Genomic DNA, 72089 nt, shown 5'->3' with positions numbered 1-72089 from the left:
AGAATGCAAACCCAAAAAAGGAAAAACTCCATGCTTCCTTGATTTTGTAGATGTGTCCTTTGATGTGGTTGTATGCTCAAATGCTCAAAGTTGCTTCAATGGTGGAGATGGATAATATAAAATTGGTAGCTTTGTGAGCTCTCAATTTGGCATTATAAGGGTATGGGTATGGCTTTTGGCTCTCAAAAGGGCATGGTAACTTTAGCTCAAAGATTGTTGATGAAATGGCTTGGGATGGGATTCAATTTATAGGCTAAGGGGTAGAGGGTTGGAGGGCTTAGATGCAAGGATGGATGAAGGCTTAAGGAGAGCTAGGATGCACTCAAAGGAGAGCACATGGATTGTACTTTTTTAGCACCAATGGGAAGGTGACACTTGTCACAAGGAGGATGAGTGTGAGAGGGTAGGGTAAAGGGTTGGTTAAAGGCATGATGAGTGGGGTTGAGTATGTAAGAGAGATGTAAGAGGAATGAGTGTGGAAGAGGGAAGAGTGTGAGAGATGGGTGTAAGAGTCATGAGTGGGCTTGTAAGAGTCTTTTATGTTTTGTAAGAGCACTCATGACTTAGTGGTTGTGTTTTTTGAGGGGAGACTTTGGTTTGGATTAGGAAAGTCTTAAACTTGTTTAAGGAATGTGACAACATTAGGGGGTGGATTAGGCTTGGTTTTAGGATTAGATTAGGGATGTTAGAGATGTGCAAGTGGATGGCATTAATGAGGGTGGGTGAGTTAGTGGCTAAGCTTGGTTAGTATGGGTGGATGGGGTGGATTAGGCTAAATGGAGGATTAGAGATAGGTTAGGGGTTTTTGAATTTGAGGATTTCATTTATCAAATAGATTTATTTAATAAATGGGGATTTTTGGAATTAGATAGGAGAAAAGGATTTAATTGATAAATAATAGATTATTTGATTTATCAATTAGGACTATAGATGATTAATTAAATTAATCAACTAGGGATGGCAAAGGATTAATTAAATAAGAATTTAATTAATGATGCCTTTAGAGATGGCTAAATTAGATTACCAAAGTAGTGTAATCAAATTTAGGTGTCTACACCCTTTAGTGCTCGAACGTTCTCAGGCATGGTGAACCAGAATGTCCCTAAGGGTCACTAAATGCCACAGGGCTGCGATCTTTGATGGGGCATATCTATGGGTTGTCAATACTTCGACTATACTTTAAGTCAACGATTATCAATATGTGAAAAAATGGAACTCGTTGTATTTTGAAGTACTGAGAAGATGGCCTTGCCCTTCCCCAAGAGTTTCAAAAATGGGAGACATTAGGTAAGAGAGTGAAAATGTTACTATTACTTCAATGCACATGACGTAATTGGAAATGCAAATTTTGATGGTAATCATTTTGTGATAAGGGAGAGACTAGGGATGATCATTGTTACTATCTCTTTAGTAGTGGAATTTTGTTTTCTCTTGAATTTGGTGGCGGGGGATCAGTGGTAAGACTCCTTGGATATTCCTTCTTATGATGTTAGTGACAAGTGTTGCTCTTTGAAAACACTTGTACAATCTTTTTTAAATTATTAGATAAAAATAGAGGATTGTAAGTATTAAACATGATTAGCCTTTAGTTCCTAGAAGATCTTTATTTCCCCATCAATGCATTTAGAAAGTTAAGTTTTAAGAAGATCATAAATAGAAAAAATTAGAGAAGTGATTTAAACATTTATATTGATTGGAAACATGTGAGTCTTGAGTTTCCTCTACCTTTTAAAGAATGTTCCTTAGCTAGCAGACCTAATTCCACATTCCATAAGACTGTCATTGCGCTAAAGATTTAGGAAACCAACTGCTCTAAGATAAAGCTTCCCAGTCAATAATAATCTAGCCTATTTAGGTACATAATACTTCTCAATTAAACTTGTGTTAATTCAGTATTAATTTTGTAATTAACTACAATTTCAGTATCTGTGTACAGGGGGTGACTGAGAAAACTATTTAAGGTCCAATTTGAAAATATATTTGTAAGGATCTCGACCAAGGTTCACAACTTCGATGATTAATACATTCATTCAGGCCAGAACCTCACTACAAAAAAATAATATATAAAAAAGGTAGTGAATAACGTCATGTTTAGACCCAAATCAACCAATGAAAGTCAAATTAGCATAATGTGGAACAACAATATATGCATTGAGTGGGTTGTCATAAAAAAGCTTCATAATAAAATTCATGTCTAGAATTAAAAGACCTTAAAGAACATTTATGCTTGTAACACAAATGGCCATTCAAAACTGAATATGATTACAATATGTGAAATAGCATTACAAGAACTTGTAATTCTCTTGTGAACATCGTGTTAATTCTTGTAAGAATCCCTAAGATGCTTGTTATACTCAAAATTTTGTTGAAATTGAATTACTTTTTATCCTGTCGGTTAATTGGCTTAGGGTGATATATGCTTCTTGGATGGAATAATGAGTTCGTGATTAACTCTGTATTAAGATTCATAGCATCTTCTAGTTATTTGCAAAGGAAATTTATAAATTACTTGCTAATGTTATATGGCTTGCTTGATAAAGATGTTCGTGTTCTTATTGATGGGTACTAATGACTATCCACATTTAGTTCTTCAATATCCTATTTGACAAGCTTTCCATAGACATTTCTTTTCCATACTAAGTATTTTTGAAAACATATTTGAGTAGAAGGACTATAGTAGATACTACCAGAAACAGCTTCTTTGCAGTTTTTGAGAAATACTAATAAAGCAAAAAAGAACATCTACTAGTTGGTAGACATAATGGCAACTCTCTAGCAATTGAATTTAATTTCATACATGCACATATCTAATTTAATGTCATACACAAACATATCTAATTTAACGTCATACATGAACAAACATATAATATAAAATGATAACCAATAATGTCATATACATTAACAAACACATAATATATTATGATAACCAATAATGTCGTATATGAACAAACATATCATATATTAACCAATAATGTCATACATCAAATATAGAATGTCATATGTACATCAAATGTGTATCGAATATGTCTCTCAGATGCCTATATATATACATGGGGAAGGAAACAAGTCTCTATATATATGTATCAAATATCTCAACTACATCTTTTCAGGAAACAAGTCTCTCGACGTCCTCTGCCGTCGTGTGGAGGGAGACAGTGGAGATGATGGGGCCCTCCTGACACGCCCACTTGACCTCTTGTTGAGGCTCTTCTCTAGGTCCAACTAATACAAAGAAATTAGATATGAATCAATATTTATTATACGTTGAAATCAAATATATGTACTCACAAAATCAATTATTTTCTTACCACCAACAAATAGTCACTCTATAAGTCCACCTCAAATGCTCGTGGACGATCAAGCGTGACAAGACCCTACAAAAATTCAATAAATATAATCACTTATAAATAACATTAGAAATTTTGAGATTAACTATTATAAACAACAACTAAAATGAAGAAAATTCTTTCATACCTCCGTCAGTGGCTGTGAGCTAGCCACAGCTACGGCCACTCCACTATCAACAGACTGTCACAGATGAGGAGGTGTGTCTGACATCATGAGCTGCACGTCATACAATACACGTTATATCTAACATGAAACATGGAATAAATATAATAAAATGAATTAAATTAAAATGAAACAACTGTACCTATGTGAAGCTCGTATGATGTCTCTGCTCTACGTCTGTGGTAAAGGTTGAGGGCCCTGTGGAGAACTGATGCACAAGCATATTTTTTTTGGTCAATCCTTAATATGATTACGTAATAAATATATGTATTAATTAAAATGATTACATTGATACATACCTCAGGACTCGTCGAAGGGACAAAAAATGGGCCTAGAGGATCACTGCTAGGCCCAAGAGCACTTTGACCCTAAATTTTGAACAATGTCAATAAATCCTAATTAATTAATCATTCACTATACGTATGAAATGTGATCAAATTAGTAATTTACCTATGTTTCAATGCCAAATGTCTCATTTAGGAATTGATCGGTGACAAACCCATCATCTGCACCGTCTCCGACATGAGTGCCAAATGTGCATAGGGATCCGCATGAAGTGCACATGTGACCATGATGTATAGAAGGCTCCCCCTCAACTAATGGGCTCGTGGAATGGATGAAGGTTTGCATCAAAGTATTAATGGTCCCTAGAGTTCTGGCCTCTACATGTTCCTTCACAACTGAAGGAATAATCACATGCTCACGCTGTGGATGGACCACAGGTGCCCTAACTACATTAGGGTCACGACGTGCTCCGGGCCTCTCAAATGATGACCCCCCACCTCTACCCTAGGAGTCTAACATATCAAAATAATTAGGGATCTCCCCAAGGACAAACTCACAATATAATTTCTTCAAAAAATACATGGGGACCTCGTGATTGTTGCAAGGAGGGGCATCAAAAACCATCCACCATCTATCCCAAAAAAAAATTCTAATAGCATCATGTATGCACCAATGGATGGGGAATCATTTAGTACCCTCTCTAACAGTATTTTGCTCACTGGGTTTTCTAAATAATGCACATATACTACCTTTTGGTATTTCCTTTTTTTTAACATCTTCATATGACAATTTATTTGCATAAAATCTTTTTTGTTCATCCCTCTTAGTCCGCCAAATATCTAACTGACCACTAACTGAGGCTATCTGAGTGTTAATGGATTCGAGGGATGATGCCAATTGAGCCCTCATTGGATTGGTTTGTTCAAATTCTTTCAACCGAGCAATGATTCCTTCTAATTCAGTTTTGCCTCTCTCTATTTCATTTCTTAGATTTTCTTGTGTGCCTGGTGGAGATCTTGCAATTGGTTCAGGTTGTGGAATTTGTTCTTCTTGAGAAGGGTTTTGGTTTTGGGGTTCTTGAGGGTTTTGATGTTCTTGTAGATTTTCTGGTTGATTATGAACATTTCCTGATAAAAAATCAATTGAAATTCAAATAAATAAACAAATCTAAATGAAATTTGTAAAAACCCTACAAAAGTATATTAAAAACTTACAAAACAATATGAAAAATATATCAAACGATGCAAAGTTAGGTTTATATCACTTATGGCATCGTCGTGGGTGTGCTTGTGGTCTTGGATTTGGTCGACGAGGAGGCATTTTGGCAAATGGTGGTGCAAATGTTGAGTCTTCAACTCGCATACGCATTGCTCGCTGTAGGAGTAGAAGAAAATGGTAATGAAAATGATGGGCTACGGGTTTGCAGCCCATCATATATACTTTTTTTTTGTCTAAAGCGCGTACAAGCTATAGCGTGTATGCACTATAGCGCGTGCACGCTATAGCGCATACGCGTTGTTTAAAATAGGAAAAAAAAATTCCTTGTCACCTTTTTGGCACCACAACTCGGTGCATATGCTCTGCAGTTAGTTAACTCCTATAAGGACTATAAGGTTGAACCATAAATGGCATCACTTTCAAAATTAATGAAGAGGTGACTGGTCTTTCCTTGGGAGGTAAAATAGAAATGGGTGATCAAAGGGGTGGATAAAACTAGCATGAATTGCTTCTTCAAAGTTGATGAGGAGTCACTCCACTTAAGAGGTGGGTTTAATGGAGAAAAGTTGTTGAAACCCCATAATGGTGTTTTCTATCTGGTCATGAAATACCTCACACTACTACAAAGTGAGTTACTATTACCACCTCCCTTTGTTAAACCATTTTTTATATCATGATGAAATTTTCTTCCTTTCTTTTTATTGCATGATCTTGAAGTGTATGTCATAGATGTTAGAAAGTGTTGACAGGAAGGTAGAAACTACACCAATCTCCACCAAGGCCTTATCTTCCATTTATATAACTTCAACCATGCCATGTATCCTACCCACAACATTATTCTTATACAATCCATGATACCCAATAAATCCCATGTGGTTGTGTCAACCCACATTCTATATTCCCTTGTTGTTTCTTAGGAATCTCCTTCCTTTGGTAGGCTAAAAATTAAGGACCTCGACATGGCATCATTTTCTCAAATTAACCCTAAATTGAAGTTTTTTGTGGAGTTAGGTGAGGTGGCTACATATTCTACTAGGGGGAGGAGATTATCCCACATAATTTCTAATAACACTAATAAGAAAAAAGGGTAGATAAATTAGAGAGTCTACAAGAGGTTGATTTAGACTCTTAATCTAAGGGGAGTGGTGAAAAAAAGAATAATGTTAGACAAAAATTGAAATTAGGTACCTCTAAATTGAGGATGAGGGTAAGAAACTGCTACGACCCCCCCAAAATGGAGGAGGCCTCCCATGATAAATATTTGTCTCATGTTTCAACTAGTTTTAGTCTAGGCATGGTGGACACCACTACTAACAAGGATTTCTCAGGAACTAGTGATAATTCCCCCTTGATTGTTACTTCTCAAGAGGCCAAAGGAGGACCCCTATGTCCACCCATAACCCTGTAAATCCCCCCCTCTCTTGTCCATCCCCCAATTTAGATCCCCCTCCCCACCAATAACTTGGATAAAACTACTTTTGTCCAGGTTGAAGTTGAGCTAAAGAGTCTTTAGGTGGAGCTAGAGAACCTTAAGAAATAGATGACAAAGCTAGACCTTAGGTTCAACACTCTATTAGATTTTTTAGTTAAAGTTAATCATGTCATGGCTACCAGTCTCCAACTCTTACAATAACAGAAGGTGAAGGGTAAACTATAGGAGGATAAAAACAATATCCAAAGGCTTTGTAGGATCCTTGATAATTATTTGTTGAATGTGTTGTTGATGAAACAAACCCCTTAGAGGAGGAGAAAGAATGAGGACTTGACCTCATTCTGTGATTTAATTTTTTTGTTGATGTTTTTAATGTTGGTTTAGTGTAGACCCTATGTGGCTACTTTTATGAAAACTTTACAAACTTTGAACATGGTTTCTTTTAGTTTAGCTTTCAATTTTACTATGAACACTTATGTTGGTAGCTTAGATTTGTATTGTTTTATTACTATTATCTAAAGGTTGTATGATAGTAGAATGTTGAACTCTTGTAGTTTCATATTTTTGATATTGAATATGGGAGCTAGGGTGTTGACTATGGTTATGGTCCAAGGGTTTTCAATTAGCTAATAGTGATTTTATCATTTGTTTTTATTCTTTTTGGGCTAGTCACCCAATTTTGACTATTTTTTAATATAAAATAACTACATATAAAAGTGATATAATTACTTCAACAATAAGATTGAGAATAATATTTTCTTATTTAATAATATCTATATATAGGCTTGGACTTTTGCTAAAAATTAAAACTAAATAAACTTGACAATATAAAAATAGACATGATCATATTTGGTGGTACATTTAGAACTCATATGAGACTAATCGCTTCTCTCCTCATCTATATCCCTATTTACATGATAGTATTGCATGTGCTAATTATGGGCCTCTAAATCCACACACACTTCAACATGATCTGTACATATGTCAGAAACATCCCAAAGTGAACATGGGATTATCCATTCAATATGACCCAACAATGCAATTTTTTGCCTTCTAACTAGTCATGATTTTGCTATTCACTCTCAGAATTAAGAGGTCAACAAGCAAACTAACTAGTGTGAAGGATTTTGAAAATAATGCAAATGCAATCTAATCTAAATGGAAATGAAACTATTCTAAGAACAATTGAAAGTAAGAACTAGATAAATGTATTTTAACCTAAATAATGAGAATATGAGAGCAATAGCAAATGTGAATGCAAGATAATTGAGGAATAAAATTGGCATTAATTTGATAATATTCATGTGCATCCCCTAAAATGAGGAGATGAAGGTTTCTTATATATAATCCTGGTATTTTATCAATGGTCAAGACCAAACTGAATGAATGGTTGAGATTTGAAGAAGATTCAATCAAAATAGAAAATTTCCTTATGAAAAGGAAGTTAATTGATTGCTTTTGGATGGAATAAGGAGTTAACCGATTTAATTCCTTTTCTAATTTTAGTCTAGTCAATGTTTCCAATTTTGAACTGAAGAGAGAATATTTGAGAGGATAATTGATTTATGAAAAATTAAATATGACCTCATAATTGAATAGTGTAATTAATTAAATAATTAAATTCAATAACTAGAATGAGGGTGTTTAATTAAATCAAATCCATTTAATTCCTCATGTGTATTAGCCAGACGGTTGAATTCAATTCAATTAAAGTACTAGGACTTGTAATTAATTTAATTCAATTAATAGATGTAATTTAGCTAATGCAATTACTATTTAGGATTTAAATAAAGTATGCAATTAATACAAACTAGGGATTTTTTACATTTGACCCTTAAGTCGAGTAGAGATTATCATAATCAAAATTGCCTAGTACAATAGGACTTTAAGTGAGATTGATAAACCAAAATTGGTTCAGCATACCAATGTGCCAATTTAGAGGTATTACATTTGTTTCTCTTTAAATGAATGTGTGAGCAATGCATTGATTCAAAGAAATTAGAAGTCTAATAATATAGATCGAGAAGTGAGATTGGTTCTGAGATTGATGACATAGACACCAATTGATGAGATTTTTAAGGTTATCTCTTGAACGCATATTAGCCTTAGGGAATCCAAATAGAACACCTAGATATCGATATGAAAGAAAAAAGATTATCAAAATTCATAGAATTGTTCCCATAATGAGACTCAATTCTTAAGAGTGAAGGTTAGATTTCTCCGATACTTGTCCATTAGAAGGTGACAAGATTAATCACAATTTATAGAATTATTAGAATGAGGCTTAATCATCAGGAGTCAGTGTTAGATTGCCCCAATACTTGTCCATTAAATAGTGATTGAAAGAAAGGATTTAGAATTATCTCCACAACTGAGCCTAATTCTCAACAAGAAATAGAATTATCTCCAAAATAGAGTTTAATCCCCCAAAGTCTAGATAGAACACATAAATACTAGTCCATAAAAGGCTAACAATACGTAATCATGAGTCATAGAATCATCCCCAAAATGAGGCTTAATTCTTAGGAGTAAGGGTTAGATTGCCCTGATACATGTCCTTCAAACTATGACAAGGACAACTATAAGATTGATTAGTTGAATAGCATATGATGCCAGATTGGGGGGAACAAAGATGCCCCAAGTGATGAGATGCCCCTAGGAAATAGGATATTTTAATTAGATAAAGTTGGAGCTAGTTTTGAATAGCTCAATGATGTAATCATACTGCTCCCTTAGGAGAAAAATCGAAAGATGACACACTAGAATAGTGATGTGGAGACATAGATTGGAAGGCATGTGTGTGATCAGAGATTTAGAAGAATGTAAAATAGATCAGAAGAGCATGAAGAAAATTTTGAGTTGATTTAGAGTGATTTTCAAGTCCATTTGACCAAGTGACCTTGCTTGACCAAAGTTGAACAAAATTGATTTTTCCAAAAAAAGATGCAATTTTTTAAGAAATATGTCATTTGAAAATAATTGCAAAGTCACAAAGTATCAGTAAGTGAAACTGCACAAGTGTTCAATCTCGTCAGTCCCAAAATTTTAAAGTGTGTTTTTTAGTAGTTTAAGAGTGTCAGATTTTGAATTTGGTCCTAAAAATGAGTTCAAAGTAGCCAAATTACCTATTGGGTTAATTTTCAAGTTAATTGGAGCATTTTGAAAAATTAGGTTAACACCTATATAAGGGCCCAAAAGGTCATTTTCAATTCATTTGTGCATTTGAATTTTGTGGAGAAAAGAGCTCTCAGGAGAAAAGATGGTGGTTCCCATGCATCTTCATTGATTCAAGCATTCAAGGTGACATAGCCAGCTAGTAGGCTATGGACCTCTGGTGAGTAGGTGAATATCTTCCTTTGTATTGAAAATTTTATACATTTTGGTCAATTTTTTGCATATTTTTTAACATTTTTAGGTTTGTTGTCATCGGGTCTCATGTGACCCTATAGGAAATCTCATGAAAGAAAGTGCTATTAGGGCACTTTCTTGCATAGGGTCTTGGGTTTCCTTATGGGGGAGGTACCCATCTATCATGCAAGAGATCCTAAATTTAGTTGTTTTTTCAATTGTCTTGTTTTTGATAAGATAAAAAAGTTTTACAAGGACCCTGAGACCCAAAAGTAACTACATAACCATGGTTTTCAACCATCTTGTTGATTTTGCTTGCATGCCAGAGTTTTATCACTTGGTTAAGTAGGATTTCTCGCACAAGGAAGTCATAGTTTCACACAAGAATATGAAATCTCATGTGAGAATGTAAAATCTTGCATGAAATTTCCATGTTATTACATGAATCCTTTGTCAAAAATGTGATGTTTTTGCCATTGTTGTGCATTGGCAACAGTATTTGGTTTATGTTTTAATGCATTTCAAAGTAGAATGATGTTTCAAATGTTAGATATTGATTGTGTTATTGTGTTATTGTGTTTGCAAGTTAGCTTTCCAAATGTATCATCTAGATCTGACTATCACATCATCAGGGCATTGAGTTGATAGTTGGATTCCACAGAGGTAGCACATATTGATACCCTTGGTCTCTGACATCTTTGTGATATCCCTAATCTACGAATGAGTCATGGGTTATTAACAACATTTATAGAGCATTTTGACTCGGGCATGAACACCTTCCATTTTCCTCTTAGAGAGATGACTATCACCCTTGAGGACATATATAGGAATCTAAAGATACCTTCCCATAGGCCATGGGTTGAGTATGACATACAACCACGACTAGATACATTGGAACTAAGGGCAATTTTTCAAGAGGATCTCATTATGGGTAGAGTTATCCCATGGGAGGAGTTAGTGCAGACATATATGGTCCTACCTACAGATTGGTGGTGATGCTTGGTATATTCCTCAACTATTACATGATGCCAGACAGAGGTCAGCATGGGCTCAAGTGTGGATAGGGGTGGATGCTATAGAGGATACTAGAGCAGCAAGCACATTTTGGATGGGTTCAATGTATGTTGGCCCATATGTTCCATGAGATGCATGAGATTTCCTATAAAGAAGTGAAGAGCATGGCTACATGAGTCTATGTTCTATAGGTATGGGCATGGGAGCACTTGCCCATTATGAGTTCGATTTGTGATGACATGAGGTAGGATCATGAGCCTTATATTTGTAGATATCGAGGGTAGATGACCCAGATGGCTCTAGGTAAGACCAAGCAATAGCAAGGCTAGCTTGACGATCTAGTGGTAGTGGTATGGTGACCGTGAGAGAGACACGAGCATGGGATGATGCGTGAGTGGAGCTTAGGTACATGTTTTCCTCTTGGCCACTAATTGGTTGCTTGATCCAGGTGATCAAAATATTTCCTTTGACGTGTGTGTAGAAAAAGTATGATCGATCATAGGACTTATCCTAGGAGTATTGCACCCGCACCTACTTTGCCACAAAGATGGAGAAGGGGTGGTCTATTAGATTAGACACTGGGGGTTGATGATTGATGTACACTCCACCACCATGGTGCACTAGGATTATATGGCCATAATTTTAGATGGGGGAATGACTCTAACATATAGGGAGTATTTTGTAAGTCATCCCTCCCCTTGATTTACAGACCCAATGGGGATGGAAGTTCCTTTATAGCTAGTGCAGGCACCTCAAAAGCTATAGTAGTAGAGACCTAGACAAAAAAAATCATAGATATAGATCGCTCCATGTCAAATGAGAGAGGACCCAAGTGCTAGTGGGAGTGGAGCATGACATAAAAAAGCTCAAGGTAAGATGGGTACCTTGGGTGCCATTGGTGGTGATGCACAGATACAGCAAGTGGATGACTAGCCTATTTAGTAGGCAGAGCATGGAGTGGGTGATGAGGAGATGTAGGATCAACCTGCTCCTAAGCCACACCAAAATGCTGTAAGAAGATCTAGGGACAAATTGAGAGCATTACAATGACAATTGAGTGAGATGTAGATCTAGCTGATAGTTCATGATATGTGGCTAGGTGACCAAGAGTGAGAGATCCATGAGCTGCATGAGTAGTTAGAGCAATAATGAGATGAGGCTCGACTATAGGGTGCCATAGAAACCTACTACTATGCAAGATACATCAAAGCAGTGCCTAAGGTTCCAAAGAAGATGCCTAGATTTTTAGAGTATGCTAGAGCATCAAATGGAGGAAATTGACCAATGAAAGCAAATGCTCCTCCTCCTCCTCCTCCTCCTCCACTCAAGGATAGGAAGAAAAAAATAGTTAGCTTTCTCTCTTCTATCTTACCTTTTGAGGACGTATGTTGGATGTCTCAGCATCATTTTGTATCATTTTGAGATCGAAAGTTCTTGAGTAGCACGTATTTTGTATCAATCAACACTTGACTCCATTAGAGAGATTTATAAATATGATATCTTTTGATTTGTGTACCTTTGTATGTGTCACCTTTTCTCTTATAGTTTGTCATACATGAGATGTTAATGATATGATTGTGATGAATGCAAATTGATATGATGTGTGCATAAAGTGTAGATGAGATGAATATGAAAATATGTTTATGAAATGCAAAATGTGAATGAACTAACATCTCATGCAGATTTCAAGTTTGTTGGTAATGATAGGTATCCTGTGAAAGTCAAGAGGACAAACCAAGGAACTAAACTCTTGTGCAATTGTGAACAAACATGATACTTTGAAGAAACCAATCAACCTCTCATGTCAATAAATGCAAGTAAATTACTAATAAAAATATGCTCTTATGCAAGTGGAGTATGAAATACAACCCTATGCTAGATGTATCCCTAGGTCTAGTTATTGAACTCATAAAATTATCATCACCAAGTGTTTAGTTAAACCCACAAATGTCATACAATTCATAGTGACATTGCAATCATGAAAATATGAATATGACATGTGTCTTAGAATTTTGGGATTAAATGTAAGCATTAAGGCACAAACATCCAAAATAACAATAACATTTGTCTATTTTAATGTTACAAGCTAACATAAGCATCAAAGCATAAATGCTAGGATGACTAGGATATTTCTTTCATGAAAACACACTAGACACATGAGAGATCCTTCTTATGCTAAGTATTCAGTAGATATTCTATTTGCAATGACCCTTGCATTCATAACCTGAGACAAAACTATGTTAAGTATACTTGCATTGACCCATACATTCACTTAGAAGGATGAGTATCATTATATACTATAGTGTAGATAATTCAATCAAACAAGCAAGGAATAGAACCAACTTTACTAAAGTTTCCATATAAAATGAGTCGAGGTACACATGACCATCTAATAAGAGATAGAGGCTCTTATAGTGCACACCCCTTTTATATGGATGCTTCAAATAATTGGAACTAAACCATCAAACATAAAGAAAAGAAAAGATCATGCCCCCAGTCCTCACTTCTCTATTCAAAAGAGACATCCTTGAGTTGCTCAGAGGGAAATGATAAAGGAAAAAAGGAAAAAAAGAAAAGAAAAGCTCAACATAACACAAACGATTTGAATGTTTACATTTCAGTGTCAGTGTTATAGAATTGATGTCAAGTGTTGATTTTGAGAACATATGTGAAAGAAATCTCTTCAGTAGGAGGATAATAGTAGACAATCTCAGTTAGGACCATTGGTGACTGACGTTAGAGAGAAGTCTTCATTGAGAAGAACCTCAGTAGGAAACTAGGTGATAGTAGACAGACATAGTTAGAGCAATTGGTGACTGATGTGAAAGAGATCTTCCTTCAAGAGGAATCTCTATAGTGAAGCAAGAAATAGTAGGTAGACACAGTTAGAATAATTAGTGACTAAAGCTTAAGAGATCTTCCTAGAGAGGAATCTCGGTAGTGAAGCAAGTGACACCAGGTAGATGCAGTTAGAACAACTGGTGACTGAAGCTTAAGAGAGCCTCCTCAAGAGGAATATATATAATGAAGCAAGAAAAAGTAGGTAGATGCAATTAGAACAACTAGTGACTTAAGCTGAAGAGATCTTGTATGTTGCTATAGGGTTTTTCCCTCGAGACTATGATAAGATTCAATCCATGGATGCACGAGTGAAAGTAGCAAACTAAAGTAGGAAAACAACTATACAAGAGCCAGAAGATGCATTGCAAGGTGTAGCATTTGAAACAAGAGGCAATTGTTTACCAAGTTTTCACTTTCTAGGCAAAGATTCTATTTTTTCTACCATGATGTTTGTTTGCTAGGTTTTCATCAATGACACTTCCTTTTTTTTTCTTTTTTTTGGGTATTTTTGAAATTTTCACTCTTTTTTGAATTTTTAAAAAAAAATTTTGGGTATTATCAAGGTGCCTGTTACTAGGTTTTTACCAATAAAATTTTTTTTTAGGACATTTAAGTATGTACAAAAGAGCTTTTGAAAGCATGTCAACTATAAAACTGCTTCAAATGAAGGGTGTTGATGGCTCTTTGGGTGATTCTCCCTTAGTTGTTGAAAGTTGGTAAGCACTAGATCCAAACATTGCAGTAACTATGTATGGACCAAGCCAGTTGGGTTCAAACTTCCCTTTATGTATCCACTGTTGTTGATTCTTATGGTTTTCCCTCATAATGAGGTCACCTATTTGAAAGTCATGTGGCTTGACTTTCTTGTTGTAGCTTTTAGACATACGCTTTTAATAAGCTCAGAGATGATCAAATGCCACTTGCCAACATCCATCTAGCAATTCTTACTCTTGAAGCTGAGATATTATGTATTCATCGTCATTAATGAGGCCTTTCATAAATATTCTCAAAGTAGAAATCTCAACCTCAATAGGAAACACAACATCTGTTCCATATACCAAAGCAAAGGGTGTTGTTTTTGTTGGAGTTATGGTGGTAGTTCTATAAGCCCATTAAGGTAGATTAATCTGAAGGTGTTAGTCCCTTCTAGATTTTTTGACTGTACAATGTAAAATCTTAAGGATATCCTTGTTGGATGCTTTTTCATGGCCATTACCTTATGGGTAATAAATAGAAGACCAATGCTTCTTGATTCTAAACTTTGAGTACAACTCTTTGTGATCCTTGTTTTTAAATTGTCATTCATTGTCAGTAATGATGGAGGATGGTACACCATACCTACATATGATGAAGTTAAGAATGAAAAACACTACAATTTTCCCATTTTCCTTAGAAAGAGGGATTGCTTCCACCCATTTAGTGAAGTATTATGTAGCTGTGATAATGAATTTGTTTCCATTTGAAGAAGACAAATAAATCTAGTACACTACATCAAAAACCCATTGTTGAAATCACAAAAGCATGATAGATGGAATGAGCTCCCTAGTTGGAGCATGAATCAAATTTCTATGAAGTCAGCATTATTTGCAGGACTTGGCATACTTAATTTCCTCTTACTCCATATTTGGCCAATAGTAGCTAGTTCTGATAAGTTTAAGAGCTTGTGTCAAGCCATTAGAGTGAGATCCACAAATGCATTCATATACATCGATTAATGAGTATTTGGACTCTTTAGATTCTAGACACCTAAGGAGTATTCCATCAAGACCTCTCCTAAATAACTCATCAACAATAATAACATACCATGATGCAATACGGATTAGGTGGCTTTTTTCATTTTGATTTAGATTATCTAGAATTATTTGGTCATGTAGTTAAGAATATATATGATGGTATCAAGATGAGTCATGTCCTACTATAGAACAGATCATCTGGGATTCAAGTGAATTATAAGAAGGGTAGAGTAATGTATCCACTATGAATTCTTCTCAAAAATCATTCTTAGGCATCTATAGCATGGAAGCGATAGTAGCCATTGCATCAATTGCCTTGTTATCTGCCTGAGGGATTTGTTGAAAAGTAATATGAGCAAAGTATTTTTTTAAATCATCCACCATTCATTTATAAGGTACCCTTATCATCCTTTGTCTGATAAACATAATTAACTTGATTTATTACTAGCTATGAATCGCTTAAAATATTCAATTCATCTACTCTCTATTCAATTGCAATCTTCATGTCGTTCATTAAGGCTTCATATTCTATAATATTGTTTGTACAAGGAAATAAAATCTTGTATGCCTTATGCAATGAATACTTCTATGGTGTTATGAATAAGAGCCTAGCACTAGATCCTTTTTAAGTGAAGGAACCATCAAAGAACATCACCCATGTTTGATGTGTTAGCATCAAGAAAGATTCAATGGGGAATTCAATATTCATTGGTAGAAGACTTTGCATTAGTGCTTTTGCTAATCAATTAGCAATTATCTATCCTTCATAACCTTTCTTTCAACATATGTAATATCAAGCTCACTTAATATCATGACCCATTTGGCTAATGATCTTGTTAGAGTTGGCTTGTTAAGGAAGTACATCAGTGGATCAATTTTGGCAACTAGTCTTGTAGTGTGAGCAAGCATGTAGTACCTCAACTTTTGAAAAGTAAAGATGACTATCAAGCAAGCTTTTTCAATTATGTCATAGTTCATTTTATAAGAAATCAATGTGTGACTAAGATAATAGATAACTCATTCCTTGTTATCATTGTCCTCTTGAGCTAGCAAGATACCAAGAGATGACTCTGTTGCTAAGATATACAAAATGAAAGGCTTCCCATAAATAGGAGGCATCAGGGTAGGTGGATTAGTAAGATATTGTTTTATTTGCATTAAACTCTTATCACAATGTTTGTTCCAATCATATTTTACACTTTTATGAAAAGTCTTATTAAAAGGTTGTGACCTATCCACCAACTATGAAATGAATCTGTGAATGGATTGAAGTCTTTCTTGCAACCCCCTCATTTGACTAATATTGTAGGGTGGGTGCATTTCCATGATTGGTTGAACTTTTTCTGGGCTGACCTCAATTCTTTTTCCAGAGAAAATATAACCAAGAAACTTCCTAGAAGTTACACAAAACACACACTTCTTGGGTTTAGTCTAAGCCTGAACTTCTCCATACAATCTAGGATTGGTCCCAAATCTTGAAGATTAGTGTTGCATTATGCAATCTTGGCCAAGTTGTCATCGACATAGTCCTCCATTGTCTTATGCAACATATCATGGAAGATTTTTGTAACTACCCTTTGATATGTGGAACCAACATTTTTCAAACCAAAAAGAATGACATTCCAATAGAAGGTACTCCATGCACAAGTGAAAGTAGTTTTCTATTAATCTTTCAATGCAATTTTAATCTAATTATACCTATAAAAATTATCCATAAATGATTACATTTCATATCACTCTATTATATCCATGATCATATCAATATTGGGGAGTGGAAAACCATCCTTTGGACATGCTAAGTTTAGATCTCAAAAATCTGTACAAACTCATATAGACTTGTCATTTTTGGAGACTAGAATAATGCTTGAGATCCATTCAACATAATTGATAGCATAGATGAAACCAACTTTTAGAAGCTTTTCTAGTTCATCTTTAACAAGCAATGCCACATGAGGATGCATTTTCTTGAGCTTTTGTTTAACTAGTTTTACTCCTAGTGCAATAGATAAATGATGCATTATGAAGTCAGGATCTAAGCCTAGCATATTTGAGTAGGTCCATGCAAAATTAATCTTTTTTTCTTGAAAGAAGACAATAAATTCCTCTTTCTCTTCTATAGATAAAGATTGTGTAATGTTTATCTTATGAGGTTGTTCTATTGTTCCCAAGTTGATTGGTTGTGTTGGCTCTATCAACACTAATGATATCTCCTAAAAATCACTAGGAAGCACATCAAATATCTCATCCTTAGGAACCTTAGAGAGGTTTTCACCTTTAGATATCTCTTTTATTTTTACTATTTGGGGTTTTGATACTCTCATAATGTGGTTTTCACCATCATACCTTATATTTCTTTTTCTTTTAATTTTGTGACTAAGATAGTTGATATCAACTTCAGTCATATTAATACTCTATTCACTAGTGGAAGACATTACTGGTTTGACAATGTTTATATAGTAGGCAAGAGCATAGTCATAGGGACTTCACTAGATATATTGGAATTATAGTCTATGAGCTTGGGATATATGAGTGAGCGAGATGTGGTGGGTTCGATGGCATTCACAACATAGTCATCAAATGCTTGGACAAGTAATTTGAGACCTAAAGAAATTTTGTCCAAAGGTGTATTTGAATGCCTTTGAGTTCTAATAACATTAATTGAGACTCGTTGATACTAGTAGGATGAAACTCATCCAACCAAACCCTAGATTATTCACCTATTTCTAGCTGATTTGCATATATGTGAACTTGATCTACATCCTTGTCTCAAGTTACCTCTAAGAGAGAATCAAATTTGTCCTCTTGAGAATCTGTGCTACATGGAGTCGAACTATAGAATTCCCTAGTAGTGATGGGAACCCATTCTCTACTTTCATTATCATCTTGATTTTAACAAAGTCATTCAACAACTATAGTATGACTGGAGTAAGTAGTGTTTTCAAAAGAATTACTATCAACATCTATAGTACTAACATGTGGTACAAAGTCATCTGGTTATGCAAAGAATTTAGCAATATCTAAATGAATTGGATAAGGAAAAGTATCCTCATCATCAAAGCTATCCTCATCATTATCCACCACATTTTGTGACTCATATTCAAATGAACTTTTAGATTCTAGTATGAATTTATTAAACCCTAAATGAAGGGGATCTTCTTGAAACCTAGACCTATTGTATCCCAAGACCTTCTAGATATTACTTGATAGGATTAATAAAGCCTTTTTTATTTCATCCAATTGGACCATTTCCTTTGTAACCTAATTATTTCATGAGATTAATACCTAGACCATACTTTTCAGGAGTAATCTCATGAGACTATTCTATCAAATCTACCAAAATTTCCTCTTTATATATCCATGCATCGATGGCTCTATTTTCATCTTCCTCTTCCAGAGGTATAGTGGCTTTGACAAAGGTATCATTGAACTTAGTCTAAGGTGATAGCACAAAAGGTATCTTTTCTTTAGATGGTCTCCCTAAATGATGGGGAGACTCAGGAAGAGATGTCAGAGATAGAATAGGTTCTATGTAATACTCACCCATCCCAATTTTTGTCAACTTGAGTGACTTCTCCATTTCTTTCATCTTATCAGCATGATGATCTATAGATTCTCTATTAGCAGGTACAAAGCTTTCAGTAGATTTTATCATGTTATAGGTATAACTAGTATTAGTAGGTATAGCAACTTTAAAGCCTTGGAATGGAAACTTGGTGCATTGATGGTACATTGAAGGCACAACTTGCATTTCATGTATCCATGGTCTCCCTAACAAGATATTGTATGCTAATGGAATATCAAGGACTTGACAATTAACATCTCTTTCTACTGGACCAACTTGAAGAGGCAACACAAAAAGACCTAGAGATTTACACTTGACTTTATCATATGCCTTGATGGTGTTTTGCAATGAAGATCAATAGAGTCCTTATAATAACCTAATTATTTGGGCAAAGTAGCAAAAAAGATGTTTAGACCAGCTCCATTGTCAATGAGTATGCAATGAACACATTTTTGATGCATCATAACTTCAATATGCAATGATTGGTTATGAGGATCACTCAATGAATTATCATCCTCTTTAAAAAAGGAAAAGTAGTGACGTGAGGTTAAATGACCCACCATAGATTGAAACATGTCAAGATCAAGATCTTAAGGTATGTTTACCTCATTAAGGGTTTTATCAAGAAATTTTGTATGAGCAAGCGAGATTTTAAGTAATTGAAAGATTGTTATTTAACTATTTGTCCATTGCAATTGGTCGAGGATACTATAATTCGTAACTATGGAGGATGTTGCAATTTTTGTTCCTTTTCCAGATGGACTAGCGATAGGTTTATCTTTATGTTGATCTACCTCAAGAGAAAAAAGCACGGGGCCTTTAAGTACTATCTTGGTATGAGAATGCATACCAATATTGGCACAAGATTGGTACTATTCTTTATCAGTTGTAAGAGATGTAGCACCTCTTAAGAGAAATGGTGTTTTTGGTTTGATTTTGTCATGTCTTCCTTAAATCGTGATAACATCACAATGTTCAAAGTCAAAGGGTTCAATCATGTTGATCACATCATCATCATTGGTGTATGTATAATTGACCTTGTTATTGGTTTTCTATTTAGAGTTTTCTCCTTTCTCATAATGTGGAAATGACTCCTTAAAATCTTTGTGATCTGAATTCTTATTATGTCCATCCACAATGATTTCACCATCATCACTTAAGTCTTAAATTTTATGATGTAGATTGATACAATTTCTTGTTTTGTCACCCTTGTTCTAATGGTATTCATAAAATGCATTCTTATTCCACCATGTGGGTCGTGGTTGTGGATCATAAGGATGAGTATTATCTAATGGAGTAATGATCTTGTTTTGAAGCAAGGTCTTATAAACCACATCTAGAGGTTCACCAAGAGGTGTATACTCTATTTTTAGTTGTGGAACCCAAGATGAGTTCTTTGTTTTTTTCCCAAATGTCTTGTTATCGAGAGTAGATTTGTCAGCATTTTTAGATGCACTAGTTTTTTTTGTGAGATTGGAAGCCTCTTTAGAAGGTTTGTGAGTGATGTTATCAATGACTCCATTGTACTCCCTCTCAATTCTTGTTTAGATACTTGGATTTATCCTTACTAGGGTTGATCCTTGCTTAATTTCCTTTTGAAGGATTATTTTTCCCTTTTTGACCTTAAAATGCTCTATTTGGATAGCTTGAGTAATCATATCTTCAAAAGTGTGTAGACCTTGAAGTTCTATTTTATGCCCAAAATTGGGAAAAAGATAATCCACAAATATGTTGAGTTATTCTATTTCAAGCTTCATAAATATTTAGTATACAATTTTCACCACCTTTGAAGAAACATGAGGATAGGATCTTGAATATTTTGTTTAAGGTTACACAAATCACATATGTTGACTAAATTTTGTATATTATGTGAGTATTGTTGAATAAACATATTAGCAATATCATCAAATGTTTTAATACAATTAGGTAACCTTGAAAACCATTCCATGGCTTGAGAACCTAGAGTTCATGGGAAAAAATGCATAAGATATGTTTGATTGTGCATGAATTTCATAGACAAAGCATTGAATTCCATCAAATGATCTGGTGGATTGAATGCTCCAAAGTATTTTTCATATTTGGTTAACTCAAATCCTCTTGGAAAAGGAGGCATATCCAAACCATTATTGAAAGGAAATAGACAAATGGCGCCCAAAGTGTATGTTTTTATTGGTTTATCCTTGTCATGCATCATTTGGGTCAATTTCTCTTGTGTAGAATGTAGTTGTTTTTGTAACTTGGATGTTTCTGTTTCTTCTTCTTGTGTGACAATTGTTTCAACATTTAAATATTGAGGTATTTTTTCTCCTTCTTGAGCAAGCTTGAGAAAATATTTCTCTTTCTCATCATGGAGCAAGATCTCCATCATTTTCTAAAAGTGTTTATCCTTACAAAATTTCTCTATATCTTTGGGGGTATCTCTTCAATATCCCCATACTCATTCATGTAGTTGTAAGGTTCTTTCAGTCTTTCATATCTTTGGTAATCTTGGTGATATTGTCTCATACTATGGTCTATTGTTTCTTTATCTTGATCAACCATTTTATAAGTGTAGGAGGTTTTGATATGTGTCTTTTGTCTAAGTGTTTTGAACAAGAATTCTATTGTTTCATTCAAAGATGTAGGTGTTTAATCAATTTTTTGATGTTCTTGATATAATGGATTCCTAGTTAGCTGGAAGTTTATGGAAAATATTCTCCAAGCACTAGGTGGACTAACAAGTGAAAGAGATTGTGAGGACCCTTTACTAAATTTGAACTATGTGTAAGCTTGGGAGTGACCTCTGCCATGATTTCTACCTCTAGCTCTACCACGTCATGGTCTATAGGGAGAAAACAAGTTTTCACTCATTGTGGCAACAATCATATAAAATGAATTAAAACAAAGTTTGAACAAGGATCACACTAGAATATTTTATCAAAGTGAGTAAGTGTGTTGTATATATAGGTACAAATAGTCTTGGAAATGGCTAGAATAGCTAGGAGTTTTGACTATCATGACACAAGGTATAACAAACACAAGAGAACAATATAGGACCTCCAAGTAAGGAGACTAGTTTGTGTGCAAATCACAAGTGATCAACTAAGAAAGAAATCAGAGCATGGCATTGTTGTAGATAGAGGAATGACTAAATGTTGTTAGACACAAATCAAATTTTGATCAATTTTCAATGAGGGAGCTTAGAATAGCTCACTATTTTTGGACAAATTTGTATAGACTTGTATGAGGAAATGACTTCTAGGTGAGAAAATAAAAACAACTAGGTGATGAAACACCTTTGGTGAAGGAATTGCAACCATTTTAGGACCAAAGCTTGTGCAAAGATTCACACAGAGCTCAGGAGGAAGTACAATGAACTAGGTAGGAATTCGTAACAACAATTTTGAAATTTTTTCCTCACAAGAGAATTTGGATAGAGCTACATGAGGAAAGGACAAACTGAGAGCAAAGATAGGTTTTAACTCAATATTTTAGTGTTTTGGAATACTTTCATGTGAGGATTCTCAGCTTCCCACATTAGGAAATATAGGAAACTATGCAAGGAAACACAAACTAATAGTGGTAAACATGTTTTCTTGTACAAAATTTTGTAGAACTATAGGCTAGGAAAGGAAAAAACTAATAGGTTTGGACTATACTTGAAGTGATTTTCAGTGATTTTGGTAATTTCTAAACATAGACTTGATAGTATTGATAGGTTTTAGGTAGATATGTACATCATTTTCAGATTTTGGACATCATGTTGGTTTGTGAGTAAACAATTGTTTTTCAAACAAGGGATGCAAGCAGTAGTTGTAAACAATCTGACCATGGACAAAGTAACTTGGAATGATAGGGGAGTCTTTACTTTTTGTTGTTTGGATGATTTGGATAATTTATAGACTTTGAATAAGACACTTTTTATCCTTATAACTAGAAATGGTAGAGGCAACAAAATATTTGTCTCACAACTTATGTGCATGCGTTCACCTCACATAGCCATGTCACCCCACTAGAAGGCACCTATGTTTTTGGTGTATTCAAAGGACTCAATAACATACAAGTTCAATTAGAACCTGTGTGGTAGGGGTCAAGGCTGAATACCACCTTCCAATGTCTAAGTACATGCCTATGGTGAGAATCTATAGGAGAGATTCTTCTGCCTCCTTGCACAAAGATTATGCCCCCTCTTGGAGGTGAACCAAGTAGAAACTATCTAAAAAGTTTTTACTTGGCTTCCATTCACATTAATCCCTAGTAGCTTCATGAATGAAGTTGAGGCCAGCAACCCACACTAGCATCTATAAGTGCACACACTTGACTAGCCAGCCTAGGGGAGATGTCACCTAGTGCAACAAATAGAGCCTCTTCTTGATATGTGATATCAGAATGAAGAAGAGGAAATTAACATAGCTTTGGAGTCTTTTGCTCTACAAAGATTCTTTATTATAGTGAGTTGGAATCACAAGAAAAAGGTGTGTTCTCACTTGGATCATTCCTAGAGGTTGGATCATTCTGGTAGGCCATCTAAAGGTTGACTTGAACTATAGCTCAAATTCAAGGGTCAAATTTTCTTATTTTCCCAAAGGGAAAAGAGCACACTCCTTTACTTCATCACCTTACCTAGACACACAAAACATGTTCATAACTGAGTTAGTTTATCAATCCCAATGTGTCTTTTTCCAAGATTTTGATTTTCCTAAAAGGAATTCATCATCTCTTCATAAAAATTTTGGCTTGGGAGAATTGCTAACTTTCTTGCCTCCCTCGGGTATTTTCTTCCAAAGGTCTCTATGTTTTTTATTTACTCTTGGGCATCACTTCCAAGTAGTAAAGAGAATACTCCCCTAATCCTTTGTCTAAAGCCCTATGAAGTTCACAAGCCCTATTAAACTCTGTGTATAAGAAAGTATTAAAATAGACACATTGTTTGAGTAGGTTTTAATACATTCTTTCACAAGCGAATCTTTGACTAAATGTCCTGCAATCAAACTGCTAGTATTGTTTGTATGTTCGTGATAAGGTACATCTTCAACAAATGATCTACACACAACTATTAGGTTGTTTCAAAAAATAAAAATAAAATAAAAAAATGCTTCATAAACAAGTGTCAGATCAATCAACATTACAAAAATCAAAATTTAAAAATTACAATTTCCTTTTACTAGCGTTGAGTTTTGCATGAGCTTTTGCATGGTACCACACAAGAATGTGTTGTGTATCGTGCGATAAATTGCACAAGAGTACAAATTTTCATGCAAGAAAGTACAAAACTATAGGCAAAAATTTAGTTTCTTCACATGAGGATTGATCTTATCATGTGAGAATTTTCTAAATCATATGAATAGAACTATCAAAATATCGAAAAATGATCAAAAGTTAAGGCCACAAAATTCATTTTTCTACCCCATGGTGGGTACAAGAAATGTATGTGCTAATTATGGGCCTCTAAATCCACACACACTTCAACATGATCTTTACATGTCAAAAACATCCCAAAATGAACATGGGATTGTCCATTCAGTATGACCCAACAAAGTGATTTGTTACCTTCTAACTAGATAGGATTTTGCTACTCAGTCTCAAAATTGAGAGGTTTGCAACTAGACTGACTAGTACAAAGGATTTTGAAAGCAATGCAAATGCAATCTAATCTAAATGGAAATAAAACTAATCTAAGAAAAAATGAAAATAAGAACTAGATGAATGCATTTGAATCTAAATAATGAGCATATCAGAGAAATAGTAAATGTTAATGCAAGATAATTGAGTAATCAAATTGGAATTAATTCAATACTATTCATGTGCATCCCCCAAAATAAGGAGTTGAAGGTTTCTTATATAGAATCCTAGAATTTGATCAACGATCAAGATCAAACTGAATGAGCTATTAAGATTTGAAGAAGATTTAGTCAAAATAGATGATTTCCTTATGAAAAGGAAGTTAACTAGGTGGAATAAGGAGGTAACCAATTTAATTCCTTTTTTTAATTTAGTCCACTCAATGTTTCCAATTCTGAACTAAAGAGAGAATATTGGAGAGGATATTTGATTTAAGAAAAATTAAATATGACCTCATATTTGAATAGTCCAACTAATTGAATAATTAAATTCAATAATTAGAATGAGCATTTTTAATTATATTAAATGCATTTAATTTCTCACATATATTAGCTAAAGGGGTGGATTTAATTTAATTAAAGTACTAGGACTTGTAACTAAATAAATTCAATTAATAGGTTTAATTTATCCAATTCAATCAATATCTAGGAATTAAATAAAATATGCAATTAATACCTAGATTAGGATTTTTCTACATTTGACACTTAGGTTGAGTACAGATTATCAAAATTAGAATTGCCTAGTACAATAGGATCTTAAGTAAGATTGATAAACCAAAATAGGCTTAGCATACTAATGTGCCAATTTAGGGGTTTTACAAGTATATGTCTTTATACTAGAGGGAAATTTGTATCACCATGCATCCAACTTAGTGAACACACCAATAGATAGTCTATTACATCAAAAACATCATGTACATATTTGAAAAAGATAAATAATCATGTATATTATTAGACATTAAGGATAAGCATTCAATTTCTATATGGTCATTTTAAAACATCGATATGATACACACTCAAACTCATGTGCAGACATATTTACAAAATATTAACATATTTACAACTAAATTTCTTTGGAGGCATGTTCTAACTAGTGTAATAGAATATGTGTTTCTTAATGGGAGATACAACAGGGCTCACACTTATCAATTTGTGTTACTTAATCACTTTAGATACTAAAAAAGGGTTTGTTTTCCCTTCTACCTACTTTTCTCTCTATCTCATAGTATTAGTTATTTAAGGTCCAAACCCAATAAACCTGTCTTAAACAAGAGCCCAATGAGGATGATTAATAGTTATATGAAAAAATTTATTCCTGACCTTGTTCTGAGGAAGATTTCAAAACAATGTGGTAAGATGGAAGGTTTGGGGGAAATTTTGGAAAAAGGTAAAACTTAGATCTTACATGAGTTAGAAATGGATTCCCCTAGTTCTCCAAAAAGGAAGAACAATAAGGTTAATTAATTGGAGCTTGTCTCAAAACTAGAAGAAGAAAGTGAGTATAAAGAAGAAAAAGATGTGACCAAGGGGAAGGGGAAAGAGGTGATGGATATGAAGAATTTAGAGGGAACTTAAAAATATAAGATAGTTGAAAGATTGTTTGGGGGTGGGAATGTTCCTATTTTCCCTTCCTCACACGTTCGGTTCATAATGAGATTAGTTCTTCTATCAGCAACAAAGAAAAAGATAACCAAGTTACTCGAGAGAAAGTGGAAGAAGAAGGGCTCAAAGAAGTAATAAGACTTGTTGACTAGGATGAGTCTGTTGAGTGTGATTTAATCATGTTTTTTCAAGATGCTAAAGGCAAGGATATTGAGGGCTAGAGTCAGAGCCAAAAACCAAATGAAAAAGTAGACAAGGCTTTTTGGGAGAAAAAATAAAAGAGAAATGCTAAGATTCCTATGTTGAAAGTGGTTGATGAGGAGGAGTTCAATGTCAAGCTTGCAAAGGAAGATATCAATGATTTGGTGGTTGACCCTCCTCGTGGTGTATTTCAAAATACAAAAGTAGTCTCCCTTCACTCTCTCATGTTGGATAAATGGCCTTTCCACTCCCTCAAAATATTGAATTTAAAATGCAAATTTTTGGAAGTCAAAATTGAGGAGATGTAGAGTAGATAGAAGGAGAAGGGGTTGAAGGAGAAGGAGAAAGAGAAGAAAGTGACTTAGAGATGATCAGAGAGATGAAGTGAAAATTAGACAAAATGGAAAATGTAACCAATGATGCTATGTCCAAATGTCAGGGTTTTCTTGAAGCTACCATTGATTGTATAAACAAAGTGCAAGGTAATTTGGAACAAGAAAATGTGGTGAAGCTTGTGGTTGATCTAGGGGAAGCCGAGAAGGAAGTGAAGGATGTTGGTCTTGGAAATCATACCTGATCCAATATCCAGAATAAGTAGAAGAAGGGAACCAAATAGACAAAAAAGAAGTTGAAGAGGTCACAGATAATATCAAAGTCATTCAATAGGAGCTGAAAGATAAGGTGGAAGAGTTAGTCTAGCTTCTCTCACCTATGTTTTGTCTCTTTTTTATCTTCTCTAGTTAGACTGTTAGTGTTTTAGTTCATTCTATTTTTTTGTGTTGTATTTTTTCCAAGTGGTGTTGGTTTTATTTCTGGGTGTGTTAGTTGTTATGGAAACTATTTCATTTTGGGTCTCTCATGTTTAAATATTTCAATAAAACTTTTGGGGTTTCAAGTCCCCTATAAAAAGCTTGTTTTATCCTTAAGAGAAAACACATTAACATAAAAGATAAAAAATGTTAGCAATGTTGGAATATCTTAATGGGAAGAGATCTTCTAAGAGGGGGGGGTGGTGTGGGGGTGGGGGGTGGGGGGTGAATTAGAAGTATTGGGATTTTAATCACTTTTAAACCCTTAATAACATATAACTTAAATTAACATGCATGCATATAAACATTAAACAATCATGAGAAACAAACATGCATCACCACATAACACTTGAGATTTTGGTGACCCAAAAACCCTCCAGGAATAAGAAGGTAAAACTGGGGTGGGGATGATACCCACAAAATTAGTACTATAGCAATTGATTTCAACCACTTCTAATGGTTTGCCTTGTTAAAGGCTACAACACACTGTTAATATGTGACCCTGTTAAAGGATTTCTACACCCTATTAGGAGTGTGCCTTGTTAGAGGACTTAAGAACATTCAACTTAGAATGCCACCCTGTTGAAGGATTTACATAAGGCTATTAAACCTACCTAACTTAATAGGATTTCCAAATTCCTAATACAGTTGTGAGAGAGTATTAGAATAATACACCTGAACTAATGCAATCTCTAATGTTGATCTCAAGCTCTTGATCTGCTTGTCTATCCCTGATCTCTACTAGATCTGATCTGTTGATTGTGTTCCTTGTTCTGTTCTGATCAACTAGATGTGTAAATGTTGTCCTTTCCACTAAATCTTTTACACCAATTTTCTGCAATGACCTCAATAAAAGGCTCTACTTTTCCTTCTTCTCTCCAACACTTGTTCAATGGCATCAAGACTCCCTTATAAAGATTAGTGGATCGTTATGCATCTTTGGATAAAATGTTCCCGCTCAAACCCTTGAAATTCACCCATTGGCTGCATGCAATTCCAATTTTCTGATTTGCTGCATGAGGATTGCATAGGTGGATGGGAGGATTTGATCTTATCTCCTTAACCTATCATGAGTCATGTATAACCATTTTACATCTTGGTTTGTATTGGCACAAACTCTTATGCTAATCCTGTGTTGCTCGGCACATGAAGTAATATTGATGCTCGGCACCATCTATTCTAGATTGCTCGGCATCCACTATGCTTCCTGCGTTACTTGACTACTATAGAATTCCTGCATTACTCGGCTCTTGTTAGTTTTCCTGCATTTCTCGACTTCTACTGATTCTTGAATCACTCGGCTCCTATTAACTTTGCAATGCTCGATGCACACTATCTTTTGATCTACTAAGCACATGTTGAATTCTATATAGCTCGACATATACTATAATGTGTTCTACTCGACATCAACTATATTTCCTCTACACTAACTATCTATGACTTGGCACATAAAGAAACTCTAGCTCAGCTTCCATTGTGTACTCGACATGTATAGTGAAAATAATTAAGTGTGTTGACACTCATTTGTCAATCTTATTTATTTGATCAACAATCTCCCCCTTTGACATGAGTGTCGAAAACACTTAACTGATCATTCATGATCTAAACCTTATGTGTACATTCTTCACTTACAAAATTTCAAAAAGATATTGTAAACAACAATATACCTTATGACTCCCCCTGATTTGATTATGCCTTGTCATGTCATGAATTCTAATGTCTTGTGCCATTGTGCCTAATGTTCTCTATTTCTAATCCTGTTATCTTCTTATCTTCTCCTTTAATATATCTCTCCCCTTATAATATTATCTCCCCCTTAGAATATTATCTCCCTCATTATTTATCTCCCCCTTTTTTGATAGTAATGTCAACGGATCCTAAATGGTAATGCCATCCTTGGCCAAAAATGTCTTATTTACCTCAAGGAGTATTTTAAGAGCTACATCCCAGTTATTCAATGCAATACCCAATGAATTTTGTTGGATTGCAAGCTCTGTTGCTAGAGCAATAAGTCCTTCATGAGTAGAAATATTTGGATCTTTCTTTAGGACTATTTCTGCATACATTTGCTCCTTGTGTAATATCTCCAAGTGAGGAGTGATAGAGGCTTGTATTTGCATTAGCTTTTCTTTAATAGTGGCCTCTTCTGCTGATAATGCAGCTAATTCCCTCTAAGTGTGAAGTGTTTGAGCAAATTGCTTTTCACTTTGTGCAAGATTTGAGAGTAGTTACATGCTGGAGAGCTTTGGTTTGCTCTCAAGGTTCAAAATTTTTGGATTTATTTCTTGTGTGAACCTGGAAAAATCACACAACTTGTTGTAAAGGGAAAAGATATTCCCTAATACAATCTTTACATTATCAAGTTTCTTAGCTAGGTCAACCTGTCCCAAAATTATGTTATTAGCTATCTTCTAGTTGACCTTGCCTTCAAACTTCTTTTCTGACCATTCCATGAGTTTTACATTTGTATCATGGTCTTCATTATTCACTTGGTCAACTATATCAGATAGATGCTCAAGGATTGGCTTTCTTGAATCTGGAGGTTGTAGGCTGAAGGCATCCATGAATATATTTTTGATCTCATTCATTGCTTGCTTGTATTTGTGGTCTTTCCTCATTGCCTCTTGCCTCCTTCTCTTATCCAATGCACTTTATATCTCATTCATCTTTTCTTTAGTTAAAGTGCTTGAATCATAATAGGGTATTTTAATTTCTTCATCAAGCTTAGGAATGCCATAATGAATGGTCTTGGCTACCCTAGTAGAACTTGAGCTTGGTGTACTAACTTGTAAGGTCATCATTTCAGTGTACTCGGCTTCTGAATGGGTTTGGTGGGAGTACCTATTTTTGGCAATTCAACCAAATTTTGTATTGTTGAATCCTCCTTATCCTGTATTTCTTCCTTATCTTCTTCTTGTACCACTACTGCTGGAGGTGTACTTGTTGTCTGTACTGTTATACTTGTGACTTCCTCTTCTGTTGCACTCGGCTCCTGATGAGCTTGCATGGAAATTCTTGGTGGTGATGGAGGTGGTAGAAATGAAAGTCTAGTAGTTTTAGTGATTTGAGGTGGTTCTTGTGGTGACACCTTGGCTTCTTTGAGTTTATCTATTGACTTTTGGAGATCATCTACACTGACCAATATGGGACTTGTACACAATTGTTCTTAAAGAGTTGTTTGGTCAAGGATCTTAGTGAGATCCTCTATAGTTAATGGATTGATGTTTTCACATGAGGTGTCCACAACATCCTTAACCTTTATGATTTCTTCAAGTGTGGTAGTAGAGTGAGGGGGACTAGGAGGTGGAAGTTGTGTTTCTTGCACAATTTGCTGCTCATTAGTACCCTTGACTTCATCTTTTCCTTCCTCCTCTCTTTCTTCCTATTTTTCCTCTTCTTCAACCTTTTTCTCTACTTTTGTCTTCTCTTCTTTCCTTTTCCTTCTTTCCTCTAGTTTAGCAGCAGCTTCTTCTTTGTATTCCTCTTCAAGGACATCTTTAGTTTTCTTATACAAGTTCTTCCACACTCTTGTGGTTCTCTATACAACTTCTTCAATTTTGTTTTGGAGAGTGGAGAATGCCCTATACTTAGGTGTAAACCTAGTGTTCTACCTTTTGACTGCTTGAGTTACCTGTTCCTTTGTCAAATCAGGCAGTATGCTTGCTAGGGTTGATTCCCTCATCTCCTTCTCCATTTTCAAATAGAAATGGCATCTTCCTTCTACAATTTTAGACAATTCCTTTGGCAATTTTCCATCAAGTTCAAGAGGTGTGTACTTGAACTGTGCCATTAATGCATAGACTGATTCTTCTATGCTATTATGTTCCTCTTTACTAAACTTATTGAAATCAATATTTTTCATGTTACTTAAGTCTCCATTCTTAATCTTTTCACATAATATATCAACTGAAGACTTAGGAGGATGACATACCTTTTCAGTCTGATCTTCCTCATTGGTATCAGGTTGAGCCACATATCTTTTTCTTTTCCCTAGCTCTTACTATGCCTTCTTGACTATCTTCTTATTCTTTGTAGCTTCCTCTTTGGCCTTTTGTGTAGAGGCCCTTGTTGTAGCTTTGGTTGTTGGCTTCTTGGGCATTTGCACGATAGCTTTCTTTGATTTAGGCTAAGGAGCAGGAGGTGTCTTTGCCTTCCTTTTGATGACTTTGCCTTTGATGGGTACTTCCTTGGCTTCTTCTTCCTCGGCACTCTCCTCTTTGTCTTCACTTTGGCCTTGTGAAAATTCAAGTGGCCCTTGTTCTGGCTCATCCTCATCTTTCTCATCATCACCTTCTTCTTCTCCTTCATTAATCTCCTCTGCTTCACCTGCTGCACTTGTTTCTCCGACACCAAACTTCTTCTTTATTTTCTTTACTAACTTTTCCTTTTTCTTTACTGATGTGGTTGTCTTGAGTTCTACAAAAACTCTTGATTTGACAATATCATATGTTCCAAATGCCTTGGCAGATTTGTCCATTTCCTCTGCAAGTAATGTTGTGATGGTTGCAGAAGCTTGGTCAACATCAAGCTCATATCCCAATGGTCTAAGCCATCTTGCTCTTGGAATGACTGCTTGAATGTAAGTGTAATCAATGTCGACCGGAAAGCATATGTCATTTACATGCTTTTCTACCAATGAAATTGGTATCCTCATTCTTCTCTTCATTGCAATCTTGAAATCATCAAAATAGATAGACAATTGATCATCAAAGCTATCTCCCATTTGTGCAATGAAATCATTTATTTGATCAACAATTCTTTTATTCTGACTCCAATTGACTTTGCCAAATGAAAGGAATTCCTTCATCATAGAAGAACATAAAAACTAGCACTAACCCAAATTTGCATTGTGCTCCTTTAGACTTTCTAATAGCTCCAAAAATTTTATTAATCTGCTGCAACATGAGCTCTGCAAGGTCATAGGTGTGGTCTTTCTTTACAATCTTATATGCCACATCCACTGCTATGTAGGGTACACTATTCAACCTGCTAGATTGATAAAATTTGTGTGATATGATCCTTACAACAAAGTCTAATAGGGGGTCTTTTACTATGTCAATTTTCATTCCCCTGTTATTCCATTTTGCACCTATGTTCTTCTCTATTATTTCCTTATTTTCACTTCTTAGTGTCTTGGGCTGATCTAGGGTTGGAAATCATGTAACCCTATGAACCATCTTCTTGGTAATCTTGACAGGTCCTCGCTCTACTTAGAATGATCCATCATAGATTCTGCTAAGTTTTATGCGTATCCACTCAGTTTTGAATATGATTTGAAAAATTAGGGCTTTGGTTAAACCCTTCTTCTCTATGATAGAAAACTCATCTTTCAATATACCATTATCATAGAGTTTGTCAAAGGCATTAAAGATTTCCAAGTCTCCTATGGCTCCTATTTTGCAATTATAACACTTTTGCACATCCTGAACCATAACAACTTTTTCAAGGATAGCGGATAGGGCACCAGTGAGATCATTTTTATATGCAACTTCTAATATGGGCCTAAACTCAGGTTGCTTAACCTCATTGCTGACAAGTTGAATTTCATGACTCTCTTTCCCTTGGGTCATCTTTGAACTAGATGCCATTTTTAACTAAACTAGGGTTTGACGATTAAAGAAAACTTCACCAACTGTAAAACTCAACACCTAAAGGAATACCTGGTTAAATGCTTAGATTGCTTGGGTAGATGTTGAATCACTGCAAATCACTGGTTAAAAGCTTGAAAATCACTCAATCTTGCCCCTAGTAATCGCTCTTCATTTGAATGGCTCAAAAATGAATCAATTTTCACCTTTAAGCGATCAAAAACCTTGCATTTAATGCATTTTTATACCTTTACCTATCACTCAGCTTCTAAAGGTTTTTCAACTCGGCATCTACTCAGTAGCTATTCTCACTCGGCATCTACTAACTTTGTTAATAACTCGGCCACCAATGCAGTTTCAATCGGCTTCCACTTGACTTCTTAACTCAGCATCCAAAGCAGTTTCACTCGGTGTCCAAAGACAACTTGGCATCATCATTCAAATTTTTGTCTTAGCATCTTATCTCATGCAGATTTATACTTTGCAGTGCTTCTTCATGGTTTAGCACTGATGTATGATACTTCCTTATATGTATCAGCCATGTAGGCTCATCTTGTGATTAATTGGATGACAAATGATCACTTGACCTTTTGGGTGAAGTGACCCTTCCATTGGATTTACTTGATCCATCCTTTTTCTACCATGTCTTCTTCATGTCTATTCTAATGTGTTCCACATCAATCTTTTCTTTGCCCTTATTTACTTCAGTCTTGGGTGCCTTGGCCTTTGTTGGACAATTCCTGCTGATATGTCCAGTTTTCAAGCAACTAAATCAAGTAGTTTGGTTCAACCATCTTTTATAGTTTCCCTTGAAATGTGTTCTTATGCAGTTCTGGGGTATATTTCTATACTCTTGACAATAGTGATAAATTTTCCTTGTATTGTAGTCCCAATTGTAATGGTGTTCATAGTTGTCCCTTCTTACATGCTGATTTGGTGTCCACATAGGCTTTGATCTACATTCAAAGGCTCTATGTCCATACTTCTTGCAATTATGGCAATTTCCATCAAATCTTTGTGTCCTTGTGACTTTGGACCTACAATCTTGTGTCATATGTCCTTGCATGTTGCACTTCTGACAGTAACCCTTGTTTTTGGGTGTGTGTGGCTGATTGATCCTTCTACTCCTACAAACATTAGTAGTATGCCACTTTTTATTACAGTAATGAAAAGTGAGTTTAGAATCCTTACCTTTGTCACTCCTTTTCTCAGCACTCTTTGATGATTCCCCAACTTTAGTGCTATTGTATCCAAGTCCTAATGAATCATGGGCTGATCTTGGGGATTTCAGCAACTGTTCAAAGTACTTGATGGCTTCACTTGACTTGTTGAGATTCTCTGCTATTTCTATTTCTCTATTCAATTCATTCTGCAGTTGTTCATTCTGCATCCTTAAAGTAGAGATCTCAATATCTTTCATATTGAGTTCATGATAAAGGTTCATCATTTGGGCAAGTGTATCCATCTGTATGTTTGAGATCCTTGTTAATTCAATATATTTTTCTTCAAGTCTGTTTGCAAGATTTTTTTTGTCATCTTCCATCATGACTCTATCCTCAATTGCTCTTTACTTTTGTTTAGTGATTTCACAAAGCATCATGGCCTATAATTCATGCTCTATCTTAAGATTTCTTATCTCTTCTGCTTGAGCTCTATTTTTCTGCATTAGTTCTACTACTGCTGCATCAAATTCTTTGGAATCTCCTTTGGAAAATACTTGTGTGGTGTCAATCTCCTTGTAGTGAATATCATTTTCAACTATAGCTAGCTTCCTCTACCTTTTGTAGAGCGAGATGCACATCTATCACCTGGTTCTCAATGATCTTCCCAAGTTTGAAGACTTCCATCTTCAAATCTTTTCCTCCAAGTTGTTAAGCTTCTCCTTGAGAGAACTTGGCTCTGATACCAATTGTTGGAATATCTTAATGGGAGGAGATCTTCTAAGAGAGAGGGGGGGGTGGGGTGAATCATAAGTACTGGGCTTTTAACCACTTTTAAACCCTTAATAACATATAACTTAAATTAACATGCATGCATGCATATAAACATTAAACAATCATGAGAAACAAACATGCATCACCACATAACACTTGAGATTTTGGTGACCCTGAAACCCTCCAGGAATAAGAAGGTAAAACTGGGGTGGGGATGATACTCATGAAATTACTGTAGCAATTGATTTCAATCACTTTTGATGGTTTTCCTTGTTAAAGGCCTGCCCTATTAAAGGCTACAACACACTGTTAATATGTGACCCTGTTAAAGGATTTCTACATCCTATTAGGAGTGTGCCTTGTTAGAGGACTTAAGAAAATTCAACTTAGAATGCCACCCTGTAAAAGGATTTCTACATCCTATTAGGAGTGTGCCTTGTTAGAGGACTTAAGAACATTCAACTTAGAATGCCACCCTATTAAAGGATTTACATATGGCTATTAAACCTACCTAACTCAATAGGATTTCCAAATTCCTTATAAAATTTTGAGAGAGTATTAGAATAATACACCTGAACTAATGCAATCTCTAATGTTGATCTCAAGCTCTTGATCTGCTTGTCTATCCCTGATCTCTACTAGATCTGATCTGTTGATCGTGTTCCTTGTTCTGTTATGATCAACTAGATGTGTAAATGCTATCCTTTCCACTTAATCTTTTACACCAATGTTCTACAATGACCTCAACAAAAGGCTCTGCTTTTCCTTCTTCTCTCCAACACTTGTTCAATGGCATCAGGACTCCCTTATAAAGATTAGTGGATTGTTATGCATCCTTGGATAAAATGTTCCCACTCAAACCCTTCAAATTCACCCATTGGCTGCATGCAATTCCAATTTTCTAATTGGTTGCATGAGGATCACATAGGTGGATGGGAGGATTTGATCTTATCTCCTTAACCTATCATGATTCATGCATAACTGTGTTACATCTTGGTTTGTATTGGCACAAAATCTTATGTTAATCTTGCATTGCTCGACACATGAAGTAATACTGATGCTCAGAACCATCTATTCTAGATTTCTTGGCATCCACTATGTTTCCTACGTTACTCAGCTCCTATAGAATTCTTGTGTTACTCAACTCCTGTTAGTTTTCCTGCATTGCTCGACTTCTACTGATTCCTGAATCACTCGACTCCTATTAACTTCACAATGCTCGACGCACATTATCTTCTGATCTACTTGGCACATGTTGAATTTTATATAGCTCGACATATATTGTAATGTGTTCTACTCAGCATCAACTGTGTTTCCTCAGCACTAACTATCTGTGACTTGGCATGTAACACTACCCCAATACAAAACCAATAAAGCTGAAACCAATAACAAGTACAAAGAACGCAATAATATTTTTTTTTTTTACTAAATCATCTTAATACAAGTACAAATACACAAATTGAATCATTCTTAATCTTAAAACCTCAATAAGAAATATAATATCATCCATATATGTTTCCATAATGATGCTAACACAAATCGAGTTCAGTACAATAATGTAGTACAACATCATTTCTAAACACCTATGTCTAACATAGGAACCCTAAATGATGTTTCAAAAGTAACTTCAATAGTCATCTTTGGTTACTTGCTAAACAATCTCGAAACACCTAGAAAACATACAACAATGCAACACAACACAACAAGGGGCTTAGTACACAGTGATTAAAAAAAATGTAATCCACCTGCATACATGTTAAAATAACATATATAAACCATAATGCAGATATCTGAACCACTTTAACATAGTGCAGTTTCAAATTAATATGCAAGAAGTAAACATTTACTTAACAATGCAAAATTAAACTCGCACTAAGAATAACCCGTAAATGAATCATATATATACTGAGGTGTCATCGTTATGGCACTAAGATTCTACATCCATGTATGGTATGCCCATAGTCAACACACAACGAAATTCTCTATTTTACTTGTCAATGACAGAATAGAGATATGCCTTGTTCTCTGTACCTAACCATATAGGTTTAAGTCATAGGTAAGGCCAATTATCTTTTATATGTAATTAACCCACCCAATTGATTTTAAAGTTATCACTGAATTAATTAATTGAACAAGATAAACCAAATTCAGCCACCTTGATATATGTTCATCACCGTTATTCTTAAAATATACATCATGTAGATTTACAAAAGAACGTACATGCAACAGATATAAATCAGTATTCAACATGATACTACATCCTTTAATCTATTTGAACCACATCTTATTCTGTCAATTCCAAAAGTAACTTAGGTTACTATAACAACAGGAACCAAACTATAGCATTAAGATCTCATAAATATAATTATCTAACATATTACATTAATGATATTTACCAAATCTTAATACTACACAATCGAACCCTGCTATCATAATAAACTAGATTAATCTTTAAAAATGACTAAGATGATAGAATAATAGTAAATATGATATTCCAATTTTTAATGACTTTCATCTAACAATTATCATTAATTTAACTTTTTGAATACAATTTCCATTTAATACTGAATAGAATAATATAATTAGAAAAATAATTCCAATGCTTATACATTTTTTTTTTTCAATCTCAAATTAAACAACCGTTCAATCATTCCCAATGTTCTCATACAAACATTACTTAATCAATAATGCTAAACTATTATTTACCTTCATTCAAAATTCCAATTTGCCATTCTATTTATAATTAGCATAAAAATTTAATCAATATTCGTCCCAACACCATCATATTTAGACAATACTACTGCCCAGTTTTAAGATGCATATCAATGAAAGCCAATTGAAATTTCAACATCATATGATACTCCAAACTCATAATCATATTAAACTTCCCGATTACACAATGTAACGGCTACTCTATTAACAAATTTTCCTATATATAAATCGATGACAAAACTAGCTATGCTGTAAAAATGATAATGCAACTATGTTTAAAAGAAATTGCAAAAAAAATTAGTTATCATAATGTCCATGACTGGTGTCACAGAACAGCAAACCTTTTATATTGCCATAACCTGTATAACACTAATAACAATCGATAAGTGAGTGAACCCGCAACTTTCATTCACAAACATCCATTTTCCATCACTTCTTTCTTCCTAAGTTTTCTAAGTCAAAGAAATAAATCAAACCAATGACCATTAATATATGTTTTAAGAAAATAAAATATGGTTCAGAAGAATTTGGTAAAACGACAATGCTAATGACAGTTCATCAATCCCCAAATACTTATCAGCAGGTATCAACTAAAAGAGAACGTTAAAATCACATCTTAATACCTTTCAGATCAAACTAATTTAACATAATATAGTTTTCATACTAAGTGTTTGTTAAAATGTCTCTGTTTTAACTAAGCATATCGACATTGTTAACATTTCAAATCAATCGTTCGACATAACGTCTCAGTACTCGATTATGGGCTTTGAGCTTGAGTTTAAAGTGAATTCGAGGCTGAGACCAAACCTTTCATGTTTTATTACCCAAAAGAGCTTTATTTCATGGAATCTCACAAAAATTGATAGCAGTTTGCAAAACTTATATGTTTTTACAAAATCCGCTAGTATGCTGTCTATTATGTGCATGCGTTTTCACATACAACTCGACTCAAAAGAATGACATAGGTATAAAACCATAACCCATTCCCTATAAACAAAACATAGTAAATGTATAGTTTTTATAATTGTTTTTGCAACATACCGAGCCCAAATCTATAACCTTTTCATAATAAAACTATGTCTCATGTCATTTGCTATGTGAATGACTAAAATATCATTAATAGAGATTAATACGAAAACACCCAAGATTCACAAATTTATTAAAAACTAAATAAAATATGGAAACCTGTATATTAACTAAACCCAGAATACAACAAAGCATACAAACACATGTATAACCCATATCCAAGTGTGAATATACACAGAACTCGGCAACCAACTACCCAATCCTGCCTATACCCACACTTGGGTATCAACCAGCATATTTAAAACCACAGCTTTCTTACTTTCTTCAACAAGATAATACTACAAGAACAGTAAAAGATGTGAGTTAGAAAATGTCCCCTACCTCAGAACACTGAAGGTGGAAGAACCCCAAAACTTGATACCAACAACCCGAAATGTCAAACTTGATGAACTTGAGAGCAACCTCGACCACAAAGAATAACAAAATCTGTGTGAAAAACAACATACTTGGCCTCATAAAACAGGGTTTTTTCCCAACCATGTTGCCTATTCAATAGCAACACCTTACAAGTGTTTCACTTCACAATGCAAGTGGCCCAAAACTTGGCCAAAACTCAGCAAACACAAAACCAGAATGGAATGGCCGACCCAATCCTTGAGTTCCATTAATCCTCATTAAAATGCATTAATCTCAACTGCAGAGTTGAGTATAGAAGATAGTCCGAAAATACTGCCATTCTTTTTTTTTTTTTAAGACCATAAACATAATACTAATAACAAATTACCATATAAAAGAATTTGAAACCCCCTAGGGTTTTAGAAAAAATAAATCCTTCATTAACACATAGGTTAGGAGTAAAACAATAACCCCCATTGATATTGCGGTTACAAATATAACTTAACATATACAAAGTTCAACTTGAACATTTCACACATTAATTTATGTAGATATATGTGATTATTTCACATTAATACTCATATGAATTGTGTGTGTGTGAATTTTCAAAATATTCACATTTATATATATATACCAATATATATTTACACAAATCATATACTTATAAGTGTGAACTGAATTCCTCATAAATAATAAACTATCATAAATAGATAATGATCAATATAACTGAATCAACACAAACCAAAACTCAACTAACTAAATTAACCAATAGATAAACAAAGTTGATAATGTCATAGCAATGAACTTGAAACACAACAGCAACTGAAGCAAACAAAGAGAAACAATAAGGAATAAGGTCAGGCATGACATCCTCCCCCACTAGGCTTTGAATTTCTCCTGGAAGTCAGAAAACAAGTGCAGATGAGCTATTCTCATCATTTCAATGTCCTCTCAGGTAGCAAATGTTTCATCATTGGGGTCCCATAGGACTTTTACCTATCTTATTTCTCTTCCTCTTAAACTCAAAGTTCTGCTTTGCATGATCTACACTGGTTCCAGCATGATTTATCCATCCAAAATCTGCAGATTTTTCCAGTCAAGCACGTGAGCAATATCAGGAATATGCTTACGCAAAACTAAAACATGAAATACATTATGAATGCATGAAAGACTCGGTGGCAAGGCAAGTTTGTAGGCAATAGATCCAATCCGCTCCAAAATTTCAAACGGTCCTACAAATCGTGGAGCTAACTTGGATCCCTTTCCATAACGAATTGGACTCTTACGCGGCCTTACTCGGAGAAACACTTTATAACTAACCAAGAATTGATGATCAATCCTATGCTTATTAGCATATTTCTTTTGTCTATCTTGAGCAGTAACAAGATGCTCTCTGATCCTCTTAACCTGCTGCTCCAAATCTTGCAACATATCAAGTCCTAAAAGAGTCCTGTCTTCCAAATTATCCCAGCTAAGCAGTGTCCTACAAGGTCTACCATACAATGCTTGAAATGGTGCCATACCTATGGAACTGTGATATCCATTATTGTACGCGAACTCTACCAAGTGCAGGAACTCCTCCCATTTATTCTATCTATCCATTACGTACATCCTAAGCATGTCTTCCAAAATTTGGTTGACACGTTCAATTTGTCCGTCTGTTTTTGGGTGATAAGCTGAACTAAAATTCAGCTGAGTACCTAACTCTTGCTACATGGATTTCCAAAGAGAAGAAGTAAACACTGGATCCCTGTCAGAAATAATCTTTTTAGGAATTCTTTGTAACTTAACTATCTATTCCATATAAATCTTGGCAATCGTAGTTGCATAATAGGACAATCTAACAGGAATAAAATGAGCAACCTTCAAAAATCAATCCACTACCACCATAATAGCATCATGCCTACGAGCTGTCATAGCCAATCCAGTAATAAAATCCATCGAAATGGTGTCCCATTTCCATTCCAGAATACTATGTGGCTGCAACAAACCTATAGGGTGCTGATGTTCAGCCTTAACTTGCTGACATTCCAAGCATCAGGCCACAAAATTTGCAATGTCTCTCTTCATTCCAGGCCAATAATAATGATGCTTAAGGTCAGCATGCATTTTCTTGACACCCGGATGAGCCGAATAAGGTTCTTTGTGGGCCTCAAACATAATCAGATTCCTCAAATCACCCAAATCAGGAACGTACACACTCCCTCCATACAGCAATAAACTTTTAGAATTCACTGAATACCCTTCAAAACATCCTTCCAAGACAATGCCACTATTAATTACAGCCTTAATATCCTGAAACCAACTATCTGCGAAAAGGTTTTGTACAATCTTATCCTTAAGATCCATAGTTAGGATCAAAGAAGATAATTCATGTCACCTTCTGCTAAGTGCATCAGCAACCACATTCTCCTTCCCTTGCACATATTTAATCTCAAAATCGTATTCACACAAGAACTTCATCCATCTTCGCTGCGTAGCGTTGAGGTCTGGTTGTGTGAAAAGATACTGAAGGCTTTGGTGATCAGAATGTAACTCAAATTGTTGACCCAAAAGAAAATGCCACCACTTGATCTAAGCATGCATAATCGCAGCAAGTTCGAGATCATGAGTAGGGTAATTCACCTCATGACTCTTAAGCTTTCTAGACTCATAAGCTATAACACGTCCATCCTGCATCAAAACTGCCCCTATGCCATCCAAAGATGCATCAGTGCAAACCACAAACTCCTTAGTTGAATCAGGTACTGCCAGAACTGGTGTACTGGTCAAACATTCCTTAAGTTTTTGAAATGCTACCTCGCATTCATCAATCCACACAAATTTCTTCCCTTTTCTCTGAAGAGATGTGATAGGATGCGCTATTCTGGAGAAATTTGACACAAATTTGCGGTAATAGCTTACTAAGCCCATGAAACTTCAAACCTAGGAAACATTTGTAGGTGCTAGCCAATCCACTATAGCCCAAATTTTTGATGGATCTACAAAAATTCCATCACCTAAAATGATATGTCCTAAGTAGAAAATCTTCAACTTGAAGAATTCACACTTCTTAGGATTGGCATACAGACTGTTCGTACGAAGGCATTCCAAAACTTTCTCTAAATGTTGCTCGTGCTCCTCGACAGAGTAAGAATAAACCAAAATATCATCCAAAAAAACCACTACGAACTTGTCTAGGTAAGTTCTAAACACACTGTTCATCAGGCTCATGAACACAGAAGGTGCATTTGTTAACCCAAAAGGTACCACTGTGAATTCGTAGTGCCCATACCTGGTGCGAAAAGTTGTCTTATAAATATTCCCTTCCTAGATTCTAAGTTGATGATACCCAAATTTTAGATCAATCTTCAAAAAGATTCGGGCACCCTTCACCTGGTCAAACAAGTCATCAATTCTAGGCAAAGGATACTTATTCTTAATAGTGACTTTGTTTAACTGTCTATAGTTGATACAAAGTCTTAAGGAGCCATCTTTCTTCTTCACAAAGATCACAGGAGCACCCCATGGCGAAACACTAGGATGAACCAAACCTTTCTCCAAAAGCTCCTCCAATTGAGATTTTAGTTCAACTAGCTCTTGCGCTGTCATTCTGTAAGGAGTCTTTGAATTTGGTTCTGTTCTTGGCACCAAATTGATACGAAAGTCAATTTCTCTTCTCAGAGATATTCCAGGAATCTTCTCAACAAAGACATCCAAAAACCTCTGCAAGACTGGATGATCAAGAGGTGAACCTCTAACTACAAAATCTTCTAAATTTTTTACTGATATGGCAAACAAACTGCAACCTTTTCGAACACACCTTGCCAATTGCTTGGCAGAAATGGTCCGCAAAGAGATAGGTCTCTTGATTCTCGCAATAACTCTAGCTGATCCAAAATCATCAAAGCAATTGATTGTCTTATCCTTGCAATCCATTATAGCTTGATGTTGTTCTAACCAGTCCATACCCATAACTATGTCATATGATCCTAAAGGTATAACCCTAAGGTTCGCTGAAGTAGAAAAGGATTTCATACGAATCTTACAATCAGGAGCAATAGTATCAGCATTCACCTTAGACCCTGACGCTAACTCCACTTGCTATCAGCCTCTTGCCCTAATTACAGGAATTCCACTATTTGCAACTAAAGCAGAAGAAATAAATGAGTCTATAGCTCCAAAGTCAAATAAAATAGATACTTTCATACCTTGAGTATTACCCTGAGCTTCAATAACTATGTTCTGGTGTTCGGCTTGCTTCTGATCTAGGGTTGCAAAGATACGATGGTTCCTCGCAGAATCACCAACTGTCGCTTTAGACCTAGCTGGCTTAGGTCCAACCTTCGGCTTATCCTAGTTTGGGCACTGAGACTGATAATGACTATCTCCACAATGAAAATAATCAACAGATTTCCTGAATCCCAAGTTCTAACCTGAAGGATTAGGAAAAGGCTTATTACTCTGCACACTCTGAGGTGGTTGAGATGGTCTCGGTTGTTCTGAAACTTTGGAGTCCTTAACAAACTTCTTCCTCTTGAATTTCCCACTTGAAAATCTTGACTTCTAACTACTCTGAGGAGGCTTTTGACTCTTACTGACATCCGGAGTAGGTGGATTCATGCTAGTTTTGTACGAAGTCCCTTGATAACCAAACTTCATCTCAATCAGCTTTGCTCGCTCTGAAGCTTCCTGCATAGTCAAAGGTCAGAAAGTTCTCACTTCCTCCCCAATCTTAGGCATAAGCCCTCTGATAAAGTTTTGTATCATGGCCTTATCATTTTTAGCCCACCCAAAAAACTTCTTAAGCTCATAGAACCTACGTTCATAAGCTTCCACTGTAGAGCCAGACTGCATAATCTGAAAGAATTCCTCTACACAGGCCTGACACCAATATTCTGACGTGAACCTCTCCTTAAAACCCTCAACAAAGAGTTCCCAAGTAACCAGAGAGATATCAATGCCAAGTTTCTCCAACTCATGTTCCCACCACAAGGAACCAAATCCTCTTAGATGCATAACTGTCCATCTTACCTTCACGTTACTCATGTAACAGTGTAAGACAAAGCATCGCTCAATATTTAGCAGCCAAGCTTCTGCCGCTGTACCCTATTTAGTACCATAAAATAATGACCCTTTCATCTTAGAAAGGTCCTTGAGCTGAGCTCTAGCCACTGGATCTTCCTCTACAGGTAAATTAATACCCTGCACCAGAGGTCTCCTATCATTCGCTCTCGGGTAAAAGCACAAACTTGTGTCACCTTTTATAAAGAAAAGTGATATTAGAATGTGACAGTTCAACATTAATGACAAAAAAAATGTTATTTGCGTTTAAAATATGAAGATGATGTAAACTGATGAAATGTGTAGAAATGTATGAATTTTATGCCTATAATTTTTATTATTTTTTTGACTAAGAATTTATTCATTTTATTTTATTTTGAAGTCCCTTTTTTAACTGTAAAAAATATAGGATGTAGTTCCCGTCAAACAAGTATGTGCAAATCATCTTTTTTTGTTATGAGTTGAAAATATTTTATAGATGACATGTATAGCTAGTGCAAAAAAAAAGAAATAATTATTTTTGATGTATATTTTCTTTGTTATAAGTACTCAAGTTCAACCTTGTCAGAATCCAACAGTTTTTTCCTCCCGTCAAAACTTCTCTATCAAATCTATACCTTCTTGAAAAAAAATTACATATTCATGAAGAGGATTCTCTCCTCTAGTGATAAATATATTTTTTTTATTTTTTTGATATGATTTACTATTTTTTTTCATTTTTTGAGAGAGCATCTTCTGAAATGTTGAAATATCGACTTATAATATTTTTAGATTATAGCATATTATAACTAATCAAAACACTCAAAAATTTATATAATGCTAATATTGACTCTGAAATCTGTAAAAGGGTATTTTTAGTTTTTTTTTAAAATTGAGTTTTGATAGAGAAATGAGATTTGACCAAAACAGGTTTTTGTATCACAAACGGTGACACAGATCTATGCTTTTACCCTCTCCCACCAGGAATCTGGTTGTTAGCTTCAATATTATCAAGATGTTCTAGAATCCTCTGAAGTACCATAGCCTGGTCAGCTTGGTTATCCTAGTTGTTTCCAACTCCAACATTCTGATCAAACTAATCATTCTCAGCATCATTCTGGTACCTAGGACCTCTACCACGGCCCCTGCCCCTGCCTCTGCCTTTGCCAGCAAGGTTATTCTTAGGAATGTCGCGTCCTCGAATTCCTTTAGTGATGGGAGGCATGATAGCAACCTAAAAAAAACAAAAATCTATTAATAACGCATCGATGACTGGTAAACCCTATAACCCAAGAGTCTTGGTTATTCTAACCTGGGCTCTGATACCAAATGTAACACTACCCTAATACAAAACCAATAAAACTGAAACCAATAACAAGTACAAAAAATGAAATAATAATTTTTTTTTAAATTATTAAATCATCTTACTACAAGTACAAATACATAGATTGAATCATTCTTAATCTAAAAACCTCAATAAGAAATATAATATCATCCGTATATGTTTCCATAATGATGCTAACACAAATCGAGTTCAGTACAATAATGTAGTACAACATCATTTCTAAACACCTATCTCTAACATAGGAACCCTAAATGTTGTTTCAAAAGTAACTTCAACAGTCATCTTTGGTTACTTGCTAAACAATCTCAAAACACTTGGAAAACATACAACAATGCAACACAACACAACAAGGGGCTCAGTACACACTGATTAAAAAAAAATGTAATCCACCTACATACATGTTAAAATAACATATATAAACCATATGCAGATATCTGAACCACTTTAACATAGTGCAATTTCAAATTAATATGCAAGAAGTAAACATTTACTTAATAATGCAAAATTAAACTTACACTAAGAATAACCCGTAAATGAATCATATATATACAGAGGTGTCATCATTATGGCACTAAGATTCTGCATCCATGTATGGTACGCCCATAGTCAACACACAATGAAATTCTCTATTTTACTTGTCAATGATAGAATGGAGATATGCCTTGTCCTTCGTACTTAACCATATAGGTTTAAGTCATAGGTAAGGCCAATTATCTTTTATATGTAATTAACCCACCCAATTGATTTTAAATTTATCACTGAATTAATTAACTAAACAGGATAAACCAAATTCAGCCACCTCGATATATGTTCATTACTGTTATTCTTAAAATACACATCAAACAGATTTACAAAAGAACGTCCATGCAACAGATATAAATCAGTATTCAACATGATACTACATCCTTTAATCTATTTGAACCACATCTTATTCTGTCAATTCCAAAAGTAACTTAGGTTACTATAACAACAGGAACCAAACTATAGCATTAAGATCTCATAAATATAATTATCTAACATATTACATTAATGATATTTACCAAATCTTAATACTACACAATTGAACCCTGTTGTCATAATAAACTAGATTAATCTTTAAAAATGACTAAGATGATAGAATAATAGTAAATATGATATTCCAGTTTTTAATGACTTTCATCTAACAATTATCATTAATTTAACTTTTTGAATATAATTTCCATTTAATACTGAATAGAATAATATAATTAGAAAAATAATTCCAATGCTTATACATATTTTTTTTTTCAATCTCAAATTAAACAACCGTTCAATCATTCCCAATGTTCTCATACAAACATTACTTAATCAATAATGCTAAACTATTATTTACCTTCATTCAAAATTCCAATATGCCATTCTATTTATAATTAGCATACAAATTTAATCAATATTCATCCCAACACCATCATATTTAGACAATACTATTGCCCAGTTTTAAGATGCATATCAATGAAAGCCAATTGAAATTTCAACATCATATGATACTCCAAACTCATAATCATATTAAACTGCCCGATTACACAATGTAATGACTACTCTATTAACAAATTTTCCTATATATAAATCGATGACAAAACTAGCTATGCTATAAAAATAATAATGCAACTATGTTTAAAAGAAATTGCAGACAAAATTAGTTATTATAATGTCCACGACTAGTGTCACAGAACAGCAACCTTTTATATTGCCATAACCCGTATAACACTAATAACAATCGATAAGTGAGTGAACCCACAACTTTCGTTTAGAAACATCCATTTTCCATCACTTCTTTCTTCCTAAGTTTTCTAAGTCAAAGAAATAAATCAAACCAATGACCATTAATATATGTTTTAAGGTTCAGAAGAAATTGGTAAAACGACAATGCTAATGACATTTCAACAATCCCCAAATACTTATCAGCAGGTATCAACTAAAAGAGAACGTTAGAATCACATCTTAATACCTTTCAGATCAAACTAATTTAACATAATATAGTTTTCATACTAAGTGTTTGTTAAAATGTCTCTGTTTTAACTAAGCATATCGACATTGTTAACATTTCAAATCAACCATTCGACATAACATCTCGATACTCGATTATGGGCTTTGAGCTCGAGTTTAAAGTGAATTCGAGGCTGAGACCAAACCTTTCACGTGTTATTACCCAAAAAAGCTTTAGTTCATGGAATCTCACAAAAATCGATAGCAGTTTGCAAAACTTATATGTTTTTACAAAATCCACCAATATGTTGTCTATTATGCACATGTGTTTTCACATACAAATCGACTCAAAAGAATGACACAGGTATAAAACCATAACCCGTTCCCTATAAAAAAAACACAGTAAATGTATATGTTTTATAACTATTTTTGCAACATACCGAGCCCAAATCTATAACCTATTCATAATAAAACTATGTCTCATGTCGTTTGCTATGTGAATGACTAAAATACCATTAACATAGATGAAAACGAAAACACCCAAGATTCACAGATTTATTAAAAACTAAATAAAATATAGAAACCCATATATTAACTAAACCCAAAATACAACAAAGCATACAAACACATGTATAACCCATATCCAAGTGTGAATATACACAGAACTCAGCAACCAATTACCCAATCCTTCCTATACCCACACTTGGGTATCAACTAGCATATTTAAAACCATAGCTTTCTTACTTTCTTCAACAGGATAATACTACAAGAATAGTAAAAGATGTGAGTTAGAAAATGCCCCCTACCTCAGAACACTAAAGGTGGAAGAACCCCAAAACTTGATACCAACAGCCCGAAATGTCCAACTTGATGAACTTGAGAGCAACGTCGACCACAAAGAATAACAAAAATTGTGTGAAAAACAACATACTCAGCCTCATAAAACAGGGTTTTTTCCCAACCATGTTGCCTATTCAACAGCAACATCTTACAGGTGTTTCACTTCACAATGTTGTAGACACCTAAATTTGATTACACTATTTTAGTAATCCTATTTAGTTATCTAAAAAGGCATTATTAATTAAATTTCTATTTAATTAATCCTTTTTCATCCCCTAGTTGATTAATTTATTTAATCATCCATAGTCCTAATTGATAAATCAAATAATCTATTATTTATCAATTAAATCCTATTCTTCTATCTAATTCCAAAAATCCCCATTTATTAAATAAATCTATTTGATAAATGAAATCCTCAAATTCAAAAACCCCTAACCTATTTCTAATCCTCCATTTAGCCTAATCCACCCCATCCACCCATACTAACCAAGCTTAGCCACTAACTCACCCACCCTCATTAATGCCATCCACTTGCACATCTCTAACATCCCTAATCTAATCCTAAACCCAAGCCTAATCCACCCCCTAATTTTGTCACATTCCTTAAACAAGTTTAAGACTTTCCTAATCCAAACCAAAGTCTCCCCTCAAAAAAACCCAACCACTAAGTCATGAGTGCTCTTACAAAACATAAAGACTCTTACAAGCCCACTCATGACTCTTACATCCATCCTACACACTCTTCCCTCTTCCACACTCATTCCTCTTACATCCCTCTTACATACTCAACCCCACTCATCATGACTTTAACCAACCCTTAACCCTACCCTCTCACACTCATCCTCCTTGTGACAAGTGTCACCTTCCCATTGGTGCTAAACAAGCACAATCCATGTGCTCCCCTTTGAGTGCATCTTAGCCCTTCTTAACCATCTCCCCATCCTTGTATCTAAGCCCTCCATCCCTCTACCCCTTAGCCTATAAATTGAATCCCATCCCAAGCCATTTCAACAACAATCTTTGAGCTAAAGTTACCATGCTATTTTGAGAACCAAAGCCAGCAACCATACCCTTATAATGCCAAATTGAGAGCTCACAAAGCTACTAATTTGCCATTACCCATCTCCATTGAAGCAGCTTTTGAGCATCTTGAGCATACATCCACAGCAAAAGGACACATCTACAGAATCAAGAAAGCATGGAGTGTTTTCTCTTGTGAGGTTTGCACTTCTTATTTTCTTTCTTAGTCTAAGCATATATGTGAATTTAGTTTTTGGTTTGTGAATGTTTACTTCATTTGTTAATGTTCTTTGCATACTGATTCTGGTTCTACAAATGCAAGCGGCCCAAAACCCGGCCAAAACTTAGCAAACACAAAACCAGAATGGAATGGCCGACCCAGTCCTGGAGTTCCATTAATCCTCATTAAAATGCATTAATCTCAACTGCAAAGTCGAGTACAGAAGACAGTCTGAAACCACCGCCATTCTTTGATTTTTTTTAAACCATAAACATAATACTAATAACAAATTACCATATAAAAGCATTTGAAACCCCCTAGGGTTTTAGAAAGAATGAATCTTTCATTAACACATAGGTTAGGAGTAAAACAATAACCCCCATTGATATTGCGGTTACAAATATAACTTAACATATACAAAGTTCAACTTGAACATTTCACACATTAATTTATGTAAATATATGTGATTATTTCACATTAATACTCATATGAATTATGTGTGTGTGAATTTTCAAAATATTCACATTTATATATATATACCAATATATATTTACACAAATCATATACTTATAAGTGTGAACTGAATTCCTCATAAATAATAAACTGTCATAAACAGATAATGATCAATATAACTGAATCAGCATAGACCAAAACTCAACTAACTAAATTAACCAATAGATAAACAAAGTTGATAATGTCATAGCAATGAACTGGAAACACAACAACAACTGAAGCAAACGAAGAGAAACAATAAGGAATAAGGTCAGGCATGACACGGCACATAAAGAAACTCTAGCTCGGCTTCCATTGTGTACTCAGCATGTATAGTGAAAATGGTTAAGTGTGTTGACACTCATTTGTCAATCTTATTTATTTGATCAACAAGCAATGCCATAAAAAGTGGCTTTAGTTCATATTGATTCATCCAAGTATGGGAAATGAGAATGATCCTCCAAGATAAACAATTCATCATGTCTCACTATAAGAATAATCTCCTATCAATCCTCTCATAGGTTCACATCCATGTCATGGTGAAAAATTTGTGGAATTTCTACTAAAACTATATCAAGGAGTAACTATCTCAACAGTGTACATAATCTTTAAAAAATGCTAACATCACTTCCTAGACCACCAAATATCCATAAGAATTTACAATTATTACTGATATTACCTACTTGTATATCCTCTTATACTTTTGTTCCAACTCATAATGTTTTCACAACCATTGGAATTGAAAGATCATAATTTGTAGAATTCTATTTACCTTCTCATGAAATTAATTTGATAAAGTATGACTTTTTCATAAATAAAACCTTTATGATGTTATATTGAGATCCTTGATAATATGGATCCACTTTACTTTCATATCTATAATGGAACTTCTCACATATTTTCTTATTTTTAACTAATCAAGAAGCCAAACCAACAAATTTAAAATGTAGCAATACATAGGCCATAAGAATAGATCTTGAAGATTTCTTTGAATAGCATGTCAAATCTTAGAGTGTTCAATAGAACCTACTATATAATGCTAACATTATAAAGATATAAATTCCTATGACAATTGAAGAAGATAATATAATTATTTTGTGTAATATAAATTTCTCTACCCAATTAATCTACCTTCATGTCCGCTTAAGTACACTAGCAATCCTCTCTCAATTTCCACCATTATGACGCAAGCGCAAAACACTATCCAAGCTAAGAAAAAGGGAAGAAACGAGAAGAAACCAACCATTCAATTAACCCAACCTTTACTTCAAAGAAAAGCTCAAAGAAAAAACAGCTAGTGAAAAACATATTCCAAGTAGAATCTAAAGAGGGAAAGGGAAGGAACGAGAAGACATTATTCTGTGGTGGTCAAGGGTGAACGGTGGGAGAAACCAAGTGTACTGATGAGGGACTTTTAAGGTTTGAGCCCACCCATGAGGAGAGCGATAGTCTTGGCGTCTGTCTTAAATGATTTAACCAAGACATCGTCGGGTATACCGGTTGTGAAGAGAGTTGAAGGGACCGAAATGGTGCTTGCATTGGTGCTCCCAAAGCCAGAAATAGCCATGGCCCCATACAAAGGATCCGCATTCATTTGGTAGTGGACGAGTCCATTGGGAAACACAAACAAATCCCTCGAACTAGTGAGGTTCTGCGTGAAGAGCTTTCCGGTGGTGTCCACAACTCCAACTTGGAGAGTTCCGTTGACGAGCAAGAGGAGTTAAGAAGCGCGGGGGTGAGTGTGAGGAGGGTTCACTCCGCCCGCCAGAAACTCCAGCACTGCCATCGACACGCTCAGCCCCTCCAGCACCGAAAATTCTTTCATCATTGCCTTCGTTACTTTCAACGCCGTCTGCCCCGTCATGTTGCCGCTGCTTTGTAACATACCCTACTAATTCTACCTTGAATTTTTTAGTTTTGATTCAGCAACATTTTGTCAAACAGTTGGTGTGCAAAGTCTGATTTGAAATTTCTGAGTTCTTGTTCAGATGTTATAATACTTCTCTGCCAAACAATGACCATATGATCTGAAGAATAGCAAGGACAAATATCTTGGCACTTGAACACTACTACAAATATGCAATGTAAAGAGTTTCTTATGGACTGATCGTTAATGTTCCGTACACTTATCCTCTATTCAAAATATACAAACTTCATATAGCTGTGTACAAAAGTGACTGAGTTTGTAGTGCAAAGACTGTTACACAGTGACTGAATATGCAAAACTCTTTATAATTATGACACCTATACATTCATTGAACTATTATAATCGGGTGTAGAAGAACCTGGAAATAATATGATCGCTGCTGTTCGAAATTTGAGGATGGATGTCCAGTTTAGCAACCCATCTAATAGCTGCTCGGTTAGGGTATGAAATATGACCTCCAAGTACACAGAATGAAGATTGTTCATGCGCACTATTCACACGCACTGTTCACGCGCACTGTTCACGCGCACTGTAGCAGCACTGTTTACCCACAAACCTGCTCCAAATCTCACCTCCAAATCTGCTGTCCATGCTGTTCAATGTCTGCAATGATAATCCTTTGGAAATGGAACAATTTCAATCTTACCTGTAGCTGAAAAATTGAAGCTGAATGCACATAGTATGAAGCTAATAGATTCTTAAATCCCTTGACTCTGTCTTCCAAGAGCGAAAGGATTGTCACCAATGGAGGATTTCGTCTCCAAAAGCCAGCAACCAAACCAACCAAACTAAGCTTGAAATTCATCAATTTCTTCATATCTCCACACCCCACTCATGGCTGTATATAAAGTCCTCTTAGAGGGTCGACCCCCCACTCCACAAGCAATGTGGGATTAAATCTCATATTTGCATTTTAATATATTGTTTCCATTTATCACTTTAAAGTCCCAAGGAGATCATTTGGTGTCCCACTCTTGGGCACACATATATATAATAAAGTAACCTTATAATATTAATTTAATTGAAGTTACTTTATTAAATAACTTCCGGCATTAAAATTCCATAGCAAATGATCTCGAAACACCACAAATGATAGCTCGTTAGAAAGAGCTAAGAAAAACACATCCAACCCCATCATCAAAATTATCATCCGACTAGCTTGGCTGACTTACTAAAAATAGTAAGTCACATTGTAAATGCCCCCAAACGAACTTAGTTGGCCCCAGAACAAAATCGACTAGGCCAAAACACCACAAGATCCCGTCCATGTCCTTGTTAGCCCCCGGGACCACATAGAAGTAGGCTAACGACAACATATATCCAAACTGGTTAAACAGGGGACATTACAGTCCGCCCCTCTTGAAATTGCTTGTCCCCAAGCAATCTCAACTCTGGATGTTGAAGAACCTGCTCTGCCTCCCATGTTGCATCCTCAATAGGTAGGTTCCTCCACTTCACTAGGTACTCCCTGATAGTCCTCCTGCGAAGCACCCTCTCCCGGGTGTCAAGTATAGCTTCAGGAACCAAGATAAGCTTTCCCTCATCATCGAGAGGTGGCAATACTACTGAAGGCACCACATTGTGCCCCAATGCCTTTTTAAGGCATGACACATGGAACACATTATGCACTTTACTGTCTGCAGGCAGTTCCAACTCATAAGCTACCTCGCCCACTCTCCTGATTACTCTGAATGGTCCATAGTAGCGCGGTTTCAATTTCTCTGTTCCACTCCTTTTGAGAGAGGACTGCCTATACGGCTGTAACATGAGGTACACCATGTCTCCCACCTCAAAAGACCTCTCAACCCTGTGCTGATCAACATATTGCTTCTGCTGATTTTGTGCCTTTTGCAAGTTTTCCTTCAAGGATCGCATAATGTCCTGACACTCTTGCAAAAGATCCTTGGCCTTAGGCACCCTACTGTCCCCAAATAACAAATCTAAGAAATTAGGAGCAGCATCATACCCGTATAGTGCCATAAAAGGGGACATTTGAATAGACATATGGTAAGAGGTATTATAGCAGTACTCCCCTAGATGTGGCCACTTCACCCAAGCCCTCTGCTGCCCTGCAATATAGTTTCGGAGATATCCCTCAACCCACTTGTTCACTATCTCTGTTTGCCCATCAGTTTGGGGGTGGTAACTGGTACTCGGAGTGAGCTTTGTTCCACATAACTTGAACAACTCCTACCAAAAGTGGCTCATAAATCTGTTGTCTCTGTCACTAACTATGCTTCTTGGTATCCCATGTAGTCTGAATACCTCTCGAAAAAATAGTTCTGCTGTTTGTGTTGCTGAATACGTAGACGAAATTGCAAAGAAATGTGCAAATTTCGTCAATCTGTCTACCACAACAAAAATACAATCCCGACCCTGTGCCTTGGGGAGGCCTGTGATGAAATCCATGAAAATGCTATCCCACTTCTTCTCTGGTATGGGTAGGGGCTGTAGTAAACCACTTGGAAAGGAATGTTCCTGTTTGTTCTGCTGACATACTTGGCACTCTCTAACAAATTGAAGCACCTCTGTTTTGAGTCCTTTCCAAGTGAAGCGCTCTCTCACCTGCCGATATGTCTTAAAGAATCCAAGATGTCCTGCCAATGGTGAATCATGAAACGCCCTCAAAATCTTCTGCTTCATAGCAGACCCGGGTACTAAATAAATCCTTTCCTTGTAGATGATCAGATCATTTACAACAGTGTATCGGCTATCCTGAATAGTTCCTTCAATAATACTAGATGCCCAACTATCCTTGGCATACTCTGCCAAGATCAACTCTCTCCAATCATCCATGACTATCCCAACAGCAAGCAAATGAGGCCTTCTGGATAAAGCATCTGCGACAATATTTTTCTTCCCTTTGACATAGACTATGTCGAAATCATAAGCTTGTAACTTACTCACCCATTTCTGTTGCCTGTCATTAAGATCCTTCTGCCCGAGGAAATGTTTCAAGCTGTTATGATTTGTTTTTACTGTGAATCGGCTCCCTGCTAAATATTGCCTGAACTTAGCTAGCGCGTGCATGATTGCTAGCATTTCTTTGTCATAAATGCTGTAAGTTCTCTCAACACCTCGTAATTTCCTGCTCTCATATGCGATGGGATGTTTGTCCTGCATGAGGACAGCTCCTACGCCCTCTCCCGAGGCATCACACTGCAGCTCAAAAGGCCTGGTAAAATTTGGAATGGCTAAAACAGGACACGTACTCATTAGCTCATTGAACCTGTCAAAACAATCCTGAGCCCTCTCTGACCACTTGAAACTGTCTCTCTGTGTCAAATCTGTAAGTGGTGCTGCTATCTGTGAAAATCCCTTCACAAATCTGCGGTAGAACCCACAAAGCCTGAGAAATCCCTTGAGTTGTGAAGTGTTCCTCGGCGGTGGCCAATCCAGAATGGCCCTGATCTTGTCTGGGTCAACCCGAACACTTCCTGCACTAATAATATGCCCTAGATAGAGCAACTCTGTCATCCCGAACTCGCATTTACTCATCTTGGCATATAATGACTCCCTCTCTAGAATACTGAGCACTGTATCAATATGCTTCAAATGTTCCTCCCAAGTATGGCTGTATATCAGTATATCATCAAAGAATATCAACACAAAATTCCTCAGCTGATCTCTGAACACTCTATTCATACAGGACTGGAAAGTGGCGGGAGCATTAGTCAACCCGAAAGGCATGACTAAGAACTCAAAATGTCCGTAGTGGCATCTAAAAGCTGTCTTCTCCACATCCCCCTCTCTAACCCGTATCTGGTGGTAGCCAGATCTCAAATCAATCTTAGAGAAGTAGCATGCACCGTGCAATTCATCAATAAGCTCATCGATGCGCGGGATAGGGTATCGGTTCTTGATTGTCTTTTTGTTTAGCTCCCTATAATCAATGCACATCCTCATTGTACCATCCTTCTTCATCACCAATACTACTGAAGAAGCAAAAGGACTCTTTCTTGGCCATATGTGCCCCATGTCAATCAACTCCTTGATTGCCTTTTCTATTTCATCCTTATATCTCTTGGGGTGGCGGTAAGGTGTGATGATAACTGGCTTAGCCCCTTCCTCTAACTTGATAACATGCTCGATTCCCCTATCTGGGGGTCTCCCTGGAGGTATCTCATCAAACACCTTAGTATGTTTGGTTATTATTTTTTGTACATCAGGTGGATACTCCTGTTTATGCTACTCTGTCACCTCAGGCATTACTTTGAACTCTGTTGCCCACTGCACCTGATCATGTCTAAAGAAACTCTGCATTCGTTTGAGTGAGACCACTCGAAGTCTCCCATCTGACAAACCTCTGAGCACTATCTTCTTACCATTTGCCTCAAACCTCATTTCCATTTTCTGGAGGTTAAATGTAAACTCTTCCAGAGACTTCATCCAGTTCATCCCAAGCACCATATCCTGATCACCAATGTTGACCACAAAGAAATCTCCTGTCATGTCATAATCTCCCAAACGAAGCTGCAAGTTGGAGATTTTCTTGGTACAGTCAATTTTGAAGCCATCGGCAACCATCACCTTAAATCCCCTATGCTCCTCTGTAAGTAGCCCTCTGCGTGTCACAAACTTCTCATCAATGAAGTTATGTGTTGCCCCTGTATCAATGAGTGCCACAAATCTCTGTCCATCCAAAGTTCCCCTAACTCTGAAAGTGACGGCCTCCTGTATACTAGACAACTGAGCTATCGTGCCATCACTACGTGCTTCCTCATGTGAAGAATTATCATCATCTCCATCTGATTCTGATGACTGCTCTGAATCTCCATCCACTGACTCTTCAGCTGAAAAGTACTCCATCTGCTTAGCTTTTGCTTTCAATGGACACTTATGTGACAAATCCCAAGGCTCCCTGCAATGAAAACAAAGCTTCTTCTTCCTGAGATCATTAAGTGTTTCATTGTCCAACCTCTTACTTTCCTCCTTAGGTGGCTGAGGCTCTCTATGAAAAGGTTTCCTGTCCTTATCTTTCCTTGAAGGGAAACTCTTTGTCAAGAATTTATTTTTAGAAGCTGAAGAGGAATCCATGTCACGAGCTTTCTTAATGGCTTCCTGCAAAGTGGGAGGGTTGAGAGCTTTAATCCACCCTCTCAACGGATCAGCTAACCCATCTATAAATAGAACCAGTATCCTCCGTTCAGATACATCTGTTACTAACACTGCAAGTTTTTGAAACTCTGAAATGTATGTCTCCAATGATCCCCATTGTTTAAGCTGAGCTAACTCCTTGAAATGGAGTTCTGGATCCTTCCTATCAAAACGTTCAATCAGTCTCTCCGTGAACTCCACATATGAGGTAATGTGTGCATGACCCATAGTGACCATACCATGATGCCACCACTCGTGTGCTAACCCCTCCAGATGAATTGCTGCGTACTTAATAGCTTCTTCCTCAGGCATAGGGTTCAATTGAAAGTATGTGTCAAGCTTTTGAACCCAAGCTCTTGCTGAAGACTTCCCCGAGCCATCATAATATGGTAACTGAAGTTTCCCTACTTTCTTCCGTAGCTCATAGTTCTGGTTCCTGTCATGTCCACGTGGCATATGTTTCATCCGCACATCCATATACTCCCTAAAGGTAATTGCAGCAGTAAAATCTGGACTTCTGGCTTCCCAATCTCTCCTCAACTGGTCCTGTATATCAATGATCTGGGGTTCTGGTATGGGCTGCTCTGGAGCTCTAGGAGGGAATGTGGGAATCATGGGCCTCAAACTCACGGTCCTAGCTTGCTGAGGTGCATGACCGAAATTGTTCCCAACTTGTTCACCTCCATTATGTGTCTCATCTTGATTATTCCCATTCTGATTGTTACCATTCTGATTATTACCTCCACCCATGTTAGCATTCAACCCCATTTGACGAGCCATCATCTGCATCATAAGCTCCAATCTCTGATTCTGTTCCTGTGCCCTTTGTTCTGCTAATCGTTGTCCCCGTGCCAAGGTCTCTAATAATTGTAAAAATCTTTCCTCTCCAGGCTCTGGACCGGCATTCCCGCCTCCACCTAATCTTGTATTCCTGTCATCTCGGTCACCCATATTGCTGTCTTGATCAAAAAATACCTCCGCTGTGTCTGTATGACTGGATTCTATACCCCCCTGTACGGATGAACTAGACTGTTTGCTTTGCAGGTCTGAACTCCTACTTTGTCTTGCTCTGGTATTGCGAAAATTATAAGGCCCCTGTCGCATGCTCAAACATAAATGCTCTGATTTTAGTGTTTTGACAAAACACTTTCCCCTCTATCCGCCAGTTCCAAATTTCCTATAAGACCTCCACAGGATGGCAGGACTTATAGCTCTGATACCACTGTAACATACCCTACTAATTCTACCTTGAATTTTTTAGTTTTGATTCAGCAACATTTTGTCAAACAGTTGGTGTGCAAAGTCTGATTTGAAATTTCTGAGTTCTTGTTCAGATGTTATAATACTTCTCTGCCAAACAATGACCATATGATCTGAAGAATAGCAAGGACAAATATCTTGGCACTTGAACACTACTACAAATATGCAATGTAAAGAGTTTCTTATGGACTGATCGTTAATGTTCCGTACACTTATCCTCTATTCAAGATATACAAACTTCATATAGCTGTGTACAAAAGTGACTGAGTTTGTAGTGCAAAGACTGTTACACAGTGACTGAATATGCAAAACTCTTTATAATTATGACACCTATACATTCATTGAACTATTATAATCGGGTGTAGAAGAACCTGGAAATAATATGATCGCTGTTGTTTGAAATTTGAGGATGGATGTCCAGTTTAGCAACCCATCTAATAGCTGCTCGGTTAGGGTATGAAATATGACCTCCAAGTACACAGAATGAGGATTGTTCATGCGCACTATTCACACGCACTGTTCACGCGCACTGTTCACGCGCACTGTAGCAGCACTGTTTACCCACAAACCTGCTCCAAATCTCACCTCCAAATCTGCTGTCCATGCTGTTCAATGTCTGCAATGATAATCCTTTGGAAATGGAACAATTTCAATCTTACCTGTAGCTGAAAAATTGAAGCTGAATGCACACAGTATGAAGCTAATAGATTCTTAAATCCCTTGACTCTGTCTTCCAAGAGCGAAAGGATTGTCACCAATGGAGGATTTCGTCTCCAAAAGCCAGAAACCAAACCAACCAAACTAAGCTTGAAATTCATCAATTTCTTCATATCTCCACACCCCACTCATGGCTGTATATAAAGTCCTCTTAGAGGGTCGACCCCCCACTCCACAAGCAATGTGGGATTAAATCTCATATTTGCATTTTAATATATTGTTTCCATTTATCACTTTAAAGTCCCAAGGAGATCATTTGGTGTCCCACTCTTGGGCACACATATATATAATAAAGTAACCTTATAATATTAATTTAATTGAAGTTACTTTATTAAATAACTTCCGGCATTAAAATTCCATAGCAAATGATCTCGAAACACCACAAATGATAGCTCGTTAGAAAGAGCTAAGAAAAACACATCCAACCCCATCATCAAAATTATCATCCGACTAGCTTGGCTGACTTACTAAAAATAGTAAGTCACATTGTAAATGCCCCCAAACGAACTTAGTTGGCCCCAGAACAAAATCGACTAGGCCAAAACACCACAAGATCTCGTCCATGTCCTTGTTAGCCCCCGGGACCACATAGAAGTAGGCTAACGACAACATATATCCAAACTGGTTAAACAGGGGACATTACATGCTTCCAACACCTCGGAATCCCATGAATGTGAAGAAATTGCCGGTTAAGTTCTGCCCCGCCAGAGCAATGAAATTAGTGAGAATATCAGGATCCGATGAGTAAATGATGCCAATTACACCGCTGAATACCACTAAAATTGCCATGAAAGAAGCTCCATTGAATTCCATCTCTTTTCTTTTAGAATATAAACACTGCAGAAAGAGGGAATTCTAGCAAAGTTTTGGGTGTGACGAGAAGTTGTTAAGAAAGAGTTGTATTTATAAGATGATGAGAGGTTGCGTTGGAGATCAGAACTGGGTGGGCTTCAATGGTGAAGCCGGCCTTTGTTTTTGGATGTCTTCTAACCCATCGGATTCACCACTTTGGTGACCTCGATTATTTCAGAGAGATCATGTATACTTAATTATCTTCAATGTGTAGTTCAATTTGAGTTGAGAATATAATGAATACTTTTGTTCAGTTGTACAATAAACAAAGCTTTTGAGTTATACCACCTTTCAAATTTGGAAATCCAGATATATTAATACCAAGTTATTAATGTCAGCTGTAAGACGGGTGCGCCTTTGTGAGAAGCGACCTGCATGCTTCGTGCATGTCATTTTGAAAGGGAATTGTCGATGGCAGCTATTATGGCCATCTTTTATTTAAGCAATTTTAACGCATTTTGATGTTATATATGTTATTAAACCGTTGGATGTCTTCTCACCCACCGGACTCTCCCAACTTATAAAATGGATTCTCCCACCTGAGAGAGCGACTGGTGCTTTGTGTGAGGCATTTCGAAAGGAATATGTTGATGGCAGCTGTTATTGTCATCGTTTATTTCAGCATTTTAACGTCTTTTGAATGTTGAATTATAAATTTCTGTTTGTCTTCTCATTGCCAATCTATAGGTTCTGGTTGTTATTTATATCTTAAAATTTATATCTTAAATGGAGAGTTTCTTTTAAAAATCCATTATTTTTAAAGTTTTCATAAGTATATTCTTACATCATCTATATAAAAATACTATTTTTATTTTTAAAATTGTAAATCTCATTTTCTATTTAAAATCTTTACAGTAGATAAGTCGAGAGATATCCTTCTCGAGGCGCCTATTGATGAAAATAGTTGCCTCGAGAAGAATATCTTTCGACTTATTATATATATAAGCTAGTAGCACTCGCGATACAAAATGAAAGACATTATTTTTAAAATTATACTTCATTTTAGTTAATCTATTATTAAAAAAAATTAATTAATAAATATATAATATTATGATGATTTATAATACATTTTATATATTCATTTTAAAAATTTACATAGAGGAAAAAATTAATAGTAATTAAAAAGATATTTTAAAATCATATAGATAATTAGTTAATGTTAGAGAAATTGAAGAAATGTTATACATTCTATTGCCAAACAATTTGAGCACATTGAAGCAATATAATTTTTTTTTATAGAAACATGTGTAATAAAGAAATACTTAATAATCATTCAAAGAAATGTTGACATAATCCATCGCAAAACTTAACAGTGAAATAGCTAATAGTTATTCCAAAATTTGGTATAATGAAAAATACAATTGTTCAAAATGTTAACAATACATTGACAAATAATATGTAGAATATCTTTACTTTTCCAACCATGGATGGACTAGTAATAACTCTACATTTTCAGGAAGAATTTTTTGTACTTTAATTGATAGAGTAGACTTTATGTGAAATAATGTAGGTATGCCATAATTTGCATGCAAAACCTAAAAGATGGAATGACTTGGTGTATTGTGAACATCAATGTGTAACCCAAATTAAGAGTAGTTATCAACCATTCTTTGAGTGGACCCTTGTGATAGCTAATTTTAGATTCTCTTTTAAGAAATTTTATAAACTTTATACAAAGCTCATCAAAGAAAGTGTGATTCCTAACATTTATTGTTGGCGTAATGATAATTTTAAAAATTGTATCCTACAAGATAAAGATCATGAATCTCATGGTACAAATTATCTGGCCATCCGCAAAAGTCTACAACCTTGATCTGAAGGTGATGAAATTTGACATCTAAGGTCATCTTCACTTTTGTAGCATAATGGAAGTTGAAGTATAGAGAATAGTTATAAAATTTTAATTGATTGTTCCTTGGTCCAGTGTTTATAATTTGACTGGTCATTCTATCCCTCATCCAATACCGAACACTCAACTCCTCTATAAAAAGGATGACATTTTTTGGAAGTCTATGATGAAAGTCTCGCAACCACCAGTAAACCCATTCTAAACATAACTTGTCTAACATCTTCGTAAGCTACATGAAAATGATGAAAATATGTTATATAATTAAAACATGATAAAGAATATGACTTTTCAAAAAGGAAAGAAATGTTGCATCAAGGATAGAAACCATAACCATTAAACTAAGGTATGTTACATGAAAGAAACATAAAATATATTTGATCAAATTGATATCTTGACACTTTTTTAAAATGTTAGTATATGTTATATTGAAAAAAATTATTTGACATAGAGTGATACAAATTTATAAGGGCATAAGAAAATAAGTGGTCATTTAAAACATTTGAAATGTGATTCATAGTTGTATACAAGTAAATGGAAAATTTATTTAAATACTACAATCGTAAAATAGTATAGTAAGTATAATAAAAATTACAAAATATTAAAGTGGAAAATTAAAATTGTACTTGCATTGAACAAAGTATTGAAAAAATATATTACATCAATTTTCTTCTAACAACTTAAGTCTATTTTCTTCATCCTTGTGCTTGGCAACTTGTCTACCCTTTTTCATTTTCTCATAACGATCATACGTGAATGAAGGAATTATTCTTAGACACTATAAATGTTGGAAATCTAATTGAAAAGATCATTGTAGGAGATTGATTACAAAGAGGGAGATTGTTATTAAAGAATGTTTTCAATCATTGTTTTGGCATTGATGTGTTTTCAATCATTGTTTTGTCATTGATGTCAAACCTACTAACTCTTGGAATGAAAATTGCTTATAAAGATCAAGTACTACCACTTAGTTGATTGATGAAGAGGATTTAATCAACAAGATGTAACAAGAGTACCTAAGGGAAAGGTTGAGTTATGGTTTTGTAATGAAGTGCAAGGATCAGTTTAGACACTAGTAAAATGATTTATTGGAAATATACTTGAAGATACAAGGGTTGGCCACACTTAGAAACTTTAGAAGTTTAAGTTGTAACAAGGTTGACTGCAAAGCTTAACTAAGTTCATTAGTGAGTGCTAACCAAGCTAGTTCAAGCTGAGCAAGTTTTCAGTTAGTGCCAAGCAAATGAAAAATCTAGTGTGTGCCAAGTAATATAGAAGGACCCAAGTGTGTTCAGGTGCCGAGCAAAGTAGCAAGTGTTGAGCATCAAAAAAACTTAGTGGATGTCGATTGAATTCACCATAGGTGCCGAGCATTAGTAAAACGTAGTTAATGTCGAGTAACACAGTATGTGTTGAGCACCAAAATTTCAACAGTGCTAAGCTACTGCATTATTGGAAATGTCAAAGATTCACCAAATCTAAGTTGACAAATTTTTTACCTTGAATTTTGTGAACTAGATGGAGGATAGGGATGATGAGCTAGTGGCATAAAAATTTAGACAAACCATTTTTGAGTGAATTCAAGAGGATTCTTCAAGATGTTTCTAGAAGAAACAAGATGTGGGTTAGATTCAATGAATTGTACCTAATCCATTCGAACTAAAATCAAAGGAGGAAATAATCAAGCAAGAAAGAGGATTCCAAACTTCTATTTAAGAAGTCACAGGCCAAGAAGCAAGAGTTTTTGGTGTGCCAAATTACAAAGTGGTTGAAAGGTGTCAAGGAGAAGGCATCTAGGAGAAGCAAGAATAGAGCACAAAGACTCTACTTTGATAAGTGGTCAAAAAGAGAGGATTGAACTAGTATATCAAGCATGAAGACTCAAGGAGACAAATCTTGAAAGAAGGGCAAGCTACAACACTGCAAAGACTGAAAGTCAGGCAATGTGAAGAGCTAAAGAAGTGATCTAAAATCTATAAGATAAGTTGTGAATTGTAATTAGGTCAAAACCCCTTATTTTTACTCTTTAGCAATTGTATCAGTTAGGGTAAAAATCCTATGGACTTAAGTTGGTTTAATAGCCATTTTTAAATCCTTTAACAAGGTGGTATTCCAAGTGAATGTTCTTAAGTCCTCTAACCAGGCCCACTTCTAATAGGGTGGTTAAATCCTTTAACCAGGTCACATTTAATAGTGTGTTGTAGCCATTAACAAGGCAGGCCTTTCACAGGGCATCACTTCAAAAGAGTGAGAATTGAGTAGCATGTTACTAGCATCTTTTCCCAAATTAGGTTTTCACATAAATCATTGTGTTATGTGTTGATTCTTCATGTGTTGTGATTGCATGTTGATTTACAGTAACCTGCTAAGTAAGAAATTTTAAGCCTGGGTGAATGAATAGTTTGATGGGCACACTTTGCTTGATGAAAAAGTTTTAATTGGATATTTGGACATTGAATAACTAATTCAACCCCACTCTTAGTTATTCTAAAGCATTTCTAACAGTAAATATTTAACATAAGAAATAACCACAAATGCCAATCCTATTCTTTCTCTTAGTCCTATATCATTTGTTGCTTTTAGAAGAGTCAAACCCTAAGATTTATGTATAGTTAATGCCCATGCCAATCTTAAAGGCAATTGAAGTGTTCTACCCTACTGTATTGGTGTTATTGGAATTGTTTTTGGATAATGGTCTTCAAATGGTAGTCCAAAGTAGTTATCAAACTCAACCATCACATAGGTTGGAGGTTCAGGTGTAGTGTTACCTTGTTTGTAGACTATATTTTGAACGTACCCTAAAGCTCCATTTACAAGACCTGCTTGTACCCATAGATTTGAAGTTAGCATGATCCTTGCATCCTTACAAATTAGCAACTCCAAATCAAGCTTTTCATTTGAATAATCTTCAAATGCATTACCATGTCCTGCTTTTGTCACAACACTATGTGCAACAGGATACTTTAATGAATGCAACATTCTTTTATTATGACTATGAACATTTTTATTTGTTGAGAATAGATGGACTGAATTTTCAAACTATAAATTTGTTGCAAGATCTATGTTTATAGGGGTTCTTGTCATTAGCAATCTCCAATCATCAATATGTGGGTTTGCATCTCTTACATTCATCAAAAGTTAACAAAATCTTTGTTGGTCGTCATTTTCTCCATCTTGTCTAAAAATCTTATCCAAAGTAACAACAATCTTGAATTCCTACCATAGTAACTTTGCCCTTCTATTATTGTCATATGTTGATCTGTCACTAACCAAAGGAAGCTAGCGCAAATCACCTACCAAAATAATAGATACACTTGAAATAAAGAATGAAAATATTTATGTCAGAATGAATAATTTGTAATTATATTTTAGTAATGTATTAGTCTATATTTTTTACATTGTGTACTTGTTAATGAGGAAAGTGAAGCTTTTTACCTCCAAAGCTTATATATGCATTTTGTGGGAATGCTTGTCAAAGTTGAGAGTCTATGTTCTTCAACATTTCCTAACCAATAAAGCTCATTTCATCAATCAAAATATACTTTATTTGTGCCATTTCTTCTTGAAAACTAGCGAGTTTTGTTCCTTCCAATTGAGAAAAATCTTGTATCGGTATTTTTAATTTTGAATGAATTGTAGAAGCTCCTATGTTGAATGCTGAAACTAATGTTGGTGCAAGTAATAGAAGGGGAAATAGAGAGGGAATTGCTGCATTTTGAAGAGATTGACTAATGGTGCCAATTACATATGACTTTCTAGTGCCTATTGTTCCTTGAATTATCACGAGCAATGGCTCCACATTCTGATTTCTGTGATAGTGTGTCATAATAATGTCAACTACCTTTTTCTATTTGTCACCAAGGGTCATGTACTTGATGCATTGGGGAATGTCACCATATATCAAACAACCATGATTCTTCATATTACCTATAAAATTGATTGTTGCAATAGTGTAGTCCTCTCCCTTATAATCAATAGACCAATTTGTATATTTGTCAATGTCTCTTCTCCCCAACATGTCTATTTCTAAGAACTCTATGTTTTGACCATGATGCACCTAGATATAATCTCTCATTTGTGTTATGTTGTATTTCTTTGAACATTTTCATTGTCTTCAATGTCAGAATCACTTGGGGTTTCATCATTGCTTGTCACCATAGTACGTTCAACATGCCAAGGAATGTAATTAAATGTCTCCCAATTTTTTATGATGGTGTCATCATTATGACCAATATCTCATTCTATATCATAGAATTTCTTGTAGAGAAATAATTATGTTAAAAAAAAGTCAACCCATTTAGCTAATTTGTGTGAAGGCATAGTGATGGGGCAGGCTAGGCTAGACTAGCTAGTCTATGCTTCTGATCCAACAATAGGATCTTGGTGTTTCCTCTACATCCATGTGGTCTATTAGATCTCTTGTTACTTAAAATGTCCCTTGACCATGACCACCCTTCTCACCAAGTCAACTGATCCAAACTTGCAACATCACTCCCTTACTCTTCTAGGATCACTATCCCTCGAAAGGTTTTATAGGTGTACTAGGGTACCACAGCACTTCCCAATCCAAAAAAAGTTTCCATGATGTCCTAAGGTGTTATTGGAACACTTTTACTATGCTTGAATGGATAACAACAATGGGTTTATACCTGATTTCAAGATTTCGTCACAAAAGGGCTACAAGGAGAGCCCCTAATTAGGCCTACACCCGGATTTCTGGGGCCAATAGCTCCTTTGTCTTAGAGTTTCAACACCTCTAGCCTTAATAATAGTTATTATTTAGGATCCATACTCAAGTATTTTTAGGGTCTCAAGATGTCTAAAGGTCATACAACAAAAATAGCAAAAATGAGGGTTTTGTAGGGTTTCCTTGGTTGCTTTTTATCCCCCCTTTTTAGACACCTTTCACACTTCATCAAGACTCATCCTCCACAAGTTGGAACCTCATCATACCCTTCTTCAATCCCTTATAAGGGAAAGTCTTCATTCTTCAAGCTTTTCTCTTGAGAGCTCTTTCTTTGCTGATAATCCCTAGCTAGGCATTGCCTAGCTCACCTAGGGCTTGGTCAAGGAATTCTTTGCACTCACTTTTAGGGCCCTTGCTTGCATAATTTAATATATTAGGGTCTATAATCTTAAAATCTAGAAGACCATGGAATTTCCATGGTGGAGACAAGACTTACAACCCTTCCATGATATACAACTCCAAAATTGGCAGCAAACAAGTGTCTTTGAACAAAATTTACAAAACCCTTCAAAACTTGATCACAAACTATAACTAATGCATAGAAAATGGAAAAAAAATAATAAGACTACTACAACATGCAACAAAATTATGATATCCATGAGATTTGCCTCCAAACAAGATTAACAACTAGTAAAATGCTAAAACAGTCATAGTCTGCTGCATACATTCCAACAGTATGAATTCGTACAAGAAATGAGTTGCCAACCCTCGATTAGGGTTCCTCCAAGCATAAATAGGTTGCTCCTCAGGGTAGAGATAGGTTTTAGGGCTTTTCCAAAGCTTCTTTACAAAGTAGATCTTTTAGCAATAATTGGAAAAAGTTGCTCAAAAACTTTTTAAAATTGCAAGCAACTTTGGGCATTTTTTATTGCTCAGGTAGTCTTGTTTCGACTCACATTTCAAGACCATGCTATGCCTTCCCAAAAAATATTTTGGAGTGAAAATTTCACTATCTTTCTTTACCTAAGAATCCCCAAACTCATAATAACATCCCTTCCATAAGGTGGTAGATTTACATAACATTGCATTGTTCATGCACTTTGATCTTCTAAGCAAGTAGTCTACCTTGGAAGGTTCTTTTAATGCACACCCATGCCTAAAATGAAACAAAGACTCCTAAATCAACCTTTCCCCAAAAAAGAGCTAAGAATGATACTAACCCAAATTCAAGATACCATTCTCAACTGAACCAAAGAGGAAACTTTAAAGCCTATCCAAGCTTGGATACACAAGCATGAGCTAAATGCCCTTGTTTTATTCACATACTCCTTTAGAGAAGTTCATCACACCAAAAATGATATGGTGGGAGACTTGAAAGGGTACTTCTACACCACATAGATACAAATCTAGGAAACACTCTAACTATTGTTGCTTTGTCCCTTAGCTACCATTTATTCTCTCTTCTTTTAGAATTGTATATCCATGATCTTATTGCATCAATTAATGTGATAGCTTCCATACATAGCGGCATTATTTTGTACCCATTAATGAAAGATTTTTTATTTTTTTTATTATTCTCTTCATCATTTCCATTTTCATTATTTATAGTTACAAGTTTGAAGACCTCACACGAGACATTCAAATTAACAAGTCTTCTACTACACTCTACAATTGGAAGCTCTAATAACATATGAAATGTTTCTTGAGCGCCATTGTCTCTTTCTATAATTGTCTCAATTAGAAGTTTCCTATATGCACATGCACCTAAATCATTTGGGTTTTCCATGTTGGAGAGGTGCATCAACATTTGGTGGTATGTTTCTGAGCTTTTCTTTGCTTTTGCTGCATATTTGGAAATGTATTTCACCACAACATGTTTGGAAAGAATAGGTTTCCAATCTATATTTTCTTTCCATAGTTGTAGTATGTGGAAATTATGTGAATTGATTCTTTCATCATTTATGGTTGGTTCAAATTTCTTTTCACTTGTTTCTCTATTTTCATATGATTTTGATCCCTCTAGGTTTAATGGCCAAGGTGCATTATACTTATAATAAATATAAGAGAGATATGTAGTTAGTCATCATGTGATGTTTGTGATCAATTTGTAATTTTGGTTTAGATATCGCACTGTAATGAAATGATTACCTACAAACCATATGGCCCCTTTTTTGCAACATGCACCCTCCTTACAAATTGTATGTCTTCTACACAATTTAAGATCTCCTCATAGTCATGATCTAGAGAGGTTGTCTCATATTTTTGAGACATGGGTGTTGTTGAAAATTCATGAAAGGCTACAATTCAAAGTAATTTTAATGAGTCAATTTGGTCATATCTAATTATACCATAGAGTACATATTTATAAACATACGTATATATTTCACTAGTGAGGATCTTCTCTAGGGTTCCATGCATGAACAATAGAATGAAAATATCTTTCAGTACTTTTGCATTCATCTTCATTTAACCAATAAATTTTGTCCATATTAGATGCCCCTTCAATCCATATGAATCCATGTACATGTGGAGAGCCCCTATGTCGCCATTCATATCTACACCAAAAATCCTTGGCATTCATTCCATTTTCTAGAATCTCTTTTCTAAACATAGAGTGTCTCAAGTGCATATAGTGTGCCACAATGTGAGGATAATCAATTATATTTGGCCTACGCCAATTTTGAGCTTCATGTGGATTAGTTGGCATTGTTCCTAGAATTAGCACATGTAAATCAAGCCAATATATATCTGCTGCACTCAATGTGAAAAATATTGTAGGACCACCAATTTTATGAAGTAAATTTGTCAATTATGCATGAGATTTTTCTAAATATGATCTTTCTCCCCTTAGCATTGTACCAAACCACATCAATTTATCTGTCAAACTAGAGTGAGGTGTAGTTTCCATATGTTTTCGCAACCCATCGATGGTGATTAGCATGTCTTTATAGTTTCTCTTTATAAACATAGAGGATGAATTATGTGCACAATGTCTCATGATCATGTTATTCATGAAATATCTAAATCTAATATGTTTTCCAAAACAATGATCCTTATATCGCACAAAATGCTTTACAAATTCATGAAGATATACATGTCACAACCATGGTTCTAACCAATCACAAGTATCATTAGGAAATAGTGTTGGGAATACCATATCCAATAATCCTGATGTGACATACTCATTAATAGGTGACACACCAATACTTGGCCATTCTATCAATGATGTTGGGTTTGCATCAGGATTATTAACCCATGCACAAATAAGTTCCATTTCCTTTTGTGCATTAGGAGGTCTTGAACCCATTGATGTTGTGTGTTCAATTACATTCCCTTCATTTGTCTCCATAACTAGACCTAGAAAAATAATATCATTTTTATTTGTATCAGATTCCATATTCACCATCTTCAATCTGTGAAAAACATTTTCATCTCTATTTCTGGGTAGATCATTGAGAGCATTTTCATTAGTTCAAACATTAGAGTAAAATTTATCACGCTCTACTTTGTATTTGAGTGCTTTGTATACATGATCTCTATTCATAGTAAAGTTATATTGTGTCCCATGTTGATCTCTCCTTTGAAAAATAATAATTGGCAACTTATCTATTGTATGTGGCAATATGTTTGAAACATGATCTATATTTTGTGGGAAACTTATTGTGTATCCTTGGTACTTAAATTTTCCACTAGTTGCATGTATAACTTGCAATATGGTACTCACACATGCAATTAGCATTTCCTCAACTTCTATCAAGTTTACAAGCTCCTCAGGTTGAGGTCCTGGATCCATATTATTTGAAGCTAAGAATCTATTATTTCCTCTCTCTTGTAGGCATCTATTACACACTGGACCTTCTGAGATGCATGACACTTTCATTCCTAGATAACATTCTTGACAAATATAACACATGTTTGGCATTCTTAAGCTATCCAATTTTTGGCGAAACTACATTTGGAATCTATAGAAATTATCATGAAGATTTCCATTTGGGTTTTGTGCATTTTCTACATTGCCTTGTCTAGCTAAATTTATCCCAACTTGAGTTGTATGATAGGGTGTTTCAAGAATATGTTCAGTTGTCCTTCAAACTTCATTTTAAAGATCCAAATCTATATTTGTAGTCAAGGGTTGATTATACTTCTCTCTAAACTATAAATCCTCTTGATGTCTTCCTTGTATCTCAGAATGTGATACTCCATTAGATGTTCTTTGGTGATAACTTCTGTTACTATTTTTTTATCTCTATTTTCATAATCAAATTCTTATACTACTACTTGTGCCTTTCGTCTAGTATAATTTTGTCTTTGGAGTTCATTACTCCTCCTTTCATCTTGTATTTGATCTTCTATCATTTGTTCTCTTCGACATCTTCGATATTCCCTTTGATATTCTCTCTAATATGCTCTTTGTTGCTCTATTTGATAGTATCTCCTTTCCTCATTAGATTGAATATTAGACTCATAGCTATAAAGTGAATACAATCTTCAATTAATGAGAAATGTCTTGCAATTTATGTTTTAAAAAAACATCATAGATAAGAAATATGGTGATATTTATTTTATTACCAAATATCAAGGAATTGTAAAAGTAATATAAGAAGAAATTAAAGTTTCACAGAGATTTTTTATAAAATTGGAAAATAGTTGGGGGCAATTCTATTGTAATTAAAATACATATTTCTTAAAAAAATTGAACAAATTGGAAATAGATAAAGGGGAAAGATATTTTCTCCATAGGAGAAGTCCATATATAAATATATGAAATACTAAACTCCCATTTATATAGAAACATATAGTTAATTTATCTAAGAATCCATACCCTTTAAAGATGAACTATATAGAAACAAAATTTTCTTAAGCATTATAATTCTAGAATATAAGACTAGCTCACTATTTCAAAAGAGAAAGAATTTATTGTAGTGGTGTAGAAACACTTACAATTCTTCAGTGATGAAATCAAAATTTTCTCCATAATAGAAATACATACATAAATATATGAAATACTAAACACCCTTTCATCTAGATACGTATCTTTAATTTTGCTAAGAATCCATACCCATCAAACATGGATTCTATAGAAAAAATATATTCCTTAAAATTTATAATGCTAAAATATTAGAGTGGTTCATTGTTTAATTACATCAAGATTTCATTATAGTGGTGTAGAGACACTTGGAATTCTTTAGTGAGGAAATTAGAATTTTCTCCTTCCCTATATTCCTCATCATAATGCATGTCTTTCATATATTCACAAAATTGGACTTCTTTCCTCCATGCCTCAAGAATTCCCTTTGTATAGTCTTCCATTTGTAGGATTTGAAGATCTTGCACATATTGAAAATTTAGGCTTCCACCATGCATTTTGTTGACCATTATTTTACAACACTCTACAATGACTCTTCCCAATCTATCCAACTAGGTTTTTTCATTTCCATCTAATTCGATAGAATCATCTTGAAGTAATGGGTTACCAATAGTTATTTCAAATTCACTTTGGTTAACATCCATTTTCTTTTTTTCTGATATGTATAAAATTATGAAACACATCAGATTTTTTAGCTTAAAAAAAAGTAAACTTACATAGAAATTAAATTAATTTTTATTTATTTAATTTATACATATGGAAATGAATATAAATAGAAATAAAAAAAAGGTACAAATATAATTTTAATAATCAATAGAAGAATGAAATTAAATATCCAACATAAAAAATTTATTTACTAATTAAATATAGAAAACAAAATTGAAGCTAAATACATTATTTAACAAGTAGTTGAGTGGATTTCAAATGTACTTGATCTCAATAGAAAAGGAAATAGTGAGTGATTCATGAATACTTCAAATAGTAGTATTCAATTCAAAGACAAAAAGAACTCAAAATTATCTGTCAAGTAGTTAATCTCAATACAAAAATATAGTGAGTTGTTCAATATGATTGTGCTAGAATCCATCGACCTCCAACCCATTCTTGTGCTAGTTGTAATTGGGAGTGTACAAATGGTAGTA

At 35.1% G+C, this 72089-nt stretch overlaps 1 pseudogene; it reads right to left on the bottom strand.

The window, feature by feature from the left end:
• Positions 1 to 44929: 44929 nt before the first annotated feature.
• Positions 44930 to 59508, bottom strand: LOC149534216 (germin-like protein 9-3; annotated as a pseudogene).
• Positions 59509 to 72089: the final 12581 nt, after the last annotated feature.

This window comes from Cupressus sempervirens, chromosome 10, assembly GCF_028749045.1.
Source record: "Cupressus sempervirens isolate cs-2001-9-10 chromosome 10, ASM2874904v1, whole genome shotgun sequence".
In the NCBI taxonomy this organism is placed as follows: domain Eukaryota; kingdom Viridiplantae; phylum Streptophyta; class Pinopsida; order Cupressales; family Cupressaceae; genus Cupressus; species Cupressus sempervirens.
This window is presented reverse-complemented; position numbering and strand designations above follow the sequence as displayed.